Below are 72,089 nucleotides of genomic sequence, written 5' to 3'. Positions count from 1 at the left end.
CCAGGTGCCCCCTTCCATACTGTTTTCTCTAGTAGATGTACCAGTTTGCATTCCCACAAAAGTGCACAAGAGTTCCTTTTTTCTCCACATATCTTCTCCCATTGAGTAGGTTGTCTTTTTGTGTTTTTTTTTTTTAATGTTTATTTCTGACAGACAGAGACAGAACGTGAGCAGGAGAGTAGCAGGGAGAGAGAGGGAGGGAGACACAGAATCTGAAGCAGGCTCCTGGCTCTGAGCTGTCAGCACAGAGCCTGACATGGGGCTCAAACTCACAAACCATAAGATCATGACCTAAGCTCAAGTTGGATGCTTAACCGACTGAGCCACCCAGGTGCCCCTGTTTTCTTGATGGTTTCCTTTGCTGTGCAAGAGCTTTTTTTATTTTTATGTATTCCCAATAGTTTATTTTTGCTATTGTTTCCCTTGCTTCAGGAGACATATCTGGAAAAATGTCTCTTCTAGGATGTTTATGGTTTCAGGTTTCACATTTAGGTCTTAAACCATTTTGAGTTTATTTTGGTGTATGGTGGTAGGAAGTAGTCCAATTTCATTCTTTCACATGTAGCTGTACAGTTTTCCCAGCACCATTTATTGAAAGAATAGTCTTTTCCCCATTGTACATGTGCACCTCCTTTGTCATAGATTAACTGACCATATTAATGTGAGCTTATTTCTTGGCTCTCTCTTCTGTTCCATTGATATATGTGTTTATTTTTTGTGTCAGTATCATACTGTTTGATTACTGTAGCTTTAGAGTATATCTTGAGATCTCAAATTGTGATATCTGCAGCTTTGTTCTTTCCTGGGATTTCTTTGGATATTCAGTGTCTTCTGTGGTTCTATAAAAATTTTAATATTACTTGTTCTCATTTTGTGAAAATGGTGTTGGTATCTTGTAGGGATTGTGTTGAATCTGTAGATTGTTTTGAGTAATATGGACATTTTGATGATATTAATTCTTCCAATCCATGAGCATGGAATTTATTTCCATTTCATTGTGTCATCTTCAATTTCTTTCATCAGTGTTTTACAGTTTTCAGAGTAAAGGTCTTTCACCTCTTTAAGTTTATTCCGATGTATTTTATTCTTCTTGTTGCAGTTATAAATTGTGTTATTTTTTATTCCTCTTTATGAGATCTCATTGTTAGTGCAGAGAAATGCTACAAATTTCTGATTATTAATTTGGTATCCTGCCACTCTATTGAATTTATTACTTATAATAATTTTTTGGTGGAATCTTTAGGATTTTCTATATGTAGTATATCATCTACAAATAGTATCATTTTAAATTCTTCTTTACCAATATGGATGCCTCTTATTTCTTTTTCTTTTTTTAATTTAGTATATTTTTAAAAATTTTAATTCCAGTGTAGTTAATATATAGTGTCATAGACCCTAAGTCTAAAGTTCTCTTTTGACCAGCAAAAGAGCGGATGCAGGATTAAAGTGAGAGATGGCTAATGTCTGGGAAAAGACAAGAGCCCTGAATAAGGGTCCTTGCCCCATAAGTATTCAGATCAGAAGGATTACAAACATGATGGGCATGTACAAAGAGACAAAGTAACTGTGAACATTAACTTGTGGATGTGAGGGAAAAGGGGGGTTTTGAAGATATATAGTGTTTGGGGTTTGGGTCAATATAAAACAAAATCCAGGCGCCAGGCAGATGGGTAGATGACTGTTAATAGCAGACAGGAGGTGCCTTGCCTGTTTATCTTTGCTAGCCTGGGGATGAGACAGATAGGGGGAATAACCTCAAGGTTAATAAGGCACCTTTTTTTTGTTGTTGTTAACCATCTTCACTCCAGGCTGCTTTGCCTGCAGCACAGTGGTCCATAGTCCACTTCACCAATTTACTAACCTGGCCCTATCCTCCTGTGAAAGCAGCTTTTCTGCTATGGTACTAAATTGGGGTGCTTCCACCGTGGATACCTAATCTTGTTTATTTCATTTACCTACATATTGGGCATCTTAGTGTCGTACGTATTTTTGGCCTTTGCCTCTCCCTCTGTATTCTGGGGGCTCTGCACCCCCTCTCTATTTTGGAGTGCCTTTGCACTCCCTATTACTAGCACCTTTGTGCCTCCCTATTCTTGGGGTGTATTTGTACCCCCATATTCTTGGAGTGCCAATCTGGTTTACCTAATCTCGGGTGTGAGCATTTTATGACTTTGTATTTCTTTATGCTTTGTTAAGCCATTGGTGTAAACCCAGGGGATTCCTAAGCTTATCCTCCACAATATAGTGTTATTTTAGTTTCAGGTATACACTGTAGTGATTCAACAATTCTATACATTACTTAGTGCTCATCAGGATAAGTGTACTCTTAACCCTCTCCACCTGTTTTACCCATTTCCCACAAATCCCCTCTGGTAAACCTCAGTTTGTTCACTTTACTTAAGGGTCTGCTTTATGGTTTGTCTCTGTTTTGTTTCTTACATTTCATAGATGAGTGAAATAATCTGGTACTTGTCTTTATCTGAGTTACTTCACTTAACATTATACTCTCTAGATGTATCCATGTTGTTGCAAATGACAAGATTTCATTCTTTTTTATGGCTAACATTTCAGTGTGTGTGTGTGTGTGTGTGTGTGTGTGTGTGTGTACCACTTATTCCTTGTATATTCATCTCTTGATGGACACTTGGGGTGCTTTCATAATTTGGCTATTGTACATAATCCTGCAGTAAACATAGGTGGGCATATACCCTTTCAAATTAGTGGGTTTTTTTTGGGGGGGTGGTAAATACCCAGTGGTGGAATTAATGGACCATATTGTAATTTTGTTTTGTTTTTTGAGGAACTTACACAGTGTTTTCCATAGTGGCTACACCAGTTTGCATTCCCACCAACACTATAAGAGGGTTCCTTTTTCTCACATCTCCACCAACAACTGTTGTTTTTTATGTTTTTGATTTTAGCCACTCTTTTTTTTTTTTTTTTAAGTATTTTGAGAGAGAGAGAGACAGAGCTAGAGGGAGAGGTGCAGAGAGAGATGGAGAGAATCCCAAGCAGGCTACACGCTGTCAGTACAATGCCTGATTCAGGCCTGCAACTCACGAACCGTGAGATCATGACCTGAGCCAAAATCAAGAGTAGGACACTTAATTGACTGAGTCAGACGAGTGCCCCTGATTTTAGCCATTCTGATAACTATGAGGTGTCATCTCATAGTTTCTCTGATGATGGGTGACGTAGAGAATCTTTTTATGAACCTTCTGGCCATCTGTAGATTTTCTTTGGAAAACATGTCTGTTTATGTCTTCTGCCCATGTTTGAATTGGATTCTTTCCTTCAGGTGTTGAGTTGTATAAGAATTTATATATTTTGGATACAAATCTTTTATCGGATATGTTATTTGCAGTATCTTTTCCCATTAAGTAGGTTGTTCTTTAGTTTTGTTGATGGTTTCCTTTGTTGTGCAGAAGTTTTTATTTTGATGTAGCCCAAGAGTTTATTTTTGCTTGTGGTTTCCCTTGCCTCAGAAGACATACTGAGAAAAATGTACTAACAGCCATTGTCAGAAATTACTACCTATGTTCTCTTTTAGGATTTTGGTAGTTTTGGATCTCACACCTTATGTATTTTTCTTGTTTGATAGCTATGGCTAGGACTTTTGGTACTGTGTTGAATGAAAGTGGCAAGAGTGGACATCTTTGTCTTATTCCTGACCTTAGAGGGAAAGCTCTCAGGTTTTGACCATTGAGGATGATCTTAGCTGTGTTTTTTTTTTCATTTAATGCATTTATTATGTTTAGATATGTTCCCTTTAACCCCATTCGTTGAGAGTTTTATCATGAATTGATGTTGAATCTTATCAAATGGTTGCTCTGCATTTCTTGAGATGATCATATGATTTTTTATCCTTTGTTGATTTGGTGTATGACATTAATTGGTATGCAGATATTGAACCATACTTGCATCCCATGAGTAAATCTTTCCTGAACGTGTTGAATTATCTTGTTAATTTATTGGTGAATTCAGTTTGCTATTATTCTGTTGAGGATTTTTGCATCAGTGTTCATCAGGGATATTGGTATGAAGTTTTCTTTTTGTAGTGTCTTTATCTAGTTTTGGTATTAGGGTAATGCTGAATTCATAGAATATATTGGAAGGTTTTCTTCTTCTATTTTTTGGAATAGTTTGAGGAAAGTAGATATTCACTCGTTAAATTTCAGGTAGAATTTACTTGTGAATCCATCTACTCCTGGAATTTTATATTTTGGTAGTGGTTTGTTCCTGTTTCAATTTTGTTACTTGTAATTGGTGAACACCTGGTGCTCTATTTCTTCCTGCTTCAGTTTGTTGGCATAAAATTTTTCATTAGTATTCTCTAATTACATGTATATCTGTGGTGTCATTTATTACTTCTCTCTCATTTGTGATTTTATTTATTTGGGTCCCTTGTCATTTTTTCTTGATGAGTATGGGTAAGAGCTTGTCAATTTTGTTTATTTTTTCAAAGAAACAGGTTTTGGTTTCATTGATGTTTTCTTTTTCTTTTTTTAAGAATTTATTTCTTCTGTGATCATTATTATTTCCTTTCTTCTATTCACCTTGCTTTTTTATCTTCTTTTCTAGTTCAGTTAGGCATAAGGTTTGATTGTTTGTTTGAGGTTTTTATTTGTTTGTTTATTCAGACAGGCCTGTATTTGTGTATACTTCCCTCTTAGAAATGCTTTCACACTGATACTTCACTGTGTCCCAAGTATCTTGGACAGCTGGGTTTTCATTTTTATTTGTCTCCATGTATTTTTTTTTTATTTCTTCTTTGATTGCTTCATTGACTCATTGGCTAGATAATATCATATTCTTTAGTCTCCATGTGTTTGTGTAATTTCCTGTGTGTGTGTGTGTGTGTGTGTGTGTGTGTGTGTGTGTGTGTGACTTATTTCTAGTTTTGCACTGTGGTCAGAAAAGATGCATGGTATGTTTTCACTCCTCTTCAATTTACTGAGGCTTGTGTTATAACCTAGTATGTGATCTATTCTATTCTATGTTCACCTGACAAGAATGTGTATTCTATTGTTTGGGATTGAATGTTGTACATTTACCTGTTATGTCCTTCTGGCCTAATGTGTCATTTAAAGATATTTTTTCCTTACTGATTTTCTGTCTGCATGATCTACCCATTAATGTAAGTGGAGTGTTAAAGTCCCCACTCTTGTTATATTACTATCAATTTCTGTATTTATGTTCATTCATATTTGCTTTATGTGTTTGGGTGGCTCCAGTGTTGTGTGCATAGATATTTACAACTGTTATATCCTCTTGTTGGATTGATATTTTTATCATTATGTAATGCCCTTTTTGTAGTCCTTGTTTTAAAGTCTATTTTGTTTAAGTATTGCTACCCTGGCTTTTCCACCCCTTCATTTTTAGTCTGTATGCAGCTTTAGGTCTGAGATGAGTCTATTATAGATAGCATATAAATAAACTTTGTTGTTGTTTCATTCTGCCACTCTATATCTTTTGATTGGAGCATTTAAGCCTTTTACATTTAAAGTAATTACTGATAAATATATGCTTATTTCCATTTTTAAAATTTGTTTTCTGGTCCTTTTTTGTTCCTTTCTTCTTTTGCTCTCCTTCTTTGTGATTAATGAGTATCTATAGTATTTTGCTTGATTTTCTTTTTCTTTTTTATGTATTATAGGTTTTGAGTTTATGGTTACCATGAGGTTCCTATATAATATCCCAAGTAAATATCAGTTCATATTAATTTGATGGTCATTTAAGTTCAAACACATTCTTAAGAGAAAAAGACAAAAGTCTCTATTTTTCTTTTTTCCCCTTCTCTTCACATTTTACTCCCTTGTCCACATTTTATGTATATGTTGTCACATTTTACATCCTTTTATTCACATTTTTCTTATGTCTAATGTTGGCTATTCCTTTTCCACTTAAAGAAGTTCCTTTAATATTTCAGGTAAGGCTATTATAGTGGTAACAAATGCCTTTATCTTTTGTTTGTCTGGGAAGCTCATTATTTCTCCTTCAAATCTGGATGAAAGACTTGTTGGTTAGAGTTCTCTTAGTTGTCTGTTTTTCCCCCCTTTCAGTACTATGAATATATCATACCACTTCCTCAGCTTGCAAATTTGCTGCTGAATAATCAGCTAATATCCTTATAGGTTTTCCCCATCTAGTTAACTGTTTGTTTTTCTCTTGCTACTTTTAAGATTCTCTTTTTATCTTTAACCTTTAACTCTTTCATTATTATGTGCTGTGGCATGGGCCTTCTTGTGTTCATCTTGTTGGGAAGTCTCTGCTCTTCTTGGACTTGGATGTCTATTTCACTCCATAGGTTTGTGAAATTTTCACTTCTTATTTCTTCAAATGAATTTTCTACATCTTTCTCTCCTTTTTCTGCAACCCCTATAATGTGAGTTTTTCATCTGAGGTTGTCCATGGGATCTCTTAATCTATCCTTATGTTTTTAAAATTTGTTTTATCTTATTTCCATTCTGTTAGTGTTCTTTCCACTATCCCATCTCACCAATCACTGTACATTCTTCTGCATCCTCTAATCTACTGTTAATTCCCTATGGTGTGTGTATGTGTTTAATTTTAATTATTATTTAGTTCTTATTTATTCTTTTTATTATTTTCTAGCCCTTAATGAAGGTATAATTGAGTTCTTTTATTCTTTTCCCCAACCCATTGACTATCTTTATCATCATTACTTTAAGTTTTTTATCAGGCATATTGTTTATCATCTCTGTTTCATTTAGTTCTTTTTTTGATTTTTTTTTCCTTTTCCTTATTTTGAAATGTATTCCTCTGCCTCCCCATTTTTCTTGTCTTTCTGTGTTTGTTTCTATGGCTTAGGTGAAAGAGTTTCTTTTCCTAAAGTTGAAGGAGTGGTCTGTATGGTGTCCCCTGTGCAGACCTTGTATGCTTGGTGACTTTAGTTGGCTGGTTGGAGCTGTGGCTGTATATACTAGTTACTCCTTTAAACCATCTCTCTTGCTGTCTTCTTACTATTCTGTCCTTGGTTCTTCAGTAGCTATTCAGTCAGCCCTCAGTTCTTCAAAAAGAATTGTTCTATTAATATGTGTAATTTGTGTGTTCCATGGAGGAGTTAAGTTCAAATTCAAAATCTTCCTACATCGCCATCTTGAACTGAAACTGACTTTTTACATTGATTTGATAGCATTTTCTGATTGTTATTGTTAAAAAGCAATTATTTTGCCATCTTTTTTACTTTTGCAACATTCATTTGTCAAATCTATATGCATGTAGCTATCTAAAATATGTGTAGTTAAATTTATGAATGCTTAACTGTTTCATATAGGTAGAATTTTGGCTTCCAATAGATTCATTTAAAGAAATAAAAGTACTTCAAGCACCACAGCTTTCAAATGAAATATCCACACAATTAGTATCTCAAGCTTTTGAATTGGCTCCATAACATTTATATTCATATTAGACAGTTAATCTCTGTATAAGTGCATTTAAAAGTATTATTTTTTGGGTCTGTTCATTTCAAGGACATTGTATGTGAATGAGCAGATGATTCTAATGATAACCATGTAACTGTTCCTAAATACTAGTCTATGAATAATTATCCACAGTACTATGTGTAATGGAATTATTTGTTATAAAAGCTCTTATGTCTTAAATATAAAAGAATGATTCTGATGTAACAGATAGTAGCAGCTAAAGAAAAGATGGCAGTATTAGGGCTCCAAATTATAGCATCTATATGAATGTAATTATAATTAAAAGTATTTTTTGAAAATGTAACTTTTAATCACAAAATAATAGGTTCTATGGAGTAAATGACAGTTATGCAAAGTCTTTTAGATATTCAATATTTTTTATCCAAACATCCAGTATTTCTAACCTATACCAAGTCTTGTTATATCTACTAAGACTTTATTGCTTTGAATAGTAATAGTTATTTATAGCTATTATAAGATTACCTCTGTAAAAACCATTTTATATTTGCTCTTTAATTTTTTTCTTTCATAATACTGTCCCTTATCAAGGATTTCATCCAACATGAAAATAAATACACATCTGTTTATTCATTCTTCAGAATTCTGTGGATTTGGGGGGGGGCGGGCAAAGTTCACTTGTAAAGGTCACTTGGCATACAGAAATAAAGAGAAATCATTTTCTGTGATTTTACTTTTCATTGAAACACAAAATAACTTTAATTATGGGCTATAACACACACACACACACACACACACACACACACACACACACAACTGCATTCTGAGCATCAATGTTTATAGAAGAAAATAAAATACAAGACAGCTGTGATTTTAGCCCTATGTTTGCCTTTAAGGAATTTACTTAATCAGAGTCCACCTTATTTCCTTTAGAATATCTTTGTATTTGATCCTTGAATCAAGCATAACAGTCCTCACATATTGACAAAGAGTTGTGAGCCATTTCTAATCAATGGAAATGTTCATGTGTAATAAGCACTGAATGGGAAGAATGAGTTACCACAGGTAAAAGAATAGCAGGAGAAACAATCTCCAACATGGATAGATTTATTATTTTCTGATAGATTTCTAATAGATTAGAAATCTAATATTTCTAGGTAGATTCATTATTTTCTGCTGAGCTTAAAATTTAAACATTACAATTTTTAAAACATCTGGATGTCTTTATAATTTGGGGAAAAATCTGGTTAATGTGAGTATATGGTAATCTTTGCTATACTGTTTTCCTCTTTGTGTTTGGAGACAAAGTATAAATCAAGAAATAACACATCATCTAAATATATTTTGAAAAATTTTGATTGACCAATGATGGGCTTTCTTCTTTGGTAACATTTCTGGAGGAATAATTAGGATAGAACAATAGGGCTGCTTTAATGATAAATCCTGTTATATTTAGATAAAGAACTTTCCCTTATTAATGTGTTCCTCTAGTGTCATTGAAGTCATGGAATGTAGCTCTGTAAGTTAGTTCACCAACAGAAAAATACTGACATTATTATGTCTATACAAATGAAAGAAATTTGGGGGAATTCCAAAAAAGTATATTTAGGTAATTCTTAATCCTTATTTTTGAATAAGGGATATTGATTTTCTTTTATAACAAATAAAATTTTGATAAAAAATATAAGCATCATTTACTTATATGATATGTTGTTTGAATTGTGGCTTTTTTATTGTTTGGAGCACACATAAATAGATCTATATCAATCAACAGACTCTGCAGGACATGGAAAAGCTCAAGAAAATGAGACCAAATCTTCATTCCTTGCATCATGGCATAACAACTTTGTTTTTGAATAGAAATGGAACTATGAGATTCAACACAAATAGTGAAAATAAGGCAATTTTGAATTTTAAAAGATGTTTTTAAAATATGGTGTATTTTGATAGCAATTTGCCCTATTGTCAATACATTTCTTCTTAAAATTTTGAAGTTGTCCTTTGGTATTGAGGATTTTTGGTTCTTGTTTGGCGACTTATTTGTGGACATCCTGGGAATCAGATACCTTTTTATCTAGTATTTTCCTCTATTTGGCTTTAAAAATGGATGTGGTATTGCAAATATGAACAATGATTTCCTCTGGAGAGCTGGAAACAAAGACTATTGATTTTTTTTCTTTTATTCCTTTTGAGTTCTTAAAAATAAATATTTTATGATTCCACTGATTGTCTACTGGCTGGCTGCCATAAAAATGTAAAAGGAACTCATTATAGGCTTTGAAATTCTAACTTAAGCAAGATACTTTTTGATCATTTTTCTTATACTAGAAAAGAAGATTAATAACCAATAAAAAAATAAATGATCTGGAGATTATTTTCAATAAAAACTGAGATGATCTCCACAGTCCAAATTTAAAAAGAATTACGTACTCTTCTAAGAAAGGATGTATATGTTTAATTAATGACACTTTACTAACTATGCATTTATGATCATCATAAAATATTAACAAAGAGTCATGATTCCACTGTGTTCTGGGGCCATAGCAGTGACATATAATTCAAAGTCCCTGCCATCATGAAGCTGGCATTTTAATGAGGGAAGACTAAAAATAAACAAAAAAAGGAGATACATATGTAATATTAATGAATATAACTGAATAACTTTGTGGAGAATGATGAGGGGAAGTGCAACACATAGACAACAAGGTTCAATTTTAGGTAAGTTTTCAAGGAAGAACTACCAAATTAATGGATATTTGAGCTGGTTGGAGTTTGGAGGGAATAATGATTCACAAGGATATGTGTGTTAAAAGTATAGTAGGATAAAAGAAACAGGAGATAATTAGGGCAGAGGTAATGGTCAGCTTGTTTGGAAGAAACAGGGTTGAGAGTTTAGTTTGAGGCTAAATATTTGAGAACTTTAAGATATCAAAGCCTATCTTTTTTTTTCAATATATGAAATTTATTGTCAAATTGGTTTCCATACAACACCCAGTGCTCATCCCAAAAGGTGCCCTCCTCAATACCCATCACCCACCCTCTCCTCCCTCCCACCCCCCATCAACCCTCAGTTTGTTCTCAGTTTTTAACAGTCTCTTATGCTTTGGCTCTCTCCCACTCTAACCTCTTTTTTTTTTTTCCTTCCCCTCCCCCATGGGTTTCTGTTAAGTTTCTCAAGATCCACATAAGAGTGAAACCATATGGTATCTGTATTTCTCTGTATGGCTTATTTCACTTAGCATCACACTGTCCAGTTCCATCCACATTGCTACAAAAGGCCATTTTTCATTCTTTCTCATTGCCACGTAGTATTCCATTGTGTATATAAACCACAATTTCTTTATCCATTCATCAGTTTATGGACATTTAGGCTCTTTCCACAATTTGGCTATTGTTGAGAGTGCTGCTATAAACATTGGGGTACAAGTGCCTATCTTAATGGCCCTTCTGCCCATTGTTCTTTCTTTCTCATTTAATCACTCTTCTTTCCATTGGAATGGATTTAAAAAAAATAGGAAAATGTCACTAAGAAAGAATGAACTCTAGATGACACAAGTAAAGGAGAATATCATCATCATAGTGATGAACAGGGTCAAACTTTAGATCATCAATGAAACGGAACTTGGTATAATTCCTGAAGTCTGGAAGTTACAGTTTAGGCACTGTCACAGGAAGGATATAAGGAAAATACTATTTTGCTTGTAGGGAGCTAGATTAAGCTAGATAAATGATGCCAGGAGCCATGAAATTGTCTATTGTTTGAGATCAAGAAATTAGATAACTTTATTTCTTATACTAGGAGACAACAAGAAGATTGGCTACCTATCCTGGACTGTAAGATAATAATAACCTATAATAAATCATACTTATAGGATTGCATGGGAAACAAGTGTGAAGTTGCCCTACAATGAATGAGGTGGTTGGAAACAACTAGAAAGTCAACATTAAAACTTACTTGGCATGAGTAAAACCATAAGGCTCAGAAAGAGAAAACTTATAATATTATAAAAACATATTCAGATTCCAGGGTGCATAGTATCTCATGGATAACACTCACTGAAAATATGTTCAGCATAAGAATCATTATAAATCACATGTAAAAACAAATCATCTTGAGGAATAGACAAAATAAGACAATATGTAGTTCAATAAAAAAAAATAGCATAGTAGCAATAAAAAAGGATATTTCATAGCAAGAATCAGTAAAATCACAGAGGAAAGTAAAGTATGAGACAAGACCAGGATGGTATGAAAAATGTATAGGCTTATTTGAAAGAAGAAAAATAATAATAATTGTAATTCTGGAATTAAAAACTTATTATAACCTCATTGCTGGGTTTGGCCAGCAAACCCTGGGATGGCGAATGACAGATTATTCTGGACTGCTGAATCAGAAAGGAGAGAGCAAGGGGGCAAAGGGCTCAAGTGGTGATGTCACCAAGCAAAGCTCTTCTCCAGTTTGTTTTTATTGAGAATCTTATCAGTATATTTCAAAGGGTGCAGGATAAAGTGTGTAGTTTCAAAAGCAGGAAGAAAGCATACTCATAAATTATCGGGGGACCAGTACAATCAGAGTAGCGATGTGCAGGCAGGCAGGCCAAACATGAGGGGGCAGTGTATATGTCAGAAGAAAGGGATGGTTTTTCTACTTTACATTAACCATTTACAGAATGGGAAACCATGTTGATTCATAGGCAAGGTCTGTCTGTTTTCAGCCTTGGTATTTCAAAGGAGACCTGGTTTTCTTGGTCTGCTTTGCTGCCTCTCAACCAGCCATTTCCCAGGCTGCAAACATTCTTTTCTTAAATCTTAGCCAGCCAGGCTCTGTAGCCTTCATACCTCATTATATGGATAAAGCAAAGTAGACCATCCGTAAAAAGAGGTGCTAATTTTGAAGACAAAGAAAAACTAGATTAGACACAGAGAAGTAAATATATTATAGAAAGTATTATAAAGGGAGGATAGTATGAGGAAGTCTAAGGTAATTCTCCCAGTGATGGTCTTTAAGTGTATACTTAGAACTAGAATGAGAACTTTTTTTTTTAATGGAGATGTATTTTCTTTATTGGGAAACTTAAAACTTGGGTATATCAAATACAACAAATTTATGGGAGAAATATCAAAACCCACAAGAGGAAAAAAAAATAACCTTGGACCATAGCAGAAACCAGAGAATATATTATTTTTAATTGAAAAATTCTAAAGCAAGAAGGCAAGAAAGAAAAGGGAAAGGAAAGGAAAGAAAAGAAAAAGAAGAAAAATTTTAGGCACTTCATAATTGACTTTTAGATTTAAAAAATGTCCTATTAAATTTGCAATCAGTGATTCCTGGTATTGAGTTTCACAGGATAATCTGGGAAGTCTTCAGACCTTGAGCCGAATTTTATAAGAGGTATTTGGCTTTTAAATTGTTTTTTCCTTGGGGTGCCTGGGTGGCTCAGTCAGTTGAGCATCTGACTTTAGCTCAGGTCATGGTCTTGCAGTTCTTGAGTTCAAGCCCTGCATTGGGCTCTGTGCTAACAAACAGCTCAGAGCCTGGAGCCTGCTTCAAATTCTGTATCTCTCTCTCTCTCTCCCTCCCCCTCCTCCCCCCCCACTCATGTTCTGCCTCTCTCTCTCTCAAAAATCAATTAATGTTAAAAATAATTTTTTTAATTAATAAATTGTTTTTTTCCTGTCTGAGAGATAGTTTTTCCTTGTCCATCTTCTGAACAGCCTCTTTGTTGTCATGATGAACCTGTAGAACTGCCAGTTTTGCCCATCTTGGAGTTGAAAGATTCAGGAGACACCAGTATGTGCTGCAACTTGGAGATGTCTATCTCCAGCACCATTCCTATAATGTTTACAGCCAAGTTTGAAGGCATGATTTGGATGAGTGGGAACAAACATTTCCCCCCCACCTTTTTTTTTTTCTTTTTTGCTCCTGGGTTGGGGAGGTGCTGCAGCCAGGATAGAGGCAGTCAGGGTCTCCTGCCCCTGCACAAAGACTGTAGACTGGAGTGCCTGCAGAGTCTGTATGGCAAGGTGAGGGCTATATTGTAAGGTGTAACAGCCCGAGGAACAGTGGCAGCAACAGTAGCATAAATTATCCATAAGTTATGCACAACTTTAGGACACCTTCAGATTGGCAGCTGTCACTCAGACCTTGCTGGGCAGCCAAGCCCCACCAAAATCCATAGCCAAGTCATCCTGGCACAAAGAGCCAGTTGGAGCCAGTAGAGTTTGATGAGGCCCAGAATGTCTATAGCATTTGGCATTCCTTGAAAGTCTTGAGGTTTCCCACCTTGCTGCCAAGTGTAGATTAGTCCTCATTTGTGCTAACTAGTTAGGTGTATAATATGGAGGTCTTCCCTGAGCCTGTGAAACCTCTCGCAAAAAATAGCTACCAGTCATAGTCTGGAATTGATAGCGTCAGCAGGGAGTACTTTCCAGAATAAGAACTTTTAGGTTATACAGGTCTTGGGACTGACTTGGAACTCTGAGAATGGGAACCTAAGACAGAAGTGAGGTGTGTGTGTGTGTGTGTGTGTGTGTGTGTGTGTGTGTGTGTGTATGCACTGCTCCAAGTTTAATACATGTCTATATAATATAGCTTTGGTAATGAAGCAAACAATGACTTGAAGTAATTTTTTTAAATTCTGTACATCCAATATAATTAAAGGTGACAGAAAATAGTATTACTTTCTTTATAATTTCACTTACTGTTAGTGACAATTACCTATGTAAGATCTTTCTATTTTTCTGGAAGCTAAATCTGGGTTGTGAACCAATAAATTTAACACAACGTTTCGTTGAATGCAGCACAGATTGAAATTGTCCATAGATACCTTTTCATTATTTGTATTCCAAGAATTTTTTTTCTACTAATAGTCTTATAATGTGTAAAGCATGTTTATTTGAAATAGAAAACATGATGAGTTAATGTAAAATCCTTTGTAAATAGGTCAAATAATATAAGTGATCAATAACTATTAAAAATTAAAAAATGTATTAGTATTGAAATAGGGGCAGCAATACAATTTTGGAGTAATTTTTGCAAGTCGTAAGAAACAATATTTATTTATGTTTCTTTTATTGTTGTTGATATATAGCATTATATACATAAAATCTCTAGCTTTTTTTAAAAATTCCAGTATAATGAATATACAATGTTATGTTAGTTTCAGGTGTACAATAGTGATTCAACAGTTCTATAAATTACTCAGTGCTCATCATGATAATTGCACTCGTAGACCCCTTCATCTATTTTACCCATCCCCCCATCCACCTCCCATCGGATAACCATTAGTACTCTGTAGTTAAAAGTCAGGTTTTTTTTTTTATCTCTTTATGTCTTTGTTCGTTTTGTTTCTAAAATTCCACATATGAGTGAAATCATATGGTATGTATTTTTTTCTTTCATTTCACTCAGCATTTTACCCTCAAGTCCATCCATATTGTTGCAAATGGCAAGATTTAATTCTTTTTTATGGCTTGCCAATATTCCACTGCATATATATCACCTCTTCTTTACTCATCTGTGGATGAACACTTAGGTTGCTTCTATAATATGGCTATTGTAAATAATGCTGCAATAAACACAGGACTGCATATACCTTTTTGAATTAGTGTCTTTGTATTCTTTGGGTAAATACCCAGCAGTGGAATTCCCAGGCCATCTGGTAATCCCATTTTTTAATTTTTGAGGAACACTTATAATGTTTTACACAGTGGCTGCCCCAGTTTGCATTCCCACCAACAGTGCATGAAGTTTACTTTTACTCCACATCCTTGTCAACAAATGTTGCTTCTTGTATTCTTTTTTAATGTTTGTTTATATTTGAAAGAGAGAGAGAGAGGGAGGGAGAGACAGAGAGGGAGACAGAAGCACCACAAAGCAGGCTCTCCACTGATAGCAGAGAGCTCTATGCCGGGCTCAAACTCATAAACTGTGAGATCAAGACCTGAGCTGAAGTCAGATACCCAGCTGACTGAGCCACCTAGGTGCACCATATTTTTTATTTTAGCCATTCTATTCTAACAGGTGTCAGGTAGTATCTCATTGTGATTTTGATTTGCATTTCCCTGATAATGAGTGATATTGAGCATCTTTTCATGCGTCTGTTTGCCACCTGTATGTATGTCTTCTTTGGAGAATTGTCTATGTCTTCTGCTTATTTTTTAATTAGACTCTTTGTTTTGTCAGTTTGAGTTGTATAAGACTTTTATATATTGAGGATGCTAACCCTTTACTAGATATGTCATTTCCAAATATCTTCTCCCATTCAATAGGGTGTCATTTTATTCTGTTGATTGTTTCTTTAGCTATGTAGACGCTTTTTATTCTGATGTAGTCCCAATATTTTACTTTTGCTTTTGTTTCCTTTGCCTCAGGAGACAGATCCAGAAAAATGTTGGCATGAGCAGTAACAGAGAAATTACACCTGTTCTTTCTTTTGGGATTTTTATGGTTTCAGGTCTCACACTTAAATATTTATTCCATTTTGAGTTTATTTTTACGCACGGTATAAGAAAGTGTGCAGTTTCTTTCGCGTGTGGCTGTCTAGTTTTCGCAACATTATTTGTTAAAAAGGCTGCCTTTTGGGGTGCCTGGGTGGCTCAATTATTTTAGTGTCCAACTCTTGATTTTCTGCTCAGGTCATGTGAGATCTAGCCCTGAGTGGATTCTCTCTCTCCCTCTCTACCCTTCCCCACTCATTCTCATTCTCTCTCTCTCAAAAATAAATAAATCTTAAAAAGAAAGGCTGTCTTTTTTCCCATTGTATATTCTTGCCTCCTTTTGTTAAAGATTCATTGACCATATAAGCATGGGTTTATGTCTGAGCTCTCTATTCCATTCCATTGATCTGTGTTTGTTTTTATACCAATATCATACTGTTTTGATTACTACAGCTGAATAGAATAGAATAGAATAGAATAGAATAGAATAGAATAGAATAGCACAGCACTACAGCTTTATGGTATAGTACTACAGTACAATCTGGAATTGTGATACTTCATATTTATTCTTTTTTTTTCAAAATTTCTTTGGATATTCATTTTTTTGTGGTTTCATACAAATTTTAGACTTGTTTCTTCTAGTTCTGTGAAAAATGCTATTTGTATTTTGATAGGGATGTCATTAAATCTGTAGATTGCTTTGGGTGCTATGGACATTTTAACAATATTTATACTCCCAATCCATGAGGATGACTTATCTTTCCATTTGTGTCATCTTGAATTTCATGAGAGTTTTATACTTTTCAGAGTATAACTTTTCCCCTCCTTGGCTAAGTTTACCTAGGTTTTTTATTATTTTTGGTACAATTGTAAATGGGATTGATTTGTTAATTTTTCTTTCTGCTACTTCATTTTTAGTGTATAGAAACCCAGAATTTTTCTGTATATTGATTTTGTATCTTGTGACTTTACTGAATCCATTTAGTAATCCTGTGTTTTGTGGTGGAGGGTTTGGGGTTTTGTGTATACAATATCATGATATCTGCAAATAGTAACAGTTTTACTTCTTCCTTCCTTACCAATTTGGATGCCTTTTGATACTTTTAGTTGTCTGATGGCTGTGGCTAGGTCTTCCAGTACTATGTTGAATACAAATGGTGAGAATGGATATCCTTGTCTTGTTCCTGACAAGTGGAAAAGCTATCAGTTTTTCCACATTGAGTATGATGTCACCTGAGGGTTTTTCATGTATAGCCTTTTTATATGTTGAGGCATGTTCCCTCTAAACATACTTGGTTAAGGATTTTTACCATCAGTGAATGTTGTCCTTTGTTAAATGCTTTGTATGCATCTATTGAAATGATAATATAATTTTTATTCTTTCTCTTGTTGATGTGATATATCACCCTGATGGATTTGTGAATATTGAACCATACTTACATCCCCGGAATAAATTCAGCTTGACCATGGTGAATAATTTTTTTAAATATATTGTTGGGTTTGGCTTACTACTATTTTCTTGAAGATTTTTGCATATATGTTCATTGGAGATATTGGACTATAGGTTTTTGGTTTTTTGGTCATACTTTTGTTTGTTCTTTTTGGTAGTATTTTTGTCTTTTTTTGGCATCAGGGTAATGCTGACCTCATAGAATGAATCTGGAAGCTTTCCTTTCTCTTCTATTTTTGGGGAAGAGTTTAATAAGAACAGTTATTAAATCTTTATGTTAGGAAGAATTTAACTGTGAAGCCATCTGGTCCTAGACTTTTGTTTTGGGGGGAGTTTTTTTTTTTCATTACTGATTCAATTCCATTGCTGGTAATTGGTCTGTTCAAATTTTCTATTTCTTTATGATTCCATTTTGGGACATATGTTTCTAGGAATCTATCCATTTCTTTTAGTTTGTCCAACTTGTTGTCTTATAATTTTTCATAATAGTCTCTTATAATGCTTTTTATTTCTGTGTTGTTGTTTTATTCTTCTCTGTAATTTTTTTACTTTGTTTCTTTCAATCTCCCCCCCCCCCCCCGCCCACCCCAGTCTGTCTCTGTCTTGGGCTAAAAGTTTATCAGTTTTGTTGATCTTTTTAGGAATCAGCTCCTGGTTTCATTGATCTCCTCTATTATTTGTTTGTTTGTTTGTTTATGTATTTTGTTTATTTGAGCTCCAAATTGTATTATTTACTTCTTTTTATGGGTTTGGGACATTTTATATACTTCTTTTTCTAGTTCCCTTAGGTTTAAGGTTAGGTTGTTATTTGAAATTTTTCTTCTTGAGGTAGGCCTTTGTTGCTATAGACCTCCATCTTAAAACAGCCTTTGCCCCTTCCTGAAGATTTTGGATCATTGTGTTTTTATTTTCATTTGTCTCCATGTATTTGTGAATTTCCCCTTTGATTTCTTAACCTCCGTGCATTTGTGAAATTCTTTCCAGATTTTCCTTGTGGTTGACTTCTAGTTTTATAGTGCTGTGGTCAGAAAGGATGTATGGTATGACTTTGATATTTCTCAATTTGTTGAGGCTTGTGTTCTAGCCCAATATGAGATCTATTTTAGAGAATGTTCCATGTGCACTTGAAAATAATGTGCATTCTGCTATTTTAGGATGGAATTTTCTGAATATGTCTGTTAATACCATCTGGTCTAGTGCATCATTCAAAACCAGTGTTTCCTTATTGATTTTGTTTGGATGATCTATCCATTGGTGTAATTGTATTACTGTCAGATATTTTATGTTTGTTAATAACTACTATGCATTTGAGTGTTACTATGTTGGGTCCATAAATATTTACAATTTTTTATCTTCCTTTTGTTTTTTTAATTTCATTTATTTATTTTTTTAATATGAAATTTATTGTCAAATTGGTTTCCATACAACACCCAGTGCTCATCCCAAAAGGTGCCCTCCTCAATACCCATCACCCACCCTTCCCTCCCTCCCACCCCCATCAACCCTCAGTTTGTTCTCAGTTTTTAAGAGTCTCTTATGCTTTGGCTCTCTCCCACTCTAACCTTTTTTTTTTCTTCCCCTCCCCCATGGACTTCTGTTAAGTTTCTTAGGATCCACATAAGAGTGAAAACATATGGTATCTGTCTTTCTCTCTGTGACTTATTTCACTTAGCATAACACTCTCCAGGTCCATCTATGTTGCTACGAAAGGCCATATTTCATTCTTTTTCATTACTAAGTAGTAGTCCAATGTGTATATAAACCACAATTTCTATATCCATTTGTCAGTTGATGGACATTTAGGCTCTTTACATAATTTGGCTATTGTTGAGAGTGCTGCTATAAACATTGGGGTACAAGTGCCCCTATACATCAGCACTCCTGTATCCCTTGGGTAAATTCCTAGCAGTGATATTGCTGTGTCATAGGGTAGATCTATTTTTAATTTTTTGAGGAACCTCCACACTGTTTTCCAGAGCGGCTGCACCAGTGTGCATTCCCAGCAAGAGTGCAAGAGGGTTCCTGTTTCGCCACATCCTCTCCAGCATCTATAGTCTCCTGATTTGTTCATTTTGGCCACTCTGACTGGCGTGAGGTGATATCTGAATGTGGTTTTGATTTGTATTTTCCTGACGGGGGGCAATGTTGAACATCTTTTCATGTGCCTGTTGGCCATCTGGATGTCTTCTTTAGAGAAGTGTCTATTCATGTTTTCTGCCCATTTCTTCACTGGATTTTTGTTTTTCTGGTGTGAAGTTTGGTGAGCTCTTTATAGATTTTGGATACTAGACCTTTGTCTGATATGTCATTTGCAAATATCTTTTCCCATTCCGTTGGTTGCCTTTTAGTTTTGTTGATTGTTTCTTTTGCTGTGCAGACGCTTTTTAATCTTCATGAGGTCCCAATAGTTCATTTTTGCTTTTAATTCCCTTGCCTTTGGAGATGTGTCAAATAAGAAATTGCTGCGGCTGAGGTCAGAGAGGTTTTTTCCTGCTTTCTCCTCTAGGGTTTTGATGATTTCCTGTCTCACATTCAGGTCCTTTATCCATTTTGAGTTTATTTTTGTGAATGGTGTGAGAAAGTGGTCTAGTTTCAATTTTCTGCATGTTGCTGTCCAGTTCTCCCAGCGCCGTTTGTTAAAGAGACTGTCTTTTTTCCATTGGATATTCTTTCCTGCTTTGTCAAAGATGAGTTGGCCATACGTTTGTGGGTCTAGTTCTGGGGTTTCTATTCTATTCCATTGGTCTATGTGTCTGTTTTTGTGCCACTACCGTGCTGTCTTGATGATTACAGCTTTGTAGTAGAGGCTAAAGTGTGGGATTGTGATGCCTCCCTCCTGCTTTGGTCTTCTTCTTCAAAATTACTTTGGCTATTTGGGGCCTTTTGTGTTTACATACAAATTTTAGGATTGCTTGTTCTAGCTTTGGGAAGAATGCTGGTGTAATTTTGGGATTGCATTGAATGTGTAGATAGCTTTGGGTAGTATTGACATGTTAACAATATTTATTCTTCCAATCCATGAGCACGAAATGTTTTTCCATTTCTTCAATTTCCTTCATAAGCTTTCTATAGTTTTCAGCATACAGATCTTTTACATCTTTGGTTAGGTTTATTCCTAGGTATTTTTTGCTTCTTGGTACAATTGTGAATGGGATCAGTTTCTTTATTTGTCTTTCTGTTCCTTCATTATTAGTGGATAAGAATGCAACTGATTTCTGTACATTGATTTTGTATCCTGCGACTTTGCTGAATTCACGTATCAGTTCTAGCAGACTTTTGGTGGAGTCTATCAGATTTTCCATGTATAATATCATGTCATCTGCAAAAAGTGAAAGCTTAACTTCATCTTTGCCAATTTGGATGCCTTTGATTTCCTTTTGTTGTCTTATTGCTGATGCTAGAACTTCCAACACTATGTTAAACAACAGCGGTGAGAATGGACATCCCTGTTGTGTTCCTGATCTCAGGGAAAAAGCTCTCAGTTTTTCCCCATTGAGGATGATATTAGCTGTGGGCTTTTCATAAATGGCTTTTATGATGTTGAAGTATGTTCTTTCTATCCCGACTTTCTCGAGGGTTTTTATTAAGAAAGGATGCTGAATTTTGTCAAATGCTTTTTCTGCATCGATTGACAGGATCATATGGTTCTTATCTTTTCTTTTATTAATGTGATGTATGACATTGATTGATTTGCGGATGTTGAACCAGCCCTGCATCCCAGGAATGAATCCCACTTGATCATGGTGAATAATTCTTTTTATATGCTGTTGAATTCGATTTGCTAGTATATTACTGAGAATTTTTGCATCCATATTCATCAGGGATATTGGCCTGTAGTTCTTTTTTTACTGGGTCTCCATCTGGTTTAGGAATCAAAGTAATACTGGCTTCATAGAATGAGTCTGGAAGTTTTCCTTCCCTTTCTATTTTTTGGAATAGCTTGAGAAGGATAGGTATGTATCTCCCTTTTGGATTGTTACCTTTATGATGATATAGTGTCCTTTGTTGTCTCTTGTACAATCTTTGTTTTAAAGTCTATTTTGTCCAATATAAGTTTTGCTACCCTGGCCTTTATTTCACTTCTGTTTGCAAGATAAGTTCTTCTCTACCTCTTCAATTTAATTTTTTTAATGTTTATTTATTTTTGAGAGAGAGACAGAGACAGAGAGAGAGACAGAGTGTGAGTGAGAGAGGGGCAGAGAGAGAGGGAGACACAGAATCTGAAGCAGGCTCCAGGTTCTGGGCTGTCCACACAGAGACCGATGTGGGGCTTGAACTCATGGACTGTGAGATCATGACCTGAGCAAAAGTCAGATGCTTAATCGACTGAACTCCCCTCTACCTCTTCACATTTAATCTTCATGTGTCTTTAGGTCTGAAATGAGCATCTTATAGGCAGCCTATCAATGGGTCTTTCCTTGTTTTTTAATTCATTCTGTTACTCTGTGCCTTTTGATTGGAGCATTTATTCTATTTACATTCCAAGTATTGCTAGGTATGTACTTATTGCCATTTTGTTACTTGTTTTATGGTTGTGTTTGTAGATCTTCTCTGTTCCTCTCTTGCTCCTTCTCTCATGGTTTGCTGGTTTGTTCAGTGATAGAGTTGGATTTCTTTCCCTTAATTTTTGGATATATATTACCAGTTTTTTATTTGTGGTTACCATTATGTTTATTGACAGCATATTATGCATATATCAGTCTGCATTAAGTTAATTGTTGCTTAAGCTTGAACTCATTCTAAAAGCATTAAGTTTTAGTCCTCACTACCCCACATATATTTTAGGTATATCATGTCCTAATTTACATCCTTTTATTTTGTGAACCCCTTGACTGATTTTTACAGATATACTAATTTTATCTTTTACTTATTACATTTCTTAATCCTGCTTAAGGTTTTTCCTTTCCACTCAAAGAGTTTCCGTTAACAGACCTTTTAAAGCTGGTATAGTGATCATGAACTCCTTTAATTTTTGTTTGTATGGAAACTTTTTATCTGTCCTATTCTGAATGATAGAATTTCTGTATACAGTATTCTTGGATGCAGGGTTTTTTGTTTTTGTTTTTGGGTCCCCCCAGTACTTTAAATATATCATACCACTCCCTTCTGGCCTGAAAAATGTGATAGCTAATGGGGTTTCCCTTGTATGTATTTTATCTTGCTGCTTTAAAATATGTGTGCGTGCGTGTATTTATATATATTGAGAAAAGGAGTGTGAGCAGAAGAAGAGCAGAATAGGGCAGAGAGAGAGAGTGAGGTGGGGCAGGGAGAGAGAAAATCCCAAGCAGGCTCCATGTTCAGCACGGAGCCCAATGCAGGGCTTGATCTGATGACCATGAGACCATGGCCTGAAATTCAGATCTGGATGCTTAACCAACTAAGCCACCCAGGCAGCCCTCTCTTGCTGCTTTTAAAATTCCTTTTTTATCACTATTTCTTACCATTATACTTATTGTGTCTTGGTATGGACCTCCTTGGGTTGATTTGTTGGGGGCTCTCTGGGCCTCCTGGACCTGGATGTCTGTTTCCTTCTGCAGATTTGGGAAGTTTTCAAGTATTCCTTTTCAGGTAAGTTTTCTTTCCCCCTTTCTTCTTTCATGGTTCCTGTAATGTGAATGTTATTAGGCTTGATGCTATCACTGAGTTCCCTAAATCTATTCATTTTATTAGTCTTTTTTCTTTGTCTTGTTCAGCTTGATTGCTTTCCATTATGCTGTATTCCAGGTTGCTAATCCATTCTTCTGCTTCCTCTAGTCTATTATTTATTTCCTCTACTGTATTTTAAATTTCAGTTACTGAGTTCCTCGTCTAGGATTTGTTATTTTTTTTTATGTTTCTCTTTATCATTTTAGGGTCTGAGACCCTCCATTCTTTTCTCAAGTCTAATGAGTAACTATGTTTCATTAGCTTTCATGCTGTGATTTTGTCTTGTTCTTTCATTGGGACATATTTCTCTGTCTCCTCATTATGTCTCCCTGTGCCTGTCTACATGTTGGGAAAGTTAGCTGTGTCTCCTGCTCTTGAAACTAATGGCCTTATAAGAGGTACTGTGGTGCACTGCAGTGTAACAGCCCCTGTTCACTAGAACCTGGCACTTCAGAGACATCTATGTGTGTTGGGTGGTGCCCTACTATTGTGGCTGAGCTTCCTTCAGTCTGGTTTCCTTCATTCCTGTCATCTGCAATGGCCCTCTTTGCCTGTTGTGGGCAGGTTTGGTCCTTGGGTTGTTCATGGACTAGTCTGGGTCCACCTTGATCTTGAGTTGGATCACACCAGGCATTTGCAAGCTGTGGTCTTATGGAACTTCAGGGCACTCTCCTTGTATTATACTCAAAGAAGCTTTCATTGGTGGGTGGGGCCAGTAATCAGAATAGGTGTCTGCCCCAGTCCATTGCTAGGACCACAAACTGGTACATGTGGTTTTCTTCCCCTCTCCCCTGGGCAGGAGTCACTTTGAGATCCTGCTGACCTCTGTCAGGGCTGCTTGCAAACTGCAACTCTTGTGTAACTGCTCTGGATGGACTGCTGCTGCAAGTGTGTTGGAGGGGGTGGTTCCACAGGAGAATTCAGGGGTGGGGCATGCAGTGTTAGCAAGGGGTTACACTGGTCTTGTCTGGAAGGAGGCTTGCATACACTTCAGAAAACTTCTGAGGATGTGTTTAATGGGGCAGGTCTATAGGAGAATATGTGGATGGGCATGCCTTTAGCAAGCTAGGTGGAAAGGTCTGTGCTGGTTCCTGAAGGTATTCCTGTGTCTAGGAAGGGAAGCGGGGGTGGTGCAGAAGAGGGAAGTGGTACCTACCAGCTCTTCTGCTCTTGGAGAAGTCTCCCAAAGATCCCTGCCCTTCCAGAACATGCTCTGAGTTTAGTAAACATATCTCATCTCCTTATACCCCAAGTGTTTTTCAAACTGCTTCATCTATTCTGTATCTCAACAGGGCTGTTTGTTATGCTGTCTCTTTAAGGGTGGGATCTCAGTTTCTTATTGTCCTCTGGCACTCTCAGAGCCAAGCCTGACGATTTTTAGGGTTCCAAGTGTTAAGCCCCATTGATTATAAGAAATTGTGAAGTTAAGCCTCTCTGGTTTTCAAAGCCTAGTGTTAAGAGGATTCATCTTCTCAGCGCGCCTGAGTGGCTCAGTCGGTTAAGCGTCCAACTTCGGCTCAGGTCATGATCTCACGGTCCGTGAGTTCGAGCCCCGCGTCAGGCTCTGTGCTGACAGCTCAGAGCCTGGAGCCTGTTTCAGATCCTGTGTCTCCCTCTCTCTGACCCTCCCCCGTTCATGCTCTCTCTCTCTCTCTCTCAAAAATAAATAAACATTAAAAAAAATAAAAAAAGAGGATTCATCTTCTCAATACAGGTCCCTTCATGCTTTGGATGCTTGCTATGAGGTTATCTCCTCTCCCTCCACAACAGCAGCATCCCTCCCTCCCTTGAAAAGTTCTGTGGGTCATTTTGGTTCCTGACTGTGTCTCTGCCCTTCCTGCCTTCTTTGATGTGGCCTATTCTGTACATTTAGCTGTGGAGAGTCTGTTTTTACCAGTCTTCAGGTTGTTTTCTCAGTTATTTACATTGATGTGGGTGTTACCTAGTTGTATCTGTGGGACACAGTGAGCCAAGGATCCTCCTACTCTGTCATCATCCCCTGAAGATAACATTTAATGTAACATTTTTATGTAAAAAACTACCAAGGAGAATTAAATCAAATTTTCCTCATCTGTATTATTCTGAAATTTCTATTAAATTTTCTAAACTGGGGTGCCTGGATGGCTCAGTTTGTTTAGCGTCTGACTCTTGATTTAGGCTCAAGCCATGATCTCACAGTCATGAGATTGAGCCCCACATACTGCTCCAGGCTGGGCATCGAGCCCACTTAATAATCTCTCATCCCTCTCCTTCTGCCCCACCCCCATTTGTTCTCTCTCTCACATTTGTTTTTCTTTTTTTAAAAAATTTATTTTGAAAGTGGCAGAGATAGCACAAGTCAGGGAGCGGCAGAGAGACAGGGAGACAGAGAATCCCAAGCACTAACAGTGCGGAGCCCAATGTGGGGCTCAATCTCACAAAACCATGAGATCGTGATCTGAGCTGAAACCAAAAGTTGAACATTTAACTAACTGAACCACCAAGGAGCCCCCAAAAAATTTTTCTAAACTTGTGTTTTTGATAACAACTGAGGTAAAAAATGTTAAGAACTGAGATTTATCCAGCTAGGAATGTTCAGATATATAAGATTTACCCAGAATCCCATGTCTAGTTGTAGAATGAGTATCTTCTCAATTGACAAATGAAATACTTGTATGGAATATTTTCATATTTTCATGAAATATAAATATGCACTTACTTGGAAAAATAAAATTCCCTAGATACTTGGAAATCATTTGGCTCATATGCTAAAACTTCTTAGCAAATTCTAAGGAGCAAATTGATATGTGGCTAGGAAGAAGAAAGAAAAAAATATTGACATGATTCAAAATCATAGGTTGGAGGATATGGTCTCTGTAACACCATAAAACATCCATAATGTTTCTCAAACTCAAAATCAGATAAAAAAACAAACTGGGACTTAGATAAGTAGAGACTTTATTCAAATGCATTATTGCAAGGGAAGGATCTACAGATGGTCCCTGAATTATGATGGTCTAACACAATTCTTCTACTTTACAGTAGCAGAAGGTGATATACAGTCAATTGGAAACTGTATTCAGATTTTAAATGTCGATATTTCCTTGGGCTAGGGATAAGCAGCAAGATAGTCTTTCCTGATTCTGGGCAGTGGCAGTGAGCCACAGCTCACACTTAGCCATACAAACACGAGGGTAAACAACCAATACACTTACAACCATTCTATACCCATATAGCCATCTGTTTTTCACTTTCAGCACAGCATTCTTTAAATTACATGAGATACTCAAGGGTTCATTAAAAGTAGTTTCTGTGTTAAATTATTTTTCCCAAGTATAGGCTAATATAAGGTTTCTGAGCATGTTCAAGCTAGGCTACGCTAAGCTGTGATGTTTGGTAGGATACGTGGAAAAAAATGCTTTTTGGAATTACAATATTTTCAGTTGATGATGGCTTTTTAGGAGATACTCCTTCATAAGTTGAGAAGGATGTTTTATGTGTACTATAATAGGGGGAGAGAGACTGACCATAAGGAGAATGCTCTAATCATGAAAATACAAGCCTCTCAAAAATTAGGCAGAAAGGGGCTTTTCACTTATCAATATTCAGTGACAGTTTTTTTTTTCTTTTTAATTTTGAAAATGAAACTATGGCCTAGTTTCTCAGTGCAATCAATTTGGTAGAAGGTAAATATAGACAAAAGGCTGCAGAATTATAGTATTAAGTGGCACTGAGAAATTTGCAGAAATCTTGGACAGGACTATAGGATTTCTGTGGTTTATGTAATTAGTGTAGATTCCATTTAAATCCATCTCTATCTATAACCACTACCTATTTACTGGTTACTATTTTACAAAATCTTCTTTTGCTAATATTCTAAGATTTACTTTTCCATGCCTTTATATCAACTGGAATGAGTTGATGAATGAGGTCTGAGCTATATTGGTTTGGTAGAGGTATATTTATTTCAGGGGTATAATGTAAGCTAAACTGTAATCATCCATTAGAAATAAGTCCATATATAAAAGTCCAAAGCTATAAAAAAACTACAAAGCAACATGCTATGTTATTTAAAAACATGAAGTTAAATACCAAAAGGAAAGTAAACAAAAAGCAGATGATACTACTTAAAATGAGTTGACTTGAAGAAGCAAAAATTACAGTGGGATTGGTATGGCAATGGCCATCATTTTAGGTTTTTATTTTATTTTATTTTAAAAAATATGTGGACATATATTACCTGAAAATAATATAAGTAAATGAATTTAAGAGTAACTTAACTCACTAAACTTTTACCCTAATAATTCCTAAGAAGTAATTGTTTTTTCTTGGTGTCATTTTAACCATATTTCTTAGTTGTCTTTTGACGAGTATTGGATGGGGAGTATGAGGAATGAGGGCATGGAAGAATGAGTTCTTAAAACTCAAACAAATTCTCATGGAACTTTATTTTGGTTGAGATATCTTACGTAGAAGTTTATAAAAGTCAATAGGTTTATAGATTTGTTTTTTAACCTTCAAAATGCAAATAACAGTGGAAGTGTACTTTGCAAGGTGTTAAGAGAATAAATTATTAGTGATAAATCTGGCACTCAATATTTTTACACATTTGTACTTCCCTTGATTCTCTCCAGACTTCAGTTCTTGATTTTAAGAGCTTCAAATTTCACAGAAATGACATCCAAGGGAAGGAAGGAAGGAAGAAAAAAAAAGAAAAAGGTGGGATGTTTATGTCAAAATCAGTGTAATCTTAAAACAAAAACATATTTAGATCTTCCCAGTGGCTGCTTTGCTTGTGATAGGATCCTCTCCATTTCAAGTCAGCTCAAGCCATTCATGAATGAGTTCTCTGCAGTAGTAAGTGCTTTCTCCTGTTAACCAGCTGTGGCTACCCACTGACTTCTGCTTTATAAAAATGGTTTAAGTTTGAGATAAAACATACAATTAGAAGTTCCTATGCACACAGTATTTTTATTCACTACATGGACTTTCTACAAAATTACACACTAACTTGCATCTTTTCTGGGTTCAAGAAAATATAAACATATGGGGGTTGATTACTAATAGTGGTAATTAATTAGCTGTATATATTACTTTCTTTGCAGATTTTCATGTAACTCACAACTGGAAATTCAAACCTGCAAATCCATTAAGCTTAACAGAATTTTAAGTATTGCTGATTTTCCCCTAGCTGTTCCTTTGCAAGAAATAGACAATATACAACACAAGCATAAATCCAATTTATTTCTATCAGAATCTTGACTTCTGGAGTTGTTTTTGTTAACTTTATGTCAGTATTTCCATTTAGAATTCTCTCTTAAGGTACTTGCTATTTGGACATAATTTTCATTTGGAGAAAAATGGTTTTAAATTAAATGTGCTTCATAATTCAGATAATTGTCAGCAATTCTATGATTTATACTGAAGATTTCCATGAATGTAGATGATTTCTAATGTACTATTTGAGGAAAAAATGCTGCATTTAACAGAGTTATCCCTTTTTGGGCTCTGACTGCTTTGAGAGGAAATTAAGTAAAAATGCCCTAAATATTTACTAAAAATGAAGTCACAATATAGTATAAATGCTCCCAACACTTTGGAAGTAATAGAACACCAGAAATTTTGAAATAGATTAAAGTAAATTTTAAAATATGCTCTAGAGTTCAGGGCATAGGCAGGGAACAGTGACTCTTGGAAGTTCAAAAGCCTGTGTGTTTGTGGCTCCTATTCAGACATATCACTAGGGTTATGTCTTGCCTTCCCAGGTAGGGGAGATTGGTTGATTTTAACAGACCATCCTGAATATCCCATCCATGCGAGAATTTATGCCAGTTTGTGTTCACACCCTAGGGTATATTGCCCAGAGCCAGGCCGGTATTTCTGAAAAGTTTGCACTGCAATAAGGTTATACTTCTTGTGTGTTCCATGTAAAAATAATCAAAAAAGAAATGACAACAACAAAACCAAACCAGTGTCATCTACGTAAACATGGCTGGTCATGATAACACAAATGTTTGTTGAACCTTATTGATAGGGTTGTTCCATCAAAATTAACACAGTTGGTTTGACAGCTTCTGGTTTGAGCCATATCCATCAGGAAGCCAAACAAAACTAAAACATTAATATTTGCTACTTACTTATATGGAATATTTAGGTAAAGGGTTTAAGGAAAAAGTGGTGTTTAATGAATCTTAATCATTTTAGTAAATTAATTATTGGCTCTAACATCCAAATAGCTGAATTGCTCATTATTCAAATATTCCCTGCTGCCAAGCTTCAGCTTATTCTATCTTCCTTCACAACTCAACAGAATGGAATCCAACCCTCCGTTTGAGCATTCACTATATCCTATATCATGCCATTTATTGTTTGATAATGTTTATTGTCTAAATGACATTTTGTTGAACTTTGTGCACAGTCATGTCTTTCTCTAGAGCTTGATTGCTGTATAACCCAAAGTCAGCAATGAAGGGCTTAAGATCTTTTCTATTAATATCCCCACAAGCAATAAATATAATACCTTTGAGATATTATTTTGTGATGACTGCTAGGGGAATTTTGATAGAAGAAAAAAGGGAAAGTAATACAGACAAAATCTGTTTACTTACTTTGATGTTTGCCTTCCTGTCTGTTTTTCCAACTCATCACAGTTTAAGCTCCTCATTGTATCTCCTGCTCTAAAATACTAAATGTATCATGCCTCTTCTTGCTTAAAACCCTTCAAAATTAACCCTTTGACCTAGAATAAATTTGAATTTATGAGTAGCTATCCATTCACCTGACTCAAATATTGTAATTAAAGCAAAGCCCAGTCCAAATTATGCCATAAATACAAATATGTATCAGAAAAAGTTATTAGAAAACAGTCACTAGTCGTTCAAGAACGCATGCACTAAACTCCCTGTCTCCTTTTATGCATTCTTACCTCTTGTATGAAAAGTTCTATCAGGGTAAATGTGGCAACATCCTGTGGGTTGATTTCGATAGCCTTCTAGTTGGCATAAGGCAAAGGATCCCCTCACACCAGTAGCAAGATGCAGTGCTGATTACAAGCTATGATTTCACTGGTAAAAAGTCCCATCTGATATTTATCATACCTATAGGGCAAAGTTTCACAAATTGACAGAGATATGGCTAACTGAGTAGATTATAGCATTACCTCTAAAGTTTGACCTTTCTGAAATAATGCCAGTTGACTACCTCTGTGTTGTAGATTTTCTCTAATTTATTACCTTGGAGTTAAAGCTTGAATTAACTAGGAAAACATAATATTATACATTCTAGGCTGAAGTATCTAAAATTATAGATATCTTAAATGTTTATTTTCTGTATTATTAAATTTTATTCATAAAACCATTACATGATTTTCATTTAAAACTCCAAAAGAAAGAAAAGTATAAATTCAAAAGAAAAGTCCTTCTCTTTTAAAATCCCTTAAAAAAAGATCTTTACTATTAATTCCTAGAAGTGGAAGACTAGGTTTCAAAGCCTAGACAATGAACAGTTGGAGGAAAAGATAAGTTTTCCACAATAGGAACATTGTGTAAGGCACAAGAATTTAGGTGCTTTGGGAGACAAAAGAACATAGAGAAGAGGGAAATTACTACTTATATATTTAGAACAAGGGCTGAAAAGCAATAGGCATCTGGCTGTAATAGAAAATAAAAATCAGCCAGGATCGTTAGATTTAATTTCAAAATCTGTTTTTCAATTATATGGATATGTTTTGGTACTATCAGCATTGTCATGTTAACTAAAGATGGCCATGAAGACATAAAATTTATTATAAAATATTCTTGCTAATAATTTGGACAAGTTTTAGTACTATGAATATGAGCTAATATTATAAAATAATTATTAGAAAAAATAAATTTAAAAATACATATTGCATAATTCTCAGGGAAAATATATGTAGCAATAGGTCTTGGAATTTAATTACTGTGCTTCACTTGTACTGGCTCAATAAGAATAAATTTACCATCTTTTCCAAGAATCTATTATTATGAAAAATACAATGTATAGGGCCATAAAGTGTTCCTATATACCTACATTGACTATCTTTGTCCATATATTGCTTTGTTGAATTTTTTTTTTTTTTGACTTAAGAATCCTTCATGTTTTGTGTATTTTTTTTCTTTTTCCATTATGGTAAGTGTACACTTCAATCCTCATCACCTATTTTACCCATCCCCCATCTACCTTCTCTCTGGTAACCATCAGTTTTTTTCTCTCTATAATTAAAAATCTGTTTCTTGGTTTGTCTCCTCTGTCATATTTTTCCTTTGCTCATTTGTTTTGTTTCTTAAATTCCACATGACTGAGATCATATGGTATTTGTCTTTCTTTGAATGACTTATTTCACTTAGCATAATACTCTCCACCTCTATCCATGTTGTTGTAAATGGTAAGATTTCATTATTTTTAAGGCTGAGTAATATTCCATTGTGTGTGTATATATATCTATATACATATACACGTATACCATTCATCAATCCATGGACTCTTGGGCTGCTTCCATAGTTTGACTATTGTAAATAATGCTGCAGTAAACATAGGGCTGCATATTTCCCTTTGAAATAATGTTTTTGTATTCTTTAGGCAAATAACCAGTAGTATGATTACTAGATTTCAGAGTAATCCTGTTTTTTTTTTAATGTTTATTTATTTTTGAGAGAGAGAGAGAGACAGCATGAGCAGGGGAAGGGCAGAGAGAGAAGGAGACAGAATTCTAAGTGGGCTCTAGGCTCTGAGCTGTCAGCACAGAACCTGATGGAGGGCTTGAACCCACAAACTATAAGATCATGACGTGATCCGAAGTCAGATGTTTGACTGAGCCACCCAGGAGCCCCCAGAATAGTTCTATTTTTAATTTTTTGAGAAACCTCCATAGTATTTTCCACAGTGGCTGCACCAGTTTTCATTCCCACCTATAGTGCACGAGGGTTTATTTTTCTCTACATCCTCACCAACACTTGTTGTTTCTTGTGTTTTTGATTTTAGCCATTCTGATAGATGTGAAGTGATATCTTATTGTGGTTTTGATTTGCATGTCCCTGATGATGACTGATACTGAGCATCTTTTCATGTGTCTGTTGGCTATTTATTCTTTTGAGAAATGTCTGTTCATGTCTTCTGCCAATTTTCAATGATTACTGTTTTTTGGGTGTTGAGTTGTATCAGTTATTTATGTTTATTTTGGATACTGTTTATCAGATATATCATTTGCAAATATCTTCTCCCACTCATTAGGTTGCCTTTTAGTTTTGTTCATTGTTTCTTAAACCATGCAGAAACTTTTTATATTGTAGCCCCAATAGTTTATTTTGCTTTTATTTGCCTCAGAAGACATATCTACAAAAATGTTGCTCAGGCTGATGGCAGAGAAATTACTACTTATGTTTTCTTGTTGAATCTTTAATGGCTTCAAGTCTAACATTTAGGTCTTTAATCCATTTTGAGTTAACTTTTGTGTGTGGTGAAAGAAAATGGTCCAGTTTCGTTCTTTTGACTGTAGCTGTCCAGTTTTCAAGAGTATTTGTTGAAGAGACTGTCATCTTCCAATTGGATATTCATTCCTGCTTTGTTGAAGATTAATTTACCATATAGTTGCGGTTTTATTTCTGGGTTCTCTATTATTCCATTCATCTATATGTCTATTTTTAAGCCAGTACTCTACTGTTTTAATCGCTACTGTTTTGTAATATAACTTGGATTCTGGAATTGTGCTACTGTCAGTTTTATATTTCTTTTTCAAGATTGTTTTGGCTATTTCAGGTATTTTTTTGGCTTCATACAAGTTTTAGGATTATTTGTTCTAGTTCTCTGAAAAATACTATTAGTATTTTGATAGGGATTGCATTAAATCTGTAGATTGTTCGGGCACCTGGGAGGCTCAGTTGGTTAAGCATCCAACTTCAGCTCAGGTCATGATCTCCTGGTTTGTGACTTCAAGCCCCGCCTTGGGCTCTGTGCTGACACCTCAGAGCCTGGAGCCTGCTTAGGATTCTATGTCTCCCTCTCTCTTGGTGCCACCCTGTTGGCTCTCTGTCTCTCTCTCTCACTAATTAAAAATTTAAGAAAATAATTCTGTAGATTGCTTTGGCTGCTATAGGCATTTTGACAATAATCATTTTCCTAATCCATGAGCATGGGTTGTCTATTTCTTTTTGTTATCTTTACTTTCTTTCATCAATTTATTACAGTTTACAAAGTACAGGTCTTTCATGTCTTTGGTTAAGTTTATTGCTAGATATCCTATTGTATTTGGTGAAATTGTAAATGGGATTGTTTTATTAATTTCTCTTTCTGCTGCTTCATTATTAGTGTATGGTAATGCAATAGATTTCTATACATTGATTTTGTATCCTGTGACTTTCCCAAATTAAATTTCAGTTCTAGTAGTTTTTTGATGAAATCTTTAGGGTTTTCCACATAAAGTATCACGTCATCTGAAAATAGTGAAAGTTCTAACTTCTTACTAATTTGGATGCTTTCTGTTTCTTTATGTTGTTCAATTGCAATGCCTAGGACTTCCATTACCATGTTGAATAAAAGTGGTAAGAGTGGACATCCTTGTCTTATTCCTGACCTTCGGGGGAAAAGCTCTCATTTTTTTCACCATTGAGTATCATGTTGGGTGTTTTTTTTTTTTTTTTTAAGTATAAAGACTTTATTATGTTGAGGTATGTTCACTATATACCTACTTTGCAGAAGGTTTTTATCATGAATGGATGTTGTACTTTGTCAAATGCTTTTCTTGCATCTATTGAAATAATATGATTTTATCCTTTCTTTTATTGATGTGACATATTATGTTGGTTGATAATATTGAAACACCCTTGTGTTTAAAAATATTGAAACACCCTTATGTCCCAAGAATACATCCCACTTGATTGAAGTGAATTATTTTTAATGCATTATTGGATTTGGTTTGCTAGTATTTTGTTAAAGATTTTTACATTTATATTCATTTGAGATATTTCCCTTATGTCTTGATCTGATTTTGGTATCAGAGTGATACTGGCCTCATAGAGTGAATTTCGAGGTTTCTCTTACTCCTCTATTTTTAGGAATAGTCTGAGAAGAATAGACATTAACTCTTTTGTAAATGTTTGATAGGAATTACCTGTGAATCTGTCTGGTTCTAGACTTCTCTGTTTTTTGAGAATTTTTTGATTACTGATTCAACTTCATTGCTGGCAATTTGTCTTTTCAGGTTTTATATTTCTTGCTGCTTTACTTTTGATAGGTTATACATTTCTAGGAATTTGCCCTTTTCTTCTAGTTGTCCATTATGTTGACATATAGGTTTTCATAATATTTTGTTACAATTATTTATATTTCTATAGTGTTTATTTAACCTCTTTCTTTAGTGATTTTACTTGATCTCTCTTTTTTATTTTTTAAATATTTTTCTTGAGTCTGGCAAGAAATTTATCAATTTGGTTGTTTCAAAGAACCAGCTCCCAGTTTCATTGATGTGTTCTAATGTTTGTTTGCTTTTTTTTGGTCTGTTTTTGGTATTGGTTGTTGTTTTTTTTTTTGTTTGTTTGTTTGTTTGTTTTGCTTTGCTTTGTAGTTTCTTTTTATTTAAGTTTATTTATATTGAGAGACAGTGTGTGTGCAAGTGGGGAAGGGGAAGAGAGAGAGAGGGAAAGAGAATCCCAAGACTTGATGTGGGGCTCAAAACCACAAACCATGAGATCACAACCTGAGGGAAAGTTAGATGCTTACCTGACTGAACCACCCAGGTACCCTTGTTTTATAGTTTCTATATCATTTATTCCTGCTCTGTTTATTTTTTCCTTCTTTTTGTCTGTTTGGGTTTTGTTTGTTCTTCTTTTTCTAGTTCCTTTAGGTGTAAAGTTAGATTGTTTGACCTTGTCTTCTTGAGGTAGGCCTGCATTGCTATCAACTTCCCTCTTAGAACAACTTTTGCAGCATCCCAAAGATATTGGACCATTGTGCATTTTCACTTGTTTCGTTGTCGTTGTCTATTTCATCTTTGATTTCTTGGTTCACCCATTTTTTTAGTAGCATGTCATTTAACCTCCATGTATTTGTGCTCTTTTGAGTTTTCTTGTGGTTGATTTCTAGTTTCATAGAGTTGTGTTATGGTCAGAAAAGATGCATAGTGTGACTTTTTTTTAAATTTGTTGAGACTTAGTTTGTAGCCTAATATGTGATGTGTTACAGAGAAGGGGAAAAGGTTCCACGTGCACTTGAAAAGAATGTATATTCTGCTGTTTTAGCATGGAATATTCTGAATGTGTTAAATCCAACAGATCTAGTGTGTCATTCAAAGCCACTCTTGTTGATTTCCTGATTGGATAACCTGTTGATATAAGTACAGTGTTAATGTCCCCCACTATTACTGTATTACTATTGATTATTTCCTTTAGTTTGTTATTAACAGTTTTATGTTTGAGTGTTCTTGTGCTGCGTAATAAATATTTACAACTTTTATATCCTTCTCTTGGCTTGTCCCCCTTGTTATGATGTAGTGTCCTTCTTTGTCTCTTATTACAGTCTTTGTTTTAAAGTCTATTTTGTCTAATATAGGCATTGCTACCTTGGCTTACTTTTGAGATCCATTTGATACATGTTTATCTTCTCACTTTCAACTATTGGTGTCTTTCGGTCTGAAATGAGTCTCTTGTAGGCAGCACATAGATTGGTCTTGTATTTTTAATCCACTATGCCATTTTATGCATTCTCAATGGAGCATTTGGTCCATTTACATTTAAAGTGGGTTTTTTTTGTTTTTTTTGTTTTTTTTTTTTTTTGAGAGAGAGAGAGCATGACAGCAGGGGTTGGGGAAAGGAGAATAGAGAGAGGGAGAGAAACCCAAACAGGCTCTACACTGTTGGTTCAGAGCCCAATGTGGGGCTCGATTTCACAACTCTGAGATCATGACCTGAGCCAAAATCAAGTCACCTAACCATCTGAGCCTCCCAGGTGCCCTCAGTCCATTTACATTTAAAGTAATTATTGATAGGTATGTATTTATTGCCATTTTGTTACTTATTCTGAAGTTGCTTCTGTAGATTTTCTTTGATCCTTCTCATTCTCTTTCATGTTTTGTTGGCTTTCTTTAGTGATATACTTGGATTACTCTTTCTTTAATCTTTGCATATTACTGGTTTTTGATTTGTGGTTACCATTAAGTTTGCATATAATATCTTTGGCATAGAACAGTCCACATTAAGTTGATGGTCCCTTAAGTTTGAATCCATTCTTCACTAAGACTATTCTCAATTTGCATAATTTTCTTTCCTCTCCTTTGCTTAGCTTGGTTATTTTCCATTACTCTCTCTTCCAGGTCATTACTTTGTTCATCTGGCCTGCTATTTATTACATCAAGTGTATTTTTAATTTTATTTATTGTGTTCTTAATCTTTGATTGGTTCTTTTTTATCTCTGTGATAAGGGTCTCATTGATATCCTTCACTCTTTTGTCAAGTCCAGTGAGTATCTTTTCTTTTTTCAATATATGAAGTTTATTGTCAAATTGGTTTCCATACAACTACCCAGTGCTCATCCCAAAAGGTACCCTTCTTGATACCCATCACCCGCCCTCGCACCCCCATCAACCCTCAGTTTGTTCTCAGTTTTTAAGAATCTCTTATGCTTTGGCTCTCTTCCACTCTAACATCTTTTTTTTTCCTTCCCCTCCCCCATGGGTTTCTGTTAAGTTTCCCAGGATCCACATAAGAGTGAAAACAGATGGTATCTGTCTTTCTCTGTATGGCTTATTTCACTTAGCATCACACTCTCCAGTTCCATCCATGTTGCTAAAAAGGGCCATATTTCATTCTTTCTCATTGCCACGTAGTACTCCATTGTGTATATAAACCACAATTTTTTTATCCATTCATCAGTTGATGGACATTTAGGCTCTTTCCATAATTTGGCTATTGTTGAGAGTGCTGCTATGAACATTGGAGTACAAGTGCCCCTATGCTTCAGTACTCCTATATCCCTTGGGTAAATTCCTAGCAGTACTATTGCTAAGGCATAGGGTAGGTCTATTTTTAATTTTTTGAGGAACCTCCACACTGTTTTCCAGAGTGGCTGCACCAGTTTGCATTCCCACCAAGAGTGCAAGAGGGTTCCCGTTTCTCCACATCCTCTCCAGCATCTCTACTCTCCTAATTTGTTCATTTTGGTCACTCTGACTGGTGTGAGGTGATATCTGAGTGTGGTTTTGATTTGTATTTGCCTGATGAGGAGCGATGTTGAGAATCTTTTCATGTGCCTGTTGGCCATCTGGATGTCTTCTTTAGAGAAGTAATCTATTCATGTTTTCTGCCCATTTCTTCACTGGGTTATTTGTTTTTCAGGTGTGGAGTTTGGTGAGCTCTTTATAGATTTTGGACATTAGTCCTTTATCCGATATGTCATTTGCAAATATCTTTTCCCATTCCGTTGGTTGCCTTTTAGTTTTGTTGGTTGTTTCCTTTGCTGTGCAGAAGCTTTTGAATCTTCATGAGGTCCCAGTAGTTCATTTTTGCTTTTAATGTCCTTGCCTTTGGGGATGTGTCAAGTAAGAAATTGCTACGGCTGAGGTCAGAGAGGTTTTTTTCCTGCTTTCTCCTTTAGGGTTTTGATGGTTTCCTGTCTCACATTCAGGTCCTTTACCCATTTTGAATTTATTTTTGTGAATGGTGTGAGAAAGTGGTCTAGTTTCAATCTTCTGCATGTTGCTGTCCAGTTCTCCCAGCACCATTTGTTAAAGAGACTGTCTTTATTTCCATTGGATGTTCTTTCCTGCTTTGTCAAAAATTAGTTGGCCATACTTTTGTGGGTCTAGTTCTGGGGTTTTTATTCTATTCCATTGGTCTATGTGTCTGTTTTTGTGTCAATACCCTGCTGTCTTGATGATTACAGGTTTGTGGTAGAGGCTAAAGTCTGGGATTGTGATGCCTCCTGCTTTGGGCTTCTTCTTCAATATTACTTTGGCTATTTGGGGCCTTTTGTGGTTCCATATGAATTTGAGGATTGCTTGTTCTAGTTTTGAGAAGAATGCTGGTGCAATTTTGATTGGGATTGCATTGAATGTGTAGATAGCTTTGGGTAGTATTGACATTTTGACAATATTTATTCTTCCAACCCATGAGCATGGAATGTTTTTCCATTTCTTTATATCTTCTTCAATTACCTTCATAAGCTTTCTGTAGTTTTCAGCATAGAGATCTTTTACATCTTTGGTTAGATTTATTCCTAGGTATTTTATGCTTTTTGGTGCAGTTGTGAATGGGATCAGTTTCTTTATTTGTCTTTCTGTTGCTTCATTGTTAGTGTATAAGAATGCAACTGATTTCTGTACATTGATTTTGTATCCTGCAACTTTGCTGAATTCACATATCAGTTCTAGCAGACTTTTGGTGGAGTCTATCGGATTTTCCATGTATAATATCATGTCATCTGCAAAAAGAAAGTGAAAGCTTGACTTAATCTTTGCCAATTTGGATGCCTTTGATTTCCTTTTGTTGTCTTATTGCTGATGCTAGAACTTCCAACACTATGTTAAACAACAGTGGTGAGAGTGGACATCCCTGTCGTGTTCCTGATCTCAGGGAAAAAGCTCTCAGTTTTTCCCCATTGAGGATGATATTAGCTGTGGGCTTTTCATAAACGGCTTTTATGATGTTTAAGTATGTTCCTTCTATCCCGACTTTCTGAAGGGTTTTTATTAAGAAAGGTGCTGAATTTTGTCAAAGGCCTTTTCTGCATCAATTGACAGGATCATCTGGTTCTTATCTTTTATTAATGTGATGTATGACATTGATTGATTTGCGGATGTTGAACCAGCCCTGCATCCCAGGAATGAATCCCACTTGATCATGGTGAATAATTCTTTTTATATGCTGTTGAATTCGATTTGCTAGTATCTTATTGAGAATTTTTGCATCCATATTCATCAGGGACATTGGCTTGTAGTTCTTTTTTTTTACTGGGTCTCTGTCTGGTTTAGGAATCAATGTAATACTGGCTTCATAGAATGAGTCTGGAAGTTTTCCTTCCCTTTCTGTTTCTTGGAATAGCTTGAGAAGGATAGGTATTATCTCTGCTTTAAACATCTGGTAGAACTCCCCTGGGAAGCCATCTGGTCCTGGACTTTTATTTGTTGGGAGATTTTTGATGACTGATTCAATGTCTTCGCTGCTTATGGTCTCTTCAAGCTTTCTATTTCCTCCTGATTGAGTTTTGGAAACATGTGGGTGTTTAGGAATTTGTCCATTTCTTCCAGGTTGTCCAGTTTGTTGGCATATAATTTTTCATAGTAGTCCCTGATAATTGCTTGTATCTCTGAGGGATTGGTTGTAATCATTCCATTTTCATTCATGATTTTATCTTTTTGGGTCATCTCCCTTTTCTTTTTGAGAAGCCTGGCTAGAGGTTTATCCATTTTGTTTATTTTTTAGGAAAACCAACTCTTGGTTTCATTGATCTGCTCTACAGTTTTTGTAGATCCTATATTGTTTATTTCTGCTCTGAATTTATTATTTCTCTTCTTCTGCTGGGTTTAGGCTGCCTTTGCTGTTCTGCTTCTAGTTCCTTTAGGTGTGCTGTTAGATTTTGTATTTGGGATTTTTCTTGTTTCTTGAGATAGGCCTGGATTGCAATGTATTTTCCTCTCAGGACTGCCTTGGCTGCATCCCAAAGCGTTTGGATTGTTGTATTTTAATTTTCGTTTGTTTCCATATATTGTTTACTTTCTTCTCTAATTGTCTGGTTGACCCATTCATTCTTTAGTAGGGTGTTCTTTAACCTCCATGCTTTTGGAGGTTTTCCAGACTTTTTCCTGTGGTTGATTTCAAGCTTCATAGCATTGTGGTCTGAAAGTATGCATGGTATGATCTCAATTCTTGTATACTTATGAAGGGCTGTTTTGTGACCCAGTATGTGATCTATCTTGGAGAATGTCCCATGTGCACTCGAGAAGAAAGTATATTCTGTTGCTTTGGGATGCAGAGTTCTAAATATATCTGTCAAGTCCATCTGATCCAATGTATCATTTAGGGCCCTTGTTTCTTTATTGACCATGTGTCTAGATGATCTATCCATTTCTGTAAGTGGAGTATTAAAGTCCCCTGCAATTACCACATTCTTATCAATAAGGTTGCTTATGTTTGTGAGTAATTGTTTTATATATTTGGGGGCTCCTGTATTTGGCACATAGACATTTATAATTGTTAGCTCTTCCTGATGTAGACCCTGTGATTATTATATAATGCCCTTCTTCATCTCTTGTTACAGCCTTTAATTTAAAGTCTAGTTTGTCTGATATAAGTATGGCTACTCCAGCTTTCTTTTGACTTCCAGTGGCATGATAAATAGTTCTCCATCCCCTTACTCTCAATCTGAAGGTGTCCTCAGGTCTAAAATGAGTCTCTTGTAGACAGCAGATAGATGGGTCTTGTTTTTTTATCCATTCTGATACCCTATGTCTTTTGGTTGGCGCATTTAGTCCATTTACATCCAGTGTTATTATAGAAAGATATGGGTTTAGAGTCATTGTGATGTCCGTAGGTTTCATGCTTGTAGTGATGTCTCTGGTACTTTGTCTCACAGGATCCCCCTTAGGATCTCTTGTAGGGCTGGTTTAGTGGTGACGAATTCCTTCAGTTTTTGTTTGTGTGGGAAGACCTGTATGTCTCCTTCTCTTCTAAATGACAGACTTGCTGGATAAAGGATTCTCAGCTGCATGTTTTTTCTGTTCATCACATTGAAGATCTCCTGCCATTCCTTTCTGGCCTGCCAAGTTTCAGGAGACAGATTGGTCACAAGTCTTATAGGTCTCCCTTTATATGTTAGAGCAAATTTATCTCTAGCTGCTTCCAGAATTTTCCTTTATCCTTGTATTTTGCCAGTTTCACTATGATATGTCGTGCAGAAGATCGATTCAAGTTATGTCTGAAGGGAGTTCTCTGTGCCTCTTGGATTTCAATGCCTTTTTCCTTCCCCAGATCCGGGAAGTTCTCAGCTATTATTTCTTCACGTACACCTTGAGCACCGTTCCCTCTCTCTTCCTCCTCTGGAATACCAATTATGCGTAGATTATTTCTCTTTAGTGCATCACTTAGTTCTCTAATTTTCCCCTCATACTCCTGGATTTTTTTTCTCAGCTTTTTCTCAGCTTCTTCTTTTTCCATAATTTTATCTTCTAGTTCACCTATTCTCCCCTCTGCCTGTTGAATCTGAGCCGTAGCTGTCTCTGTTTTATTTTGCAGCTCATTGATAGCATTTTTTAGCTCCTCCTGGCTGTTCCTTAGTCCCTTGATCTCTGTAGCAAGAGAGTCTCTGCTGTCCTTTATACTGTTTTCAAGCCCAGTGATTAATTTTATGACTATTATTCTAAATTCACTTCCTGTTATATTGTTTAAGTTGTTTTTGATCAGTTTGTTAGCTGTTGTTATTTTCTGGACTTTTTTTTTTTTTTAGGGGAATTCTTCTGTTTGGTCATTTTGGATAGTCCCTGGAGTGGTGCGGAACTGCGGGGCACTTCCCCTGTGCTTTCTTGAATAACTTGTGTTGGTGGGCGGGGCCGTAGTCAGACCTGATGTCTGCCTCCAGCCCACTGCTGGGGCCACAGTCAGACTGGTGTGTGTCTTCTCTTTCCCTCTCCTAGGGGTGGGATTGACTGTGGGGTGGCGTGGCCCATCTGGGCTACTTGCACACTGCCAGGCTTGTGGTGCTGGGGATCTGGCATATTAGCTGGTGTGGATAGGCAAGGTGCACAGGCGCGGGAGGGGCAGGCTCAGCTCACTTTTCCTTTGGAGATCCGCTTCAGGAGGGGCCCTGTGGCACCGGGAGGGAGTAGACCTGCTGGAGGGATGGATCTGCAGAAGCACAGCTTTGGGTGTTTGTGGGGTGCAAACAAGTTCCCTGGCAGGAACTGGTTCCCTTTCAGATTTTGGCTGGGGGATGCGTGAGGGAGATGACACTGGAGAGCGCCTTTGTTCCCCACCAAGCTGAGCTCTGTCGTCCAGGTCTCAACAACTCTCCCTGTAGTTGTCCTCCAGCCCTCCCGGTCTCCGAGCAGAGCTGTTAGCTTATAACCTTCCAGATGTCAAGTCCCGCTTGCTGTGTGAACACATTCCGTCGGGCCCCTCCACTTTTGCAAGCCAGACTTGGGGGCTGTGCTTGGCCGGCGGGCCCCCCTCCGCCCCGGCTCCCTCCGACCAGTCCGTGGAGCGCGCACCGCCTCACTGCCCTTCCTGCCCTCTTCCGTGGGCCTCTCGTCTGCGCTTGGCTCCGGCGACTCCATTCTGCTAATCCTCTGGTGGTTTTCTGGGTTATTTAGGCAGGTGTAGGTGGAATCTAAGTGATCATCAGGACGCGTGGTGAGCCCAGCATCCTCCTACGCCGCCATCTTCCCAGGATCATCCAGTGAGTATCTTTATGATCATTACTATAAATTCTCTATCAGGCATATCATTTATGTTTCTCTTAGTTCTTTGCTTTGGTTTGATACTTTTATTTGGGACATATTTCTCTGTGTCCTCATTTTTTCTAACTCTGTGTTTGTTTCTCTGTGTTAGCAAAGCTACTTCAGCTACTTCTTTTGTACTTAATGATAATAACCTTACAAAGAAGAAGTCCTAGAGTACCGTGCAGTGCAATGTCCCTTGTCCCCTAGGCCTTGGCACTTCAGGGAACATCACCTATTTGTGTTAGGTATGCTCTGTTTTGACTCTTGGCATCTTTCCTTCAGTCCAGTTGTGTGTACAGGCTATCATTGCCTATTGTGGGCAGTGTTTGTTCCCCAACAGGGGTGGGGTGGACATTAACAAGGTGTGTGGTGGTGGTCCGCTTGCAAAATGAGACCTGCCTCCACTGCTGCTGGAATTGAGTTTGCAACTAAGTTCAGGAGAAGTGGTGTCAACAGGGTTTATACTGTTATTCCACGGAGGGAGCCTGTAGTGCTAGGTACGACTAGGGACTAAGGTGAGCATGACTGGGAAGGGTGGATTTGTGGAAGCTAGGGACAGGAAAGGGGTTTAGGGTAAACAAATTGTGTAAGAGTGTGGGTACTATGCTCTTTACCACAGGTGGCTGTTCTTTATGCTGTGTTTGTGTGGTGTGGGGAAATGGCAATTGCCAGCTCCTTTATTCCTGGAGGGATCTCCATGTGATCCCTCTCTGCCCCTAGTGTTTTTCAAACAGCTTGTTCTACACTGTATCTGCACTTGCTGTTTGTTATGCTCTTTAAGGGTGTGGACCCCCACTTCCTAAAGCCTTCCCAGCCCTCCCAGAGCCAACCTCACCAATTTTTAGAATTCCAAGATTTAAGTCCCTCTGGTTGTAAGAACTCATGAAATTTGGCCCTTCTCACTTTCAAAGGCACATATTCTGGTGATTCGTCCTCCCTATAGATGGGCTGCTCAGTGTAAAAACTTATTTTTAGCTCTTCTCCACACCACCAGCTCTCTCCCCTCTGTGGATAGTCATTGTTTGTTTTGCTCCAAGATGAGAACTTCACCTTCCTACTTTCTTCCATGTGGCTTCTTCTTTACCATTAGTTGTGGAGTTTGTTCTGCTAATCTTCAAAGTGTTTTCTGGGTTATTGACACTGATATAAGTAAGTGCTCTAGTTTTGTTTGTGGGACAAGGTGAGCTTTGGGTCCTTCTACTGCACTGTCTTCACAGAAACTGGTTCATTGAACTTTTCATTTCCATGGGACATTTATGGTGGTTTTATGCAAATCTACATTTTTACAGGGGGAAATTCTTTATTAATATGATTTAGTGAAAAGCAATTTCAAGCAATTATGTTACTATGATCTTAGTAAATTCACAGCGTAATTGTTAAAGTCAAAAGACATTACCAAAGTAATAAAATTACCATCTAACTGAATATAGTAATAGGATGAGAATTACATCTATTCATTAACTAAAATTATCCAATTTGAGGTATAGGGAGGTGAGAGCAGTGATCAAAGAACCATAAAAATATCATCACCCAAAACCAATTTTCTCTTTAAGTTATAAGTGTCGTTTACTTGCTTATATTTCAAAAACTGCATTTTGTTTATTTTGAAAAGCCTACTGAGCAGCTCACAAGCCCTTGTCCCTAGAGTGGTTAACCAATCGGGCTCAATATCCTCATCCTTTCTTTTCGATTCTATCAAAGTTGAAAAGCAACACAAAAATCCCAGGAGAACAGCTTCAGTTATGAAAGCCAGCTTACTTGTATAGCTGAGGGGAATCCCATAGGGTCTTGTACAAAATATTTCATATAGTATATGTTTCTATCCATAGATAACTTATTTTTTATTAGGCCATTTTTGTGGTTTTGTTTCTTGTTGCTCTAAATATCATTACAGTGAATTGAATCATTGACACTTCTTAGAGAAAACGGAACACTATGGAAGAAGGAGGGCTAAGTATATATTATTTTTCTAGTGTTCTTGGCTATCATTTCCTAGTCATAATTTCAGTTTTAATGGTTTATTATCAGTAAAATCACATTTTTAAAAAAAATACTCTTTTTCCTATGTTTAAAAGATGGAAATTACATAATATTCACACATTAAAATGACAAGGAATTATCAGATCTAGAAATGTTTGTCCTTCAATACCAAAAACGTATTTCTGTTTAAGAAATAGTTCTTAAACAGAAATACATTTTTTTTGGGGATTTGTATTTTCTTAAGCCTATCTGCTTAAGAAATTTTGCCTTTCAAGATAACTTTGTGACTATAAAGGAAGGGCATGTTAGTGAGGTCAAGGTTCAGGCCCCTTCGCTACAATACTATTAAATAATTTTGGAAAAAACAGTTTCCTATTCACTATGCTGAGAGCTACTATTATCTGCACTTTGTTTCACAATAGGCTTATAATTCATTATGATCTATGTTCAGTTGCTCCAGAAACTTAAACTGCCCAAATAAGGCTTCCTGCTCATTTTCCAACCATCATGTCACTCTTCTACCAATAGATTCTACCATAAACACACAAATAGTACACTTGGCAAATATTGAATTTCATATCCATCTTGGATTCACTTTCAAAAAAGTGAAAAAATAGGAGCACCTGAGTGGCTCAGTCAGTTAAGTTTCCTACTCTTGATTTTGGCTCATGTCACGATCTCACAGTTGGAGCAAGAAATCATTGGATGGAGCCCTGTGTCTGGCTCTGTGTTGACAGAGCAGACCCTGCTTGGGATTCTCTCTGTCTCAAAAATAAGTAAACTTTTAAGAAAGTGAAAAATAAAGCTATAATTTAAAAATTTTTGGAATAGTATTTAAATATTACTGATTTGAAGGAAAACATAGAATATGTGACACAGAAACTGAATAATAAATATTCCAGGGCAATTTTTTAAATGGAAATTTAACCAAAATTTTATAAAATTAAAAAGAGATTTAACACATCCATGCTCTTTAGTAATACTCTCTTCTCAAGAAGAATAACTAATGTAATAGAGTTACTTTCTGTATCCCATGAATGCTGACAAGTGTTTCTGTGTGTTTTAATTCTGCAGGTGTATGTATTCTAGAAGAAATCTTTAGTTTCTACATTTGCTTCCTGTTGTGGTTGGTTAGTTATAAGGAATCAAGACTGATCCAGGTAATTTTTAAATTTCTATTAAAGTATAAAAGTATACATTATCATGTGTTAAGAACTTTTTATCTAAAATATGCGACATTTACTACATATCTTATATGTCTATTTTAATGTCAAGAAATGTGAAGAGTTTATAAGAACATTTTCTAGATATGTCTACTGAGGCAAGGGAAATAAAAGCAAAAGTAAACTATTGGTACTACATCAAATAAAAGGCTTCTGCACAGCAAAGGAAATAATCAACAAACTAGAAGTCAACATACTGAATGGGAAAATGTATTTATAAAAGACATATCCGATAAAGGGATAGTATCTAAAATATATAAAGAACTGATACAACTCAACAACCAAAAAATAAAAATCCAATTAAAAATGGGCAGAGGATATGAACAGACATTTCTCCAAAGAAGACATGCAGATGGCCAACAAACACATGAAAAGATGCTCACCATCACTGGGGAAATGCAAATCAAAATCACAATAAGGTATCACCTCAGACCTGTCAGAATGGCTGAGAAACAAGTGTCAGTGAATATGCAGAGAAAAAGGAAACCTCACGCACTGTTGGTGGGAATGAAAACTAGTGTAGCCACTGTAGAAAACACTATGGAGGTTCCTCAAAAAACTAAAATAGAACTACCCACATATGATCCAGTGATCGCACTACTGGGTACTTACCAAAGAATATGAAAACACTCCTTAAAAAAGATATATACACGTTATATACTCACACACACATACACACAATGGAATATGATTCAGCCATAATAAGAATGAAATCTTGCCATTTACAACAACGTGGATGGATCTAGAGAGTACAATGCTAAGTGAGAAAGACAAATACCATATGATATCATTATTTTCTGTAATTTAAGAAACAAAACAAATGACCAAATGGAAAAAAAAAAAAAAAAGACAAACCAAAAGAGGTTTGGTTGAGCCAAAAAGGCTCAACTATAGAGAACCAACTAATGATTACCAGATGGAAAGTTGGTTAGGGAATGGGTAAAATAGGTGATAGGGATTAAAGAGTACACTTATCTGGACAAACACTAATATATGGGATTGTTGTGTCACTCTATTATACATCTGAAGCTATTATAATGCATGTTAAATATAAGGGAATTAAAATTTTAAAAATAATGTGAAGGGTCTGAGATCTTACCATATGCTCAAGCTAGCAAGTTAGCATGCCAGGGTTTTTGTGAGGCCCCTGAGGAAGAAACAAAGGTCATTTTATCGTTGACAGTAGTAGTAGTAGCTAAAATATGGTCATTTACAATATTTTGTTAGCCTCATTTTCTACAAGACTATGCAACAAGACCCAGTGACATCTGCACATGCAATGGGTTGTGTTAGCGGAGAGGAACTCTGAACTTTGAGAATCCCAACCTTTTGTAAAAGGCTGCAAGCAAACCTATTAAAATTTTTTCGTAGATGGAAGCATTACCTTTATTAAACTAATCAGGTAAGGTATCTCTCTACCCTGAAGGGAGCTATTTCTGTCCTTTCAAAGCCATTTCTGTATTACCATCTCTGAAAAGACTGAAAAAAAAAAAAAGGGTAGCCAGTGTCTCTCCTCACACAACGTGGAGAAATGCAAAGGATTCACAAAGAATTGTCTCACAACTATAAGTTACAGTTCATTTTGTTTTCATACTGAACACTACCATGTAACTGACAGGTCAAGAAATGAACATTACCAGCATCTCTGAAACCCCTTTCATTTCCCCTTCCTTCCACCCTTCCCCCACCAAGTATAACCACTATCCTGAAATATAACAGCATAAATTGCTTATTTTTTGTACTTAAAATATTAAGTGAAAAAAGATCATATACTATGTACTCAGTCATGTCTGCTTTGTTCATTCATGATTTGAATTTGTATGTATTGTGAAACGATCACTGCAATAAGTCTAGATGCCAAACATACTACACATTGTTATAGAATTGTTTTGTCTTGTGATCCGAACTTTTAAGATTTAGTATCTTAGCAACTTTCAAGTATGCATTATAGAATTAACTATAGTAACTATGCTATATATTATATTTCCATGACTTATTATTAGAATTTTGTATCTTTTGGCCCTCTTTACCCCTGTCTATAGGTGTTGATGTTCATTGCTGTATAAACTTTACTGAGTAGCTAAAACACCTCTGTCATTTGGTAGTTTCTAATTTTGTCTATAATGAATGTACATTTTGTGACATTTAGAGACCATTTAGTTATTTTGTACTCATTCTCTTATCACCACACAATAAAGCAATATTTCTGTTTTTTTGCAAGAAAAATTGAACACTGTGACTTTTCTTTCGAGAATATCTAACATGTATTGCAAAACTTTCTTCACTCTTGAAATCTAGTAGCTCATGGGGTCCAAATGATTATTTTGGCATATAGTTAAAAGACACTAACCAAACATATCCTTGAAGTCACCCCATACTAGGGTTGTCTTTTGTCATGAAGCAAATATATGAGTATTTGACAATAATGCCTACTCTATCGTAAGACTATGTGACAAATATTTGCCACAGCATAGTGTAAGTAATGCCCATAATGCACCCTAAATGAGGACATATGTTGAAAAGATATGCTTATGCTGTCTTATTTATTACTAAGACCATTAGTTTTAAAAAAAAATCACTAGATTTAAAGTTAAATATCATGGTATATGATGGTATATATTTCATGGTATATCATGAAAACATCATGGTATATATCTCAGAAATTGTGATAGGTCTTAAATATGCAATTTTCAGGATTTATTAAAATAACTTTTGTGTAACCCTGATCTTCTAAGTTTGTTTACTTTTGTTGTTTGTGTTCTATATAGAACAAAATATCATTTATACTGTAAAACATAGGGTTGGGAAGAACCCCATCAAAAGATCCTTCTATAAATATAAACAACAATATACAGACATTGTAAAAGAGATACTGATGTAAAATATACCAAATGACACTATTATTCAAATGCTTTTCTTTGTTTTAAATCTTTTATCCTTTTAGACATCATAATCTTCACAATAAATCAATAAGTTAGGAAAAGTAGGTTCAGATGCTTTTCTTTCAAAATATCTAAAGTGGTTCTTGAAAATTGGGACTTCATTAAATGAAGTGATTAGTGATAGCTTTAATTATACCTTAAATTTCTGGAATGTTTTGGCTTATAATATATACTCTATTCCAGGTCTTGTTAATAGGTCCTCCCAATAAGTACTAATGCATGCTTATTTGTATTTACATGTATTGCTAATCCTAGAATTCTTGTTGCTATGTCCCATGTACCAACAATGGGGAGATACCTGCTTCTAACTACCTTGTACTTATTGCTGGCTTGACCTATTGTGTCTACCCTAATCTCTGTATAATCTTTTTCCTTTACTGGTCTACAGGTAGATTAATTTACACCTCCATGTTGTTACATACTATGCTAGATTTATAGTCATGCTGCTTACTTTTATAGTTTATTTTTAACAATCTCAGAATATATGGTGTGGAGCACCTGGGTGGCTCAATCGGTTAACCATCCAATTCTTGGTTTCGGCTCAGCTCATGATCTCATGGTTCATGAGTTAAAGCCCTGTGTTGGGTTCTGCATCGACAGAGTGGAGTCTGCTTGGGGTTCTGTCTCCTTCTTTCTGTCCCTACCCCACATGGGCTCTCTCCCTCTCAAAATAAATAAACTGTAAGAAAAAAATACAGAATAGTACTTCTCAAGGGAACTGGATGAGAAAATTATAACTATAAAACATACCATCTGAAATTTTCTAGTGTTGAATTTACACCCACAACTTATATAAGAAATAATTTATCTCTTAGTACCATGAGTTGAAAAGATAAATTCATGCACTTACATGAAAGGGTTTAAAAATGAAACTGTTGCTTGCTTTTAATCAGATTTAAGGCCACAGTCCTGTTTGGCAGTCATTCTCATAAGTGCTGGGAATAAATATGTTAGTCATCAGACATGAACCCAAAAGCCTCACAGACTAGAGGAATAAAAATTAACATTTGTATAGTGCCTGACATTCTACTCACACCTTCATGTAATTCAACTCAATAATATGATGAAATTATGATAAATTGTTATTCTTTTCATTTATGAAGAAATGGAGACTGAGAAGTATCTTAAACTACTAGTTCACAAATTTAGTAAAAGTAAAACTTGGTCATGACTAAACCCCAGTTTTTCCTCTAAATCAAGTAAATAAACAAAAACAAGACCATATGGGTTCCACAGATACCTTCTAAATGGTGTGGGTTATTCCAGTCCTCAGAGAATTTGATATACTCTGTTATTTCTTCCTATTGTTATTTTTGGTAAAAATAATGTTTTGTTTAGATCAATTTTCTTATCAGCTACTGGCTACAGTGAATCCAGGCAGAATCAGGATCGCATCCTAGGTATGTCCAGAAGAGAGAGAGAGAGAGTTTGATGTTTAGTCTGTTCATTTTGCTCAACTTTAAAATGATACCCTATGGGGGTGCCTGGGTGGCTCAGTTGGTTGGGTGTCTGACTTTGATTTTGCCTCAAGTCATGATCTCATGGTTGGTGAAATCGAGCCCTTGACAGGCTCCATGCTGGTACTGAGGAGCCTACTTGAGATTCTCTGCCTCCCTCTCCCTCTAACCCTCCCCTGCTCCCACTCACTCATTCTCTAATAAATAAATAGATAAATAAATAAATACATAAACACATAAAGTATACCCTATATAGAAATTACAGTATTCTGGGCAGATATAATAATTACTTTTGAATCCATAAGTCAGAAAAATTCTATGAAATTGAGTAAAGAACACTTTAACATTAGACTGCTTCTAGTCACATTATTACTAATGTCCAATCATAGGAATTGTTACACTCAAAAGTAGAGAAGACTTACATTCATGAATACTAAAAATCCTAGTCCAAATGAGACTCAATATCTTTAATATAATTTTAGATAGGCAAATCGACAGGCTAACTTGAAATATTTTTGAGAGAAATATTATTTTATATGTAACTCAAGACAAAAAAAAGTTAATTTAGAATGATTGTCCCAAGAGGAATGTTATTTACACAAGAATTATTAAAATGCAGATTTATTGCACATTAACCAGTTTTTCTTACAAGGTATGCTAAATTTCACTTGAGTTTCATTTAGTGGAAACAAATGTTTGCCTCTGACAATTTCTACTTTAAATTTCATTTCAGGCATTTAATAGAACCAGCTCTCATATTTTTTTTCTATGAAGCAGATATAAATCTTCTTCATCTCACAGATCTTGAGAAGGTCCATGAATTGTGGGACTTATTTAAATGTTAAACACATCATTTTATTTCATAGTCTAATAACTTGCTCAGAGAAGTTAAATAGTTGATTTAAATCTCAGTTCTCATTTTACTTTTCTGAAGAAACCTTTCCTAATCTTCCTAGGTAAATATCTTGCACATGGCTATGTTTTCCTACTGTGCCTTACATTTTCCTAGAAGACAACCTGTCACATTGGATTATATCTAGTGTTTTATTTATGCTCTTTTATACCATGAACTCTTAAAAGGGAAAGTTTGATCATTATTTATGATATTTTAAAAGCCTCTTCTGCTTGTAATTTTTTAAAGATGGGTTCAAGATTGATAACCCCCACAGTACTGGCTAATTATTGCTGCATAACAAATCATTCTAAAACATAGCAACTTAAACAGGAATATTTATTATCTTACCATGTTTTCTTTGGACCAGTAATTCATGATTTGCATTCTAGGTCTCTAAGAAGGCTGAAATAAACAGGTGTCTGGAATGTGGCCATCAGAAGTTTCCCAGGTGGTTCACTTACAGGGCCTTGGCAGAATGCCTCAGGTCTTAATTATGTAGCTCTGCCAACAGGACTGCAAGAGTGTCTTCATGACATGGCAGCCTGCTTTCCCCAAAATGAATGATATAAAAGAAGGAGGAAGCAATGGTGACTTATTATCTAATGCCAGAGACACCATATTACTTGCATTAGAAGTCTGTCATTCAGTCCAGCTCACATACTTAAATGAAGTAGATTAGTGGTAGACTTGGCTCTAACTTTGTAGGGAATTGTATTAGAATTTTCCAGAGAAACAATACCAATAGGAGTGTCTCTCTCTCTTTCTCTCTCTCTCTCGTGTGTGTGTGCATGCATGTGTATAGTAGAGAGAGAGGTTTATGATAAGAATTGACTCACGTAAGTATGGAGACTCAGAAGTCCCATGATCTGTTGTCTTCAAGCTGAAGAACTAGGAAAGCTGGTGGTATAATTCACTCCAGGTCCTTTAAAGGTCCAAGAGCCAGGAGTGTCAATATCTGAGGGCAGAAAATGGATGTCCTGGCTCAAGCAGAAAGCAATTCACCCTTCATCTGCCATCTTTGTTCTGTTCAGACTGCCAACAGATTGGATGACATCCACCTGAAAGAGCCAGGATGATCTTTACTCAGTATGCAGATTCAAATGCTAATCTCTTCCAGAAACCCCCTCACAGACATATCCAGAAATGTTTTACAAGCTTTCTCTTATCATTTAGCCCAGTCAAGTGGACACATAAAATTAATTGTCATAGGCGTGTCAAAAGATTAGTGGATGTATTTTAAACCACCACATTCACCAACCTCCTATTACAGATAAATCCTTGCTTTAAAGGCCTTCAGCTTCATATTCATAACTGGTCTTCTTCACAAGAATACTAGATGGGGTAATGTGTAAACTCATGGATACCTTTAATTACATTTAATTTTAAAAAGTGGATTTGAGTCCTGTACTCAGCCTCAGTTTTTCCTTTAGTGATCTATAAAAGTAGTTACAAGATATATATGAGAATTAAATGAAGCAATACATGAAGTGTTAACACTGTGCTACAAAAAATAAATGTTAATGACTAGTATTATCATTATGGTCATAAGCAGATTTGAAGAGCATCCACCATATACTTTTCTCTGTTTAGATCCTGCCTCAATTTTGTTTCTACCCATCACAAAGGCAAAATTTCCTGTTTGTGTACAGCCCTAGAGTCTTTCCACACTGACTGAATGAAATATAACAAAGAAGAGATTATATGGAAGAACTGAACTTTTTCCAGTTTAATTATCCCACTGGGAAGTAGCTACCTTATTCTGAAGTTTCCATTTTGTTCTTTTTTAAATATATTTACTTATTTTGAGAGAGAGAGAGAGAGAGAACAAACAATGGAGAGGCAAAGAGAGGAAGAGAGAGAGAATCCCAAGCAAGCTCCCAGCTATCACAGCAGAGCCGGACATGGAGCTCAAATTCATGAACCATAAGATAATGACCTGAACAAAATCAAGAGTCAGACACTTAATCAACTGAGCTTTTCAGGTGCTCCCCATTTTGTTTTTAATACAGATCCATATCCTGTTTTCTTGAGTAAAGAGGGGGAGAGGGACACCTGGTTGGCTAAGTCAATAGAGCATGCAACTCTTGATCTTGGGGTTGTGTGAGCCCCACATTTGGTATAGAGTTTACTGAATTAAAAATATTCAGAAAGAAGGAGGGAAATGTGAGCACCCAATAAAATTTGGAAAGTTTGCAGGACATTTAACATAGTGCCTGATATTGTAAAATCTCAAGTAAAATATATTGACTTAATTCATATAGAAATGTATTAACCTTAGGAATATCATATAGCCCATATGAAATCAAGTATTTTACTTATCATACTTGAGTAAAAAGTCACCAAGTATTTTTTTTTTTTACTTCAACACATTCTGTGATGGCTGAACAGAGAAAAAATACAAACATGGAATCTGGGGTTAAAAAAATTATTTTATTCAACTTATTTTATTAAGCGATCAGTCAGGTTATTTATTTCCCAGATAGCTGCATTGGGCTCTGAGCTGACCGTTCAGAGTTTGGAGCTGTTTTGGATTCTGTGTCCCCCTCTCTCTCTGCCCCTGCCCCGCTCACACTCTCTGTCTTTCATAAATAAACAAACATAAAAGATAGCAAAATAAACTATTGGGACTACAATAAAATAAATAAAGTTTCAGCATTGCAAAAAACAAAAAAAATACAAAAAACAAAAACAAATCTAAACTAACAGGCAACTTACTATATGGGAGAAGATATTTGCAAATGGCATATCCAATAAAGGGTTAGTATCCAAAATATATAAAGAACCAATACAACTCAACACCAAAATACCTAGGAATAAACCTAACCAAAAATGTAAAAGATCTGAATGCTGAAAACTATAGAAAACTTATGAAGGAAATTGAAGAATATACAAAGAAATGGAAAAACATTCTGTGCTTATGGATTGGAAGAATAAATATTGTTAACATGTCAATACTACCCAAAGCAATCTACAAATTCAATGCAATCCCAATCAAAATTGCACCAGCATTCTTCTCAAAGCTAGAACAAGCAATCCTAAGATTTGTATGTCACCACAAAAGACCCCGAATAGCCAGAGTAATATTAAAGAAGAAGACCAAAGCAGGAGGCATCACAATCCCAGACTTTAGCCTCTACTACAAAGCTATAGTCATCAAGACAGCATGGTATGGGGACAAAAACAGACACATAGACCAATGGAATTGAATAGAGTCTCCAGGATTGGACCCACAAAAGTATGGCCAACTAATCTTTGACAAAACAGGAAAGAATATCCAATGGAAAAAAACAGTCTCTTTAAAAAATGGTGCTGGGAAAATTGGAGAGCAACATGCAGAAGGATGAAACTAGACCACTCTTTTACAACATTCACAAAAACAAACTCAAAATGGATAAAGGACCTGAATGTGAGACAGGAAACCATCAAAACTCTAGAGGAGAAAGCAGGAAAAGACCTCTCTGACCTCAGCCTTAGCAATTTTTTACTTGACACATCTCCAAAGTCAAGGGCATTAAAAGCAAAAATGAACTATTGGGACCTCATGAAGATAAAAAGCTTCTGCACTGCAAAGGAAACAATCAACAAAACTAAAAGGAAACCAACAGAATGGGAAAAGATATTTGCAAATGGCATATCGGACAAAGGGCTAGTATCCAAAATCTATAAAGAACTCACCAAACTCCACAAATAATCCAGTGAAGAAATGGGCAGAAGACGTGAACAGACACTTCTCTAAAGAAGACATCCACATGGCCAACAGGCCCATGAAAAGATGTTCAACGTCACTCCTCATCAGGAAAATACAAATCAAAACCACATTGAGATGTGGTGAAAATGTCAGAGTGGCAAAATGAACCAGTCAGAGTGGCGACTGGTGCACCAGTCAGAGTGGCGAAAATGAACAAATCAGGAGACTATAGATGCTGGAGACGATGTGGAGAAACGGGAACCCTCTTGCAGTCTTGGTGGGAATGCAAACTGGTGCAGCCACTCTGGAAAACTGTATGGAGGTTCCTCAAAAAATTAAAAATAGATCTACCTTATGACCCAGCAATAGCACTGCTAGGAATTTACCCAAGGGATACAAGAGTACTGATGCATAGGGGCACTTGTACCCCAATGTTTATAGCAGCACTTTCAACAGTAGCCAAACTAGGGAAAGAGCCTAAATGTCCATCAACTGATGAATGGATAAAGAAATTGTGGTTTATATACACAATGGAATACTACTTGGCAATGAGAAAGAATGAAATATGGCCTTTTGTAGCAACATGGATGGAACTGGAGAGTGTTATGCTAAGTGAAATAAGTCATACAGAGAAAGACAGATACCATTGTTTTCACTCTTATGTGGATCCTGAGAAACTTAACAGAAGACCATGGGTGAGGGGAAGGAAAAAACAAGTTAGAGAGGGAGGGAGCCAAATCATAAGAGACTCTTAAAAACTGAGAATAAACTGAGGGTTGATGGGGGGTGGGAGGGAGGGGAAAGTGGGTGATGGGCATTGAGAAGGGCATCTGTTGGGATGAGCACTGGGTGTTGTATGGAAACCAATTGGACAATAAATTTCATATTAAAAAAAAAATACAACTCAACACCAAAAAAAAAGCAAAAAAACAAAAACAAAGAATCCAATTAAAAAATGCGCAGAAGACCTGAACAGAGATTTGTCCAAGGAAGAAATATAGATGGCCAACAGATACATGAAAAGATATTCAACATCACTCATCATCACAGAAATGAAAATCAAAAGTATAATGAGATACCACTTCACACCTGTCACAATGGCTTAAATCAATAACACAAGAAACAACAATTTTTGGTGAGCATGTGGAGAAAAAGGAAACCACTTTCAGTATTGGTAGGAATGCAAACTGATGCAGCCATTGTAAAACATTATGAAGGTTCCTCTAAAAATTAAAAATAGATGGAACTGGAGGGTATTATGCTAAGTGAAATTAGAGAAGGACAAAAATCATGACAACTCATATGAGCACTTTAAGAGACGAAACAAATGAACATAAGGGAAATAAAAATAATATAAAAACAGGGAGGGGGACAAAACATAAGAGACTCATAAATAGGGAGAACAAACTGAGGGTTACTGGAGGGGTTATGGGAGGGGGGATGGGCTAAATGGGTAAGAGGCATTAAGGAATCTACTCCTGAAATTATTGTTGCACTATGTGCTAACTAATTTGGATGTAAATTTAAAAACATAAAAAATAAAAAAAATTAAAAAACAGTATTACCATATGTTATACTAATTCCATTACTGAATATTTACCCAAAGAATACAAAGAAACTAATTCTAAAAGATATATGCCACACATACAATTGGAATATTATAACACACATATATAATTGGAATATTAGTGATATATATATACATATATATGCATATATATAACTGGATTATTATATATATATATATATAATTGGATTATATACATATATAATTGGATTATTATATACATATATAATTGGATTATATATATGCATATATGTAACTGGATTATTATATATATATACACACACACACACATACACACACATACATATATACAATTGGAATATTACTCAGCTGTAAAAAAGAATGAAATCTTGCCATTTGCAACAACATGGATGGAACTATAGAATATAATGCTGCATTAATAAGTCAGAGAAAGACAAATACCATATGATATCATTGTTTTGTGGAATTTAAGAAACAAAACAAATAAATGAAGAAAATAATTTTAAAAAAAGGCATACTCTTACAGAGAACAAACTGGTGGTTGCCACAAGGGAGGTGGGTAGGGAAATGGGTGAAACAGGTGAAGGTCATCAAGGTACACTTACCTAGGGGCGCCTGGGTGGCGCAGTCGGTTAAGCGTCCGACTTCAACCAGGTCACGATCTCACGGTCCGTGAGTTCGAGCCCCGCGTCAGGCTCTGGGCTGATGGCTCGGAGCCTGGAGCCTGTTTCCGATTCTGTGTCTCCCTCTCTCTCTGGCCCTCCCCCGTTCATGCTCTGTCTCTCTCTGTCCCCAAAATAAATAAAAAGCGTTGAAAAAAAATTAAAAAAAAAAAAAAGGTACACTTACCTTGGGGCACCTGGGTGGCTCAGTGGGTTAAGCCCCTGACTTCTGCTCAGGTCATGATGTGGCAATTCTCACGTTGGGCTCTGTGCTGATAGCTTGGAGCATGGAGTCTGGAGCCTGCTTGGGATTCTGTGTCTCCCTCTCTCTCTCCTCTCTCTCTCAAAAATACATAAACATTATTTTTTTTTTTAAGAGTACACTTACCTTGATGAGCAGTGAGCAATATATAGAATTGTTGAATCAGGATATTGTACCTGAAACTAATAAAATGCTCTATGTTAATTATACTGGCATTAAAATTTTTAAAAAGATTTAGAAAAAAAATGAAACTAATAAAATGCTCTATGTTAACCATACTGGCATTAAAATTTTTAAAAAGATAAAAAATAGTGGGTTAAGACTCACACAGAAAACAACTTTATAGAATATTATAGGTACATTCTCTAAGACTCAAACTTAAGACTTTGCTGGGGTTTTTTTGTTTTTTGTTTTTTGGGGTTTTTTTGGGGGGGCTCATAATTATGGGTTCTTAATACAAGTTCCATTGCTAGAATTTTTCTAAAGTGAATGCATATTATCCTATTCATTCTTTCTCATACCAAATGTATTCATAAGTCTATTGAGCTTTGCTTTTGAAAGAAACCCATTTCTAGAACAGAATGGAAGTAAGAAGCAAAGGTGAGAGAATTTGTCAGTTTTGAAATACATTCCATTAACTGATTTCCTTTTAAATAGCTTGTCAAGACTACTTTTGTTATAATTCATCCATTCTGGTGATAAACAGAAATTAAAAACCAAAGAGGAGAAAGCCTGAGAAAATGAGGTAGAGAAAAACAAAAATATTTTAAGAAATTGAGGGAACTTTTAAACAAAGGAGCATAGTTGGAGAATATCTTATACATTTGAAGGATAGATTTCAAGTACTGAACTGACATTAGAGGAGTAAAAAGGTGAAATGAGGTTACAAAAAAAGAAATCTCATGATGCTGCCTAGAACTAACCTAGTATGAGTTATTGTTTGGGTTTTACCTTATTAATTGTGTGTATCAACTCTGTGGTTATAATATCATCTGACTGAATCATAATTTAAAGAAATTTAATGTAGATGCATCTTTCAAAGGCACAATACCGAGGAGTAGATTTATTATGAATGCAGCTGTTTGGAGCTCATTAACTTAGAAGGATTGAGGTATGTTTAAAACTTTGCATCAAAATGAGTGAGAAACTTGCAATATTACAAAACAAGTCAGGTAGCTACTTGCTTCAGGTGAATCCTTTGATATTATAAAGAACTCCCACAAGTCAGATAGTTGATAAATGTAAAAACACCCAGTAGTGAACTACCTAGGAGCACAGTCTCTGACAAACTTCAAAATACCTAATCTGATGAGTAATGTAGAATAAATTAATTTGCATAAGCAATGTAGTATACACGAAATTTGCTTTTTTAAGGACTTAGCTTGTGTGTAGGGTATTTCATGTTTGTTATGATTTAAAGTATATAAAGAAATTCTAGCTCCATTACTTCCTTCCATTTATAATTAAATCTTTCAACAAAGTTGTTGAATTTCCACCTCTTAATGCTATCTCTTGTGAAGGTGATTTTCTTCCACTTTCTGCTTCCACTTATGATGCAGAAGATGAAAAGTTTATCTCCCAACCTACCAACAAGAAAAAGATAAAGTGTAAATCCATAACTCTTCTTGTAACCATCAGAAGGTGAAGGTTGTAGTGTAAACAACTAGCCAGAAACCCATGGAAAAAGGCACCGCCAAAGAGATGTGACTTGAAAATTGTAGATAACCTAGGGCACAGAGCAGCATAGGTAAGATTTCAGCTAAAATTTTAAACAATTGCTAAGATAATGATGTAGGTGAACCAACATGAGTTCGTTCCTTGCTGAGTCAGACACCATACAGGTTGAGTTGTTACATAAAGAAAACTTTTATTTGCAGCAAATAAGGAGATATCTCAGGGAATGGCTTCCAAAACCATGACTTTCCTAGAGAGGGTGAATGGATTCCTTTTGTTTAGGTTCAGGATAAATATTTAGATAGCAAAGCCTTGTCATCCTTTGTAGAGGTGGGCATAAGGTCACATTGTATGTTATGTAAGTGGGGCCAAGTCCCCTCCTTGGGCAGATATGTTAATATTATAATGAGGTAAAGGTAATTACAGGTCATTCCAGAGCTCATTCCCTCGTCCATCTGCTCAGGAAAGAGTCAGATTTAGCTCAACCTGTTTGGGTGGTTTGGGCAGGTTGGGGTTGGGTAGATTTTGTGAGGGTAGTTGCCATCACCTTGGAAGTGGTTTCAGGTCTCATTTTCTGAGTTAAGAGAAAGATGGAAAGAAGAGCTTAAGTGAAACTTTAAGATAAAGGTTAGTGAATACAAATAGGTATTCAGTAAAGACCAGGTCTTGGGGTCTAGCTGGTGACAATTTAAGTTAATGTGAGAGTATAGAATTCCTGGGAGTTACAGAAATGAGACAAATTTGTTCCAACTTGTAGGCTCTTCACAGATCCCATTATGTGCATCTGAGGATTAGGGCCAGAGAAATAGTATTAGACCTGGGTGGGGTAGAAACCACCATGATTGGAGCAACAAAAAACTGTCCAGAACTTGATGCCCTAAGGACAAAAAAAAGCTTAATCCCCTTGGTGAGAGTAAAGACTGAGATCCCAATGACAGATGAAGATCCATTGCAACTGGGGGAAAAGAACAGAGAAACATGAGCAAACAAAACAAACAAAAAACACTACATGTGGGAAAGGGTAAGTAGATGTACTGGGTCCAGGCAACTGGACATCTAATGCTGAGGAAAAAACACTAAGAATAGTTAAGAAGATAAACACATTTGAAGTTTCAGACTTTTTTAGTAATCAATTTTTTTAAAATATGTGGAAAAAATTTTAAAAAATAAAAAGTAAACAAAATCATTATGTATAGAGAAGATCGAAACATTACCAACCAATCTGACCTGATTATTTGCAATCCATGCAAACAACACAATACACATTCTTTTCAAATGCACATGGAATATTTCCCAAATAGTCCCCACTCTTCCCCTCTCTCCAAAAACAAAAACAAAAACAAAAAACCCACCTTAACAAATTTAAAGGATTACAATCATTCAAAGTACATTCTCAGATTAAAGCAGAATTAACCTAGAAATCAATTATAAAATATATCTTAAAATTTCCCAAATATTGGGAAATTAAAATTACAAAAAAACATATAGTCAAAAGAAAGTTAAAATGAAAATTCCAAATATTTGAATTAAATACAAATGAAAACACAACAAATCAAAACTTGTAGGATGCAACTAAAACTATTCCCACAGAAAAATAAATAGTATCAAGTCCTCATAAGAGAGGAGAGAAAAGGTCTTAAAATAATGACTATACCTCTATCTTAAGAAACTATTGAAAGAAATTAAAATTACATACAAAGCAAGTGGAAGGAAGGGGATAATAATGATTAGAGAAGGTGATAATGACAATGAAACCAGAAAAACATTTCAGGAAATAAATGGAAGTTGGTTCTTTGAAATGATCAATAAAATTGATGGACTTCCAGCTAGTCAGAGCAAGATAGACACCTATTACCAAAATCAGAAATGAGAGAGAAGACATTAATACAAATCCTAAAGATTAAAATGATATTTAGGAAAAATGGAAATTAGGATACATTAAGTACAATTTTATGCCAATAAATTTGACAAATAAATTTCATGAAAAATGCAAACTTCCAGTGCTCACTTGAGAAGTTGTGGCTTTGCCAGCTCCTCTGGTTCTGGGTCTCTCACATTTCTACAGTCAATTATGGCTTGGCTGGAAGTTTCTGTACTCTTGCTCACACATGTTGTTATTGGCAGGATTTAGTTTCTGTACACTGTTGGATTGAGGCCTCAGTTCCTCATGAGCACTTGCCTGGAGGACTCCCCAGATTCTTTGCCCTTTGGACTGCTTTATAAATCATCTAACAACATGGCATCTTGATTCATGAGAGCAAGCAAGAGAGAGGACATGAAAAAAAAAAAAAAAAAGCTAGCAAGACTAAGCTATAGTCTATTATAACCTAATCTCAAAAGTGACATCCTATCAACTTTGCCATGTTCTGTTTATTAGAGCAAAGTCACCAGGTCTAGCCCATATCAAGGGGACAGGATAATAAAGTCCATGAATAACAGGATGTAGGGATCATTGGAAGTCAGACTTGGAAGTTGTTTACTACAGAAATGATATCAATTCTACATAAAGTCTTTAGAAAACAGAGGAGGAGAGAATACTTCCCAATATTTGATGAAGCTAGGATTACTATTGGTGTCGGTGAAAGACAAAATAAACAAAATGAAAATCTAAGCTAAAGACCAATATACTTCATGAATATAGGATGCAATAATCTTCAGTAACATAAAGCAATGCAAATTTACCAATATTTAAAAGGTAGCTCATCCAAGAACAAGTGAGACTTATGTTGGATGTATAAGACACATTCAACATTCAAAAATTAATCAATGAGATGCATCACATTAAAACACCAAAGAAAATTTATATAATAATGTTTGATAGAGATATAAAACATTTGGCAGCATTCAATATCGATATGTGATTTTTAAAACAGCAATTTAGGAACAGGAAGGGAATACTTCATCCTGATCATGTGTTTCCAAAAATAATATATATTTATGACATTTGTTGGTGAAAAACACAATCTACATGCAGCAAATGGCAAATTGGACATGAAAATTAAAAGTATCTGCTCTGCAAAAGAAATTAAGAAAACGAAAGAAAAAGCCATAGACTAGGAGAAATATTTTCAAAACATATAACTGATAAAAAACCTAGTGATTGACACTTGACTGACCTTCACAATAGCTGAGACTGATGAGAGTTTATGTATTTCCACTGATATCAGTATATGCTTGTGTATAAAAACATGCACTTTCAGAAGGGCCTGTAGAATATGGTTCCTGAAAATCCAAAGTGTTCACAACTCTGAATTACAGTTCCCTCAATCTAAGATGTGTGAGTACATTTTATCCTTCACTGTTTTCAAACAAGAAAGAAAAAAAAAAGACAAAAAGAGAATATAAAGTGATAGAATACAAAATTCAAGTTAGGTGGCAATGATATTTGATAGACTATTTTTTATAACATACTCAGAATAGTATGTTGATGGCTTGTGTAACCTAATGCATACTGTTATCATTCTTTGCGTTAGGATCTAGATTCATAGGGGTTAAATCTTCATCTCCTATGTGCCAAAGATTTCTGTATTTTCAAGGACTTATATGTGAATATAAATAAATGGTTAACTCTATTTGTGATTTCTGTCTTTTCTTAAATTGTCATTTTCCAGTGTGTCCCATATTTCTCCTTTTCCTATACTAGGACATCTGCCCATTTAGGAGAAGCTTTTTCTTCCTTGATCCCATCCCCTAATATTGGTCATAGGTGCCAGGTATATGAAGCTACAGTTTAATAATAACAGTAACAACAAGTGGATCTATATCATCGATATAGATGATAACATAATTCAATATTAAATGTCTCTTTTCTTAACAGAGCCTTTACCTGAAACTGCCACGCAGTTGTCTAGATTCTCGCTTTATCTATTGCTTTTGTTTCTTTCTCTCTTCTTCTCTTTTTGCACATTTCTGATGTTTTTAAGTTTTTATTTGTTTTCTTTAAGCAGTGATTTTCACTGCCTCTTTTTGCTATTCTTTAAACACTCAAATCACACAAATTCATCCCTGGTCTCTACCATTTCTTTTCGCTCTGCTTGGGCCGCTATCCCTCCTGCTCACTAAATGGCTCACTCTGTCATAGCGTTTAGGTCTTCATGTAACTGAAGTTTTTCTTAGGAACCCACCTAACAACCATTTTACCTTGTATCTATCTGCTTCACTTAGATGAAATTTATTTCCCCATTACACTTATTACCTAGTATATTATGTACTTTATTTATTTTGTCCATTGTCTCTATTTCCCATATACTAAATTATAAAGTCTGAGTAGGTATTGAGTTCTGCATTTGGGTTAGGGTTTTTCCTCTTTAAACTAGCTGAGGGCAGAAATGAACTATTGTTCACTATAATCACAAATTTAATATTTTAAATATAATTGGTGTCTATTACGTGTTGTTCCCCCTATTAATTTTCCAAGATAGAATTCAGTATTGGAAAGTAATAAACAATGGAACGTGGGTTAAGCTTATGTCTCCAATATTGATCAGTACTGAGCATATGAAAAATAAGTCTTTTTATCAAGAAGATAGGGGGTCCTTCCGAAGTGATTATTCTTACTGTATATTTGAATCTTCCTCGGTTTGTGGATGTGGCAGTTGTGGGGGCCACTCGTGCCTGTTGAAGCAAAATCAAGTAAGTGTGAAGATTCAAAAATGAATGGGAAGAGTAAGTCTGTAAGCCACATATGGGATTTTAACAGGGTCACCAAACCAAGAATTAGCAGAAAGCAACACAAACATAGCCTATTGAAAGGCAGGAACTATCACTGAAGGCCATTGAAAGGCCATTCCTATCACTTAAAAATGTGACTCACACATTAGAAGGGCTCAAAACATTATTTGTTGAATTTATGAATTTATATGTTTAGAACTAGGGATAGGAGGACCAAACATGAATAAGAATCAGTGAAGTTAGAAAAAATATATATCTGGAACGGATTTGGATTCAGCCATGTTTATAATTATTCTCATGATATAACACACAAAACGATCAGTTATATTTAAAATCTTAGGATGATAATTTCAAAATATAGGCCGGATGGTCCTTATCATGATATGTCACCTATTTATCCCCTTTAACTAGATACCAACTATTGTAACATAAGTAGTGTGTGTTTGCACTAGGCTTTCTTTGGTCAATTTAGTTTAGCTAATCAGTAAAGAGGATTGAACATTTTTCTTTTCAATCCTGAGCTTTAATGGTCAGGTACAAAATTTGCCTTCTCATTGGTGAAACTGTGTTAACAGATAATAAGACAACCAAACATAAAAGTAATAATAAAACAAAGATGAAGGTAACATTATGTATGATTAAATGACTTGGTCAAAATATTTTTTTAGATCCATTGAGATCTCCTCTGATGTTTTGTATTCTTGATGTTTGGTACTGATCATTTTTAAAAGGGATTTAAAAAGGAAGCAGATTACATATAGTGAAATGTTAATGTATTGATATTATTTATATATTCTTTTGAATAAGCAAATATAAATTAGAATGTAAACTGCATCATTCACAGTCTGTAATTCTTCAGTATCACCTCATTTTCTCTTTGAAACTGTCTTAATATCAAACACTCTAGCCAATAGAAAAAGTGAACAGATGGTAATTTAGTGCTTTAAGAATGTATTTAATTTAGTTTAGTATGACTTACAAGTTAGGTGTTTTTAAATACATTGTCTTCCCGATTCTCATTACATAGTTAGGTTAATGGGGCTGAAATGATGGTTAATTTGATCTTGGTCCAGTGAATCATAATAACAAAATTTAAGTTTTTAATAACTTTTTGAATAAGTGAATTGGATTGTTTTACTTAAGGAAACCTGAATATTATATACAAAACCTATTATTTCTATGAATATTCTTTAAAAAATAAGAAATAAATTCATTTAAATAATTATTGAGTGTTACAACCTACTAGGTCATCACTGTTCAAAGTGGTAGAGATTTGACTGGTATAAAAGACACAATTCATCCTTTCATGATACCTCTCTTCCTTTGAGAAAAAGATCGGTGAATCATCGTATAAGACAGAGAATTAAAAAATAATATTTGCTAATCATTAAACTATATTCATTTAATTTCTTACCAAATGATATTGTAATCTAAAGACTTTTGAGTGTGAGCGCCTGGGTGGCTCAGTTGGTTAAGTGTCCAGCTTCAGCTCAGGTCATGATCTCATGGTTTGTGAGTTTGAGCCCTGAATTGGGCAGTGTGCTGACAGCCCAGAGCCTGGAGCCTGCTTCAGAGTCTGTGTCTCCCTCTCTCTCTGCCCCTCACCTTCTCATGCTCTCTCTCTCAAAAATAAGCATTAAAAATTTAATTAAAAAAAGACTTTTGAGTGCCATATTAATTCTCTGAGAAAAACTCTGGAATAGACACTGGAGAAGTACAGAGAGGTAACATTTAAGTTAGTTGAAATAGAGTTTAGCAACATCTTATAGTTTGTTTTCCAGCTTCATTGACAAATAAAAGTTACATATGTTTAGAGTGTACAATGTGTTGATATATATATCATATATATTAATATATATCAATATATATATAATACATATAGTTATACACACACATATATACTGTGAAATGATTATCACAACCCCATTTATTAACTACCATGTTCGTTACCTCATATAATTAACTTTTGTTTGTGTGTGTTGTAAGAACACTTAAGATCTACTCTTTTAATATTTTAAAGTATACAATATAGTATTATAAACTATAGTCATGTATCATACTATATATTAGATCCCCAGAACATATCCATCTTATAACTGAAAGTTTGTACCCTTTAACCAATATGCCCCTTCCCCCACCCCCATCCCCTTGTAACTAGTGTTCTATTCTCTGATTCTGTCAGTGTGACTTTTTTCAATTCATCTTGCAAGTGATATAATACAGTATTAAGTATTTTTTCTTTGTTGCTATTCCTTAAAGAAGAAATTTTTGGGATTTATGAGTTTGCCCATAAATTTTAGTACTCATTATATAAAAATAAGGAAAGAGTTAAAATAACAACATATTTTACTAAAACTTATGATTCTAACCTGAATAATGTATTTACATTTTCTTTCAAAATATATGTTGAGTACCTTCTGTATCATATCCTATGTTAATAGCCTGAGTTATAGATTTGAACATGACAGTCATTCTACCTTCCCTTTTAGAGCTTAATTAAATGAGGTAAAAGAGAACACTATAGAAATTACATCTTCTTGTACAAATTAGAAAGGGAAGAGACCTATAAGTATATATAACATAGGAAATTAATTTTATATCTAGAAAACAGTTAAATTCTTTAATGAAAACTAACATTTTAGTAAAGATGAAAATGATGACCGGGGAAGGAGAAAATTAAATGCAGCATAGGGGAAGAATGATTTGGTCAGAAGAATCTAGAGGAAGAAAGAGGTAAGAGATAATATGTAAGAAAGAAGAACACAGCACATAAACATGAAGTAAGTGATGTAAGAAAAGTCAAATTATACTACCTTGTAGGCATTCCCTAAAGTGGGCTTAATTAAACAGAGTCAAATGGGGTTTTCAAGCTAATAAATTACTTAGTCAGATTTTTATTTGATGAAACTCACTGACAGAATTATGGAGAACACAAATAATAATATTAGAAGGGAGTGTATTTGAGGCTCTAGCATGATTCTGGGCATTGGTGCTGGCAGAGGAGATGAAAGGCACTAAGACAACACTGTTGGCTTTAGTAATTGATTTTGAATAGAACATAAGGAGAGGAAGGGTCAAGGAAAACTCACACGTTTTTGACTTGAGCAACCAGATGGTGATTTGTTTCATAGAGATTTCTGAAGAATGGGATTTGTTAGTTGAAGTAAATAACTATGCATTGGAAATTCTAAACAGCGGGTACTGAGAGACACTGAATGCAATGCTACCCAAATAAGTGGACACAGAGTTCAGTAGAAAGCTTTCCATATGAGGTATGAAAATGACTCATTAGATCATATATGGTGCTTTATGTCATAAAACTGGTTGAGGAATCAAAAGGAGAGAATGTAACAAAAAGATCAGAGGCCCAGAATAAAGATCAACATTTAAGAGTTGATTTACTATATGAGAATGTATGAGGACGGAAATTTTTTCTTCTTCCCTTTTAGGCCTAGGTTGGTATTCAGTAACAAATGACACATTAGTAAAAGAAAAGCATACAAGTTTAAATTTTACAGGACACTGAAGCCCTCATAAGGAAATGAAGACCCCAAAAAGTGGCAAACTTGGAATGCTTTTATATGATGTTGAACAAAGAGAAGCAATTGTGGAAAAGTAACTAAAATAGTGGGGAGGCTGAATAAAGATGAAAACTATTCTAACAAGCCCTGTTTATATAGAATTTTCTCATGCTTACCATCCTATCCTTGATAAAAAGAATCTTTCTTTTCTTTTTGTATAGGGTGGACATTTGCACATGGGATTTTTATCTCCTTTTTCAGGAAGAAAATGTAGAGATCAGAATACCCTTCTGACTAATTCAGTAGTTTGCAGAAATGGTCAATTTTGTTATAGAATATTGAGATGTCAAGGAATCAAAAACATTTCTTTGCTAAATGTGGGACAACATTTTGTGTATAATATAGACAGAAGTCAAGATGGAGTGGTTTAAAAATAAATTGAGGAAATAAAAATGGAAATCTAAAGAATTCTATAAAATTAAGCCATGAAGAGGAGAAAAGAGAAAGAAGGAGACAGAGTATAACATGGGACAATGTAAGGCAGATCAATTGGGTTATATTCTGCATCATAGGTTGATATGTCTAATGTTTATATCAAGCTCCACTAAACATAACATCTTAAGTGAATTTCTTTAATTTCCGTGAATTTTATTTAATTAATGATTTGTTCAAGAACACATAGTTATTAAGTGGAAGAGTTGGCACATGAACATCTCTTCCTTTATTTAATTGTGTGTGTGTGTGTGTGTGTGTGTGTGTGTGTGTGTAGGCTCCATGGCCAGTGTGGGGCTTGAACTAACAACCTGAGATTAAGAGTAGCATGCTCTGCTGACAGAGCCAGCCAGGTGCCCTGTGAGTTTAATTTTCATTTTATATAAATGTTGATAAGAATGGTGCTTACTTAAAAGATACTTGAGAAATTGGTAAGATAGGAAACAAGAATATTTTCTACTGGAGGTAAGGGCAGACCTTGGGCTGAGGGAAAAAAGCAGAAAAAAATATGCTATCAGGCAGGCCTGACCTAGTGAAGCCCTAACACAGGGAATGTTATGCATTTTCTTTAAGAGGGAAAGCGGACATTGCAGCACCTGGGTGGCTCAGTCATTTCAGCATCTGACTCATGATTTCAGTTCAGGTCATGATTTGGTGATCATGTCCTGCATTAGATTGAGCCCTTCATTGGACTTTCTGCATCTCTCTCTTCTTGTCTCTCTGTCCTTCCTTGCTTGTTCACATACATATACACACACACTTTCTCTTTCTCTCTCAAAAACAATAAAAATAAAAAAAGAGAGAAGGAGAGCAGACACCAAGTGGAAACTGAAGGTGGGAAAATTGGTCTGGAAATCATTAGTTGTAAAACTTTTAGTGTTTATTGTTTGTAAAAAAATGAACTATGAAAACTGGGCATGATTTTTTTGAAGGGCGTTATTTAAAAAAATGCATTATTCATTATAAAAAGCTAATAAGCTTCCTTGGGGAGACAGAGTATATAGGTTATTTTCAATATGTTGTTATTGGTGGTAGTTACGTGGATCAGACCAGTATAAAACAGATGGCATCCCCGTTATAAACAAACTCTTCATATTTAAACATGTATCTCTGTTCAAATTCCAATTGTGATACTAAACTTCTCTTCTAGCTAACTATATTTACTAAATGCATGCAAGCATGAGTCATGGTTCTCCAGAGAAACAGAACCAACAGAATATGTGTGTATGTATGTGTGTGTGTCTTTGTGTGTGGTATATATGTGTGTGTGCGTATATATATATATGTGTATATACATATATATATGTGTGTATATACACATATATATGTATATATATGTATATATATGTGTGTGTCTCTGTGCTTCACTTTATACACATACATATATCCATATATGTTTATACACATATCCATACATATCCATACATATGTTTATACACATACATATATCCATATACATATATCCATACACACACACACACACACGTATGCCTACACATATGTGCACACACACATATACACAGAGAGACAAAGAGAAACACTTATCTTTTGGAGTTTGCTCACATGATTTTGGAGACAGAAGTTTAACCTGCAGACCAGAGGCCCAGGATAGAGTTGCAGTTTGAATTCAAGTGCAATATGCTGTCAGGATACCTTCTTGTTCAAGGCAGGCCAGGCTATGTTCTTTTAAGGCCTTTAGCTGATTGGATGAAACTAACCTACATGATGGACGTAATCTGCTTTACTCAATGTTCACTGATTTAAATTTAATTTCATATAAAAAACACCTTTGGGGCATCTGGGTGAGTTGGTTAAGCATCTGACTCTTGATTTCAGCTGAACTCATAATGTCATGCTTTGTGAGTTTGAGCCCTGCATTGGGCTCCATGCTGCATGGAGCCTGCTTGGGATTCTCTCTCCCCCAGTCTCTCTTTCCTCCCCCGCCAGTTGCATTTGCGAGGGTGCATCCTCCCTCCCTCTCTCTCTCTCAAAATAAATAAACTTAAAAAAAAACCTTCATAGAACACCTGGCATGTTTGAACGCATATCTGGGCACCATGGCCCAGCCACGTTGACACATAAAATTAAGCATCATAGTAAATTATATGTCTTTGAAAATTTTTTGTTTGTTTAAGAGTTACCAAATACTGCTTTAGACGTTGTGTTATAATAGGGAGCCCTCTACACTATTGGTGGGAATGCAAACCGTGCAACCACTGTGGAAAACAAAATGGAGTTTTCTCAAAAATTTAAAAACAGAACTACCCTATAACACAGTAATTGCACTACTAGGTATTTATCCAAAGGATGCAAAAATACTGATTTGAAGGGATACATGCACCCTGATGATTATGCCCTATTACCAACAACAGCCAAATTATGGGAAAAGTCCAAATGTCCATCAACTGATGAATGATAAAGAAGAAGTGATATATATGTATATATATGCACACAGATACATACAATTGAATATTACTCAGTAATTTTAAAATATTACTTGCCATTTGCAATGACATGAATGGAGCTAGAGTGTTATGCTAAGTGGAATAAGTCAGTCAGAGAAAGACAAATACCATATGATTTTACTCAGATGTGGAATTTAAGAAACAAAACAGATGAACATAGGAGAAGGGGGAAAAAAAGGGAGGCAAACAGTAAGAGACTCAACTACAGAAAACAGAGGGTTTTGATGGAAGGGAGGTGGGGGGATGGGCTAAATGGGTGATGGGCATTAAGGAGGGCACTTGTGTTGAGCACTGGATGTTATATGTAAGTGATGAATCACTAAATTCTACTCCTGAAACCAGTATTACACCATATGTTAACTAGAATTTAAATGCGAAATTTGAAAAAATGTAAATAAATTGTAAAGAAGAAGTTATGATAGAAAAGAAAAATAAGGGATTTTAGTAGTTACCTTATTTGTTTAATGTCATCTCTTTTGCTACCATAGGGATTACCACATCTGAAATTGTTGATACGATGCCTCTGTTTTTTAAAAAGGAAAACTATTTACTTTTCCCCTTTGACAATTGTGGTGTTTTCTGCAGAAAGCCCTTGGATTATCTACTCTACATATGATAAATGCATGAAAAAGCCATCCACAACATAAGTTTTAAGTGATATAACCATGCTAACATAAAAAAAGTAATTTATTGAATGTGAACTACTTTAGTATTTACAGAGATGCATAACAACTATTTTCATTATTTAAGTGAAAAATTAGAATAGCAATTTAATCTTAAGTATGCTCTCCAAACTGTAAACCCAGCAAGCAGTGCTCTAGAAGTTGGCACAGTTAGATTTCAATAGTGATTATCTAGGGGGTAGAATTATGGGTGATTATTGTTTTATACTTATGCATTCTGAATTTTTTAAAAAAGAAAAAATAGTATGCAATATTTATTTTTAAACAAGCATTTTTTTTCTAATGCTATCTCATTGAAGAAAAATTCCTCCCTTTCAAAACTACTTAATTAGTAAACATTACCATCTATCAACTCCAGTTGAGTAAAGCTATTTTTTATCTTTCTAGGCCCAGATAGTCATTATTATAAATTGAAACAGGCTCTTATTCTTAATGCAAGATAAGGAACTTAATGTAATCATTGTAATTAATTTAGCTGCACTTAGGAAAGTAACTGAAAATATATGAAATGAGACTATTAAGTACAGATAGTGTTAATGTCTTACAACATCTGCCAATTAAGTATTCTGTATTGATTAAGACTTTTATGGGATTAGGTACGTATTCCTTGCATAGCTAGTTGCAAGCTATTTGCCATCATCTACACATTTAGGGTCAAGTATTGCAGCTGTGATGCAATTGATTTCTTCATGACTTCAGCAAAATAGCATGAAATAGTTCGATAAACACATAGAAGCTTCTTCAGTAGTGTATTCCAAGCTATAGCTGTGCCAAGTTGGATCTGAATTTATATACGAGATTCTAGGTTGGCTTCTTTTGCACTATAGAATGGAAGCTTAATAGGGGTATAAAATCGGTGTGTTGATAAGTAAGCATTTGTTAAAATTAGAAATTCCAATAAAATGAACTCTAGAGGTAATAGATAAACTGTTTGCAGTATCAACATGGAAAGGTGACTATGACTTAATTTTTGGAGATACTCCTTTTCAGACAACAACAGTATAAATAATTATTGTACCATAATTTATGTTATGTATTATAATGAATCGGATGTATATTTTAAACTGACATGACGGTCTTTGGAAAAATTCAGACAATGAAAAATGAGTAACATAATTTGGTAAAGTTTCTTTCTGTATTAATTCTGCTTCAAAAGAGGTTAAGAAGCATTTCAAGTCTATGATAGCAAATATTTGAGGGGAAGTGGAAAAGAATATCTCTATGGTATAAAATATATTCAAAGATAAATCTATTATCTACTAAAATAAATAATATTTCACAGAGATAATACCCCATGCCTTGATTTACAGGGTTTGGTAACTATTTTGTAGCATATTCAGTCTACTAAGAAGTAAAAACTGTTGTGTGGACTCCTTCATTCTGAATGAACTCTACTTTATTCACATAAAGTGATCATAATCAAATAGTAGTCTGTTCATTTAAGGAAAACATACTTCTTCTTGTCCTGTGTAAATTGATACCTACCAATTTATTTATTTTCTGTAAACAAACTATCTATATCAATGTCAAGTAATAAAGCTTGGATGTTACACCTTACTCCATCTGAGCT

General features: G+C 35.4%; 1 long non-coding RNA gene across 1 annotated transcript; it reads right to left on the bottom strand.

Annotated features, from left to right (window-relative positions):
- Window positions 1-22,540: 22,540 nt before the first annotated feature.
- Window positions 22,541-62,000, bottom strand: LOC113601293 (uncharacterized). The gene is made up of 6 exons (XR_008299389.1): window positions 60,696-62,000; window positions 56,939-57,089; window positions 51,689-51,910; window positions 46,658-46,705; window positions 29,843-30,014; window positions 22,541-27,574 (listed from the first exon to the last, which is right to left on the bottom strand). It is a non-coding gene; the product is annotated as an uncharacterized LOC113601293 (long non-coding RNA).
- Between the last annotated feature and the right edge of the window lie 10,089 nt (window positions 62,001-72,089).

The sequence above is a fragment of the Acinonyx jubatus genome, chromosome B3 (assembly GCF_027475565.1).
Source record: "Acinonyx jubatus isolate Ajub_Pintada_27869175 chromosome B3, VMU_Ajub_asm_v1.0, whole genome shotgun sequence".
Classification (NCBI taxonomy): Eukaryota; Metazoa; Chordata; class Mammalia; order Carnivora; family Felidae; genus Acinonyx; species Acinonyx jubatus.
This window is presented reverse-complemented; position numbering and strand designations above follow the sequence as displayed.